The 51,270-nt window shown below is 33.6% G+C and overlaps 2 protein-coding genes across 2 annotated transcripts; one reads left to right on the top strand and one right to left on the bottom strand.

Annotated features, from left to right (window-relative positions):
• Window positions 1-563: 563 nt before the first annotated feature.
• LOC136988197 (CDGSH iron-sulfur domain-containing protein 3, mitochondrial) lies at window positions 564-32,044 on the bottom strand. Its single transcript, XM_067286034.1, has 3 exons — window positions 31,910-32,044; window positions 22,762-22,956; window positions 564-805 (listed from the first exon to the last, which is right to left on the bottom strand). Exons 1-3 carry the CDS (start codon window positions 31,973-31,975, stop codon window positions 611-613), a joined length of 456 nt encoding a protein of 151 aa, XP_067142135.1. The 5' UTR covers window positions 31,976-32,044; the 3' UTR covers window positions 564-610.
• A 1,177-nt stretch (window positions 32,045-33,221) lies between these two features.
• Window positions 33,222-45,464, top strand: Blos1 (biogenesis of lysosome-related organelles complex 1 subunit 1). The gene is made up of 5 exons (XM_067286035.1): window positions 33,222-33,354; window positions 37,456-37,528; window positions 37,598-37,730; window positions 40,873-40,957; window positions 45,324-45,464. Exons 1-5 carry the CDS (start codon window positions 33,294-33,296, stop codon window positions 45,341-45,343), a joined length of 372 nt encoding a protein of 123 aa, XP_067142136.1. The 5' UTR covers window positions 33,222-33,293; the 3' UTR covers window positions 45,344-45,464.
• The last annotated feature ends 5,806 nt before the right edge of the window (window positions 45,465-51,270 follow it).

The following is a 51,270-nucleotide window of genomic DNA, read 5'->3' as shown; positions in this document are numbered from 1 at the left end:
ATCTTCCTCTGTTTTTGGGTTTAAAGTGTTGGAATTGATACTTACAATTACTAGCTGTGTGGTCTTTGTTTTTGATTTGTACACATATTATATATGGACTCACGGGATTCTCAAATCTTTGTCTTACAAATTTTTTGCACTGAATAAATGCTGTTAAACACTTATTGTCGGAATTATTGTATTTACTGTGACCTTCTTTTGCGAAAATATTCCTGCTGATAAGTATCTGTTATATGCTGCAGCATGCTGCTGCGTATTTTGTTCGGGTCTTTTATTGTCATTGTGCTTTATTTTATTTATTTATTATTATTTTTTTTATAATTTTTATTTCTTTCCCTTTTGCTTTGTTCATTAGTGCATACTGTAACTCGGTGGAACTATGTAACGGATATGCTCCTGTAATGCTCACTGCTGAGCAGGACTTTGTAACTTGTTTTAAATGTACAATAAAACTAATGAGTAGTAGTGTCCTTCGGGACTCTTCTGCTTAATTGTAAAGTAAGATACTGAATCTAGATTTTTATTTAACAACTTTTTTCACATATTTCATAAAAATTGTATAATTATGTTAATAAATCAATTTTTCTGAATATTTTATAACTTTATATCGTTACAAACGAGGAGGTTTTACTGTAGGAGTTGAATTCTGAACTTCTGGATTTTTATGAGATCCATCACAAAAAGGACGATGTTCAGTTTGTTTACAATTACAAAACCAATATTCTCTTGTTGATCGACAAATGAATCTTATCGGCTTCATAGTTATTCTCAGTCTCTCATTTTTGCAGGTTCCATCACAAAATGGCTGCAAATAACAAACATTATTTATTAATAAATCATGTTAAGATATTTTATTGAAATTATTTTAAAATAATGTAATGAAAATCTAAATTTTTAAGTTTAAATCATTTTTTTCCTCTTTCCTTTGTCACAAAGCAAATGCAGTATATATATTTAATGTACAGTACTTCTTAGAATAGGCTGACCATAATTTCTTGATACCAAAACGAGACAGGGGTGTCGCAGTGGATAAAGTCCATCCCTTACTAAAATTCCTTCAAGAAACAAGCGTTATTAGCGCAATTTTTTAATGTCTTTCAAATAAATATACTCCGTCTACAAATTTCCTATAAACTACGTATTTACAATTTTATGAGGGATTATTGGTCCGTTACAGTAACGAACCAATTATCTGGCTTCTAGAAATCCGGAATTACCAGAAAAACGGCTATTTTTGTGCTACAATTTGAAAAAATTGTATACTATAAATTCCCACTGTCGTCCGTCCATCTGTCCTTCCTTAATCTTGAGAACGGAGTTAGATACATACCAGGTATAGAAGGCTTAGGGGCAGAAGGCCGATTAACTATATACAAACTACCGATGCAAACCGGAAGTTACATTATTTCAATTCAAAAAATTTTCCCTGAAAGGAGTTAGATGGATGACAGCACGACTCCTTGCTAACAGAAAAATATGATGTACACGGGCAAGACACTACAGTACCAATTTGAGGTGGAGAGCAATATTTTAAATTAAACAATTATTTATATTATTATCAGGGCTGAGGAGTCGGAGTTGTCAAAAATTCCCCCCCTCCCGACTCCTTTTTACTTTCCCAACTTGTTATGTATATAAAAAATGAAAACTATTTGAATCGTGTCACATTTGACTCTCCAAGTTTTTTTGCAAATCTATACGTTTGGAGATCTCGCGAACCCAAAAAATGTCAAATAAAGAGAAAAATTCGCGCGTCCACGCGCGTATGTTGGCGTCTAATTTTTTAAGTTTCTTTATTCTGTTCTGAACTATTAAACAATATCTCAGAATGAGTAAAGTTTAAAAAACATAATTTGGCACAGCAACATAATAATAATAATAATAATAACTCTCCCGTGGTCACCACCTGGTCGTGGTGGGAGAGCCCAGTAATTTTACTGATCCATAGGGCAATGCAGGCTGGAGCAAAAGCTCCTGGTAGGGACACCCATGCCAGTAAGGTCTATGGGGAGAAATGAAGCTAAGAGTGACCACACACACCCACATTCTGTGGAGATATGTATCATGGTAGTAACCAGATCTAAATGTGATACCGGCTCGGATGTCGCCTGGGTTAACAAGGTCCGCGTTCGTGGGTTAGGCAGAGGCTCATGTTCGAAAAATAGGCCACAGTCTCCCTTGGTTACTGGTGGCGAAAGCAGCACCAGCCCAAGCATGGCTACTGCAATACTCTCAACAGATGTGAGGAACCAACCTAGCCTTGATGTTTCTGTGGCAATGCATCCACAGACCACAAAAGTTGGAAAACCATGCCAACAGATGAAATGAACAATAGAAATGAATGAGTTTATCATCTGTACTTACTACACCATCACAAAACTCAAAACAAACATGACAGCATACAGACTACTACACCATAGATTCACACAACATCCTCACCTCACTGTCACCGAACAAAGGGTTGTTGATCAAAAAAGAACAATTATACACAACAACCTTATTCCACAAACAACACTTGAACTTATCAAACAACAGGTTGTTGATCAAATAAATCAACACACAGAAACATTTAACATTAATGAAGATCACGTAACCTGTCAGGATAATCTAGTAACAAGCACTGATTACAGTACACAAACAACAACTACCACTATTGATACTACAGACACTTCCTCATCCACCACTGATAATGTAGACATAGATTTAGTTAATATGCTCTCACCTATATTTCAGGAAACACTCAGGAGGCACAGATCCCACACAAAGACCACGAATACCAAAAATCAACATGTCAAAGGAAGTACGAAAAATACTAAATTATGTAAACACTCACTTACCTACCACACTACATTCATTCAATTTCTCACTCTCAGACATTCATACATTAGTTTATGCTGGGGCAGTCACAGTAGTGACACACCATGGACTGAAAGTACAATCACAGACAGATACACACAAAACACAATTCTATCACAAGCCTGCCTGGCAGAGAAGAATAGAAACACAAATAAATGACATTAGACAGCAATTAGGCAGGCTGACACAATACACTAAAAACAACATAACACCCAAATTAAGGAAACAGCTCAAAAACATTTTCAAGAAAATAAAAACACACACAAAACATGAACATCACAACACACGCATCACAGAATACATTGATACACTAAAACAAAAACTTGCTGCCAAAGCACATAGACTCAAACGAAACAAAACATGTACACTACGAAAACAACAAAATAAATTATTTACAAACAATGAAAAACTTTTTTACAGACAAATTAATAACAAAGCAAACACTGGTACACAGCACAGTAGCACACCAACAGAAGAAGAACTCACAACATATTGGTCTTCTCTTTGGTCCAGTGCTGTCACGCATAATGTTGATGCAGGCTGGATCGAGGAGGAGAACAGAAACTTGCACAACATACCAACTATGCCCTGTGCTGATATAAACATACATGATTTCCAATACACTGTTAACAGAACACACAACTGGAAGACACCTGGTGTAGACAATATTCACAATTTCTGGTACAAAAAGTTTACATCACTGCACCAGGAACTAGCTAAACACCTAACACACATCATCATCAATCCACAAGACATGCCAAATTTTCTTACTCAGGGCATCACCTACATGAAACCTAAAAACAACAAAACCACAGACCCCACACAATACAGACCAATTACATGTCTTCCAACACTCTACAAATTATTGACATCCTGTATCGCAAACAAAATATACAAACATGTTGAAGAACACGACATTCTTACAGAACAACAAAAAGGTTGCCGTAGAAACCACAGGGGATGCAAAGAACAGTTACTCATAGATTCAGTCATTCTACGGCAAGCACACAAACAACACAGAAACATACACATGGCATATATAGACTACAGAAAAGCATTTGACAGTGTTCCACACAGTTGGCTGCTACATATTCTACACATGTACAAAATACATCCATCACTCATTGCATTCTTTCAAAACACTATGCAGCACTGGAGAACAACACTACATCTCAGGGTTAGTAACACTTCCATACAAACAAACCAAATTTTTATTAGGCGAGGAATTTTTCAAGGAGATTCCTTGAGTCCTCTCTGGTTCTGCTTAGCCCTGAACCCATTATCCAACATGTTAAACAACACGCAATATGGTTACAATATCAGACACGAAAAAACAACACAGTTTACACTGTCACATCTCATGTACATGGATGACATAAAACTTTATGCATCCACACAAAAACAACTTCATCAACTCCTACAAATCACACATTCATACACCAAGGACATACAAATGGAATTTGGCCTAGATAAATGCAAAACAGTCCACATAGAAAAAGGAATCCTGAAGAAAGAAGATTTTGCGCTTGGAAATGGAGACATTATTGAATCCATGGAAGAGGGCGAGTTCTACAAGTATTTAGGATTCCAACAAACCAAACTAACAGAACATACACAAATAAAGCAAAGATTAATTAAAGAATACCAAAGTAGGCTAAATGCTATTCTCAGAACACAGTTAAATGCAAAACACACAGTTAAAGCAATAAACACATATGTCATTCCAGTACTCACATATTCTTTTGGAGTCATACATTGGACTCACACAGATCTTGAGCAACTCCAAAGGAAAACAAGAACTACACTTACTAAGCATAAACAACATCATCCTAAATCTGCCACAGAAAGATTAACCCTTCCACGTAAAGATGGCGGACGTGGCCTGATTGACATAGTTAACCTTCACTACAAACAAATACAGTCACTGCGAGAGTTTTTCTACAAAAAACAAGAAACATCACAATTACATAAAGCAGTAACTCTAGCAGACTCAAATAACACACCATTAAACTTACACTCACATCATATGGACACAACACAACATATAAAAAGCATAGACACCATTAAGCAATCGTGGGCTCGAAAGGCACTCCATGGCAGGCATCCTTATGATCTGGCCCAGGATTTTGTTGACAAAACTGCGTCAAACAGTTGGTTAGCTCGGGGATGCCTCTTTGGGGAGACGGAAGGATTCATGATTGCCATACAGGATCAGGTCATAAATACTAAAAAATACAAAAAACACATACTCAAAGATACAACACTCACAAATGACACATGCAGAAAATGTTATATCATGCCAGAAACTATACAACACATCACTTCTGGTTGCAAGCTCTTGGCACAGACAGATTATTTACACAGACATAAGCAAGTTGCAAATATAATACACCAAGAGCTTGCAAAGAAACACAAATTAGTAGACATCCACAAACCATACTACAAATACATTCCACAGACAGTATTGGAAAACAACACGCACAAAATGTACTACGACAGAGCCATAATCACAGATAAAACAATTTACCACAACAGACCAGACATCACACTCATTGACAAACACAATAAAATCACATACATTATAGACATATCCATTCCAAACACTCACAATATACAAAACGCATGCACTGAAAAAATTAGCAAGTACACAGAACTTGCCCAGGAAATAAGGCATCTGTGGAGGATGGATAGGGTGCTTATTGTACCTGTTGTTCTCTCCTCTACAGGTGTCATATCACACACACTACACAAAAGCCTGGGCACATTACAATTGAATAGAAACACATACATCACACTACAGAAGGCCACTATATTGAATACATGTCACATTGTGAGAAAATTCTTGAATACACACACACACACACTGATACACTTCTTTAATTTCTGTTTTGGTTACTATGCCTTGACTTTGGTCCAGCATAGTACACAGCCACCGGTGTTAACCAAGTATATCTCACTTAACCCAACATAATAATAATAACTCTCCTGTGGTCACTACTGGTCGTGATGGGAGAGTCCAGTAATTTTACTAATCACAGCTAATTTTACTAATGCAGGCTGGAACACAAGCTCCTGGTAGTAACCCATGCCAGTAAGGTCTATGGGGAGAAATGAAGCTAAGAGTGACCACACCCACATTCCGTGGAGATATTTATCATGTAACCAAATCTAAATATGATACCAGCTTGGATGCAGTGGCGTAGCGTAGTGGGGCGGCAGGAGCGGCCCGCCCCGGACGGCACTTTTAGGGAGCGGCAAAATTTCACAATAAATAATAATATCCTGTAATAATTTTTGTAATAAATGTGATTGAATTGCAAAACATATATACATGACTTTTTTATTTGTAACATGTACAATACAGAATAATGATGATTGTTCTTGCCGAAAAGTTCTTTAGAATTACTGTATATTTTAGTCTTTTAAATTGAGATACCTAAATAAGAGGGCGGCGAAATTTTCCTCTGCCCCGGACAGCTGACTCCCACACTACGCCACTGCTCGGATGTTGCCCGAGTAAACAAGGTCCGCATTCATGGGTTAGGCAGAGGCAGTGGCATAGCGTAGTGGGGGCGGCAAAATTTTACAATAAATAATAATAATATTTTGTAAAAATTTTTGTAATAAATGTGATTATTGAATTGCAAAACATATATACATGACTTTTTTATTTGTAACATGTACTGTACAATACACAAAATTGATCATTGTTCTTGTCGAAAAGTTCTTTAGAATTACTGTATATTTTAGTCCTTTAAATTGAGATACCTAAATAAGGGGGCGGCGAAATTTTCCTCCGCCCCGGGCGGCTGACTCCCACGCTACACCACTGGGCAGAGGCTCACGTTTGGAAAATAAGCCACAGTCTCCCTTGGTTACCAGTGGCAAAAGCAGCACCAGCCCAAGCATGGCTACTGCAATACTCTCAACAGATGTGAGGAACCAACCTAGCTTTGATGTTTCTGTGGCAATGCATCCACAGACCACAAAAGTTGGAAAACCATGCCAACAGATGAAATGAACAATAGAAATGAATGAGTTTATCATCTGTACTTACTACACCATCACAAAACTCAAAACAAACATGACAGCATACAGACTACTACACCATAGATTCACACAACATCCTCACCTCACTGTCACCGAACAAAGGGTTGTTGATCAAAAAAGAACAATTATACACAACAACCTTATCCCACAAACAACACTTGAACTTATCAAACAACAGGTTGTTGATCAAATAAATCAACACACAGAAACATTTAACATTAATGAAGATCACGTAACCTGTCAGGATAATCTAGTAACAAGCACTGATTACAGTACACAAACAACAACTACCACTATTGATACTACAGACACTTCCTCATCCACCACTGATAATGTAGACATAGATTTAGTTAATATGCTCTCACCTATATTTCAGGAAACACTCAGGAGGCACAGATCCCACACAAAGACCACGAATACCAAAAATCAACATGTCAAAGGAAGTACGAAAAATACTAAATTATGTAAACACTCACTTACCTACCACACTACATTCATTCAATTTCTCACTCTCAGACATTCATACATTAGTTTATGCTGGGGCAGTCACAGTCGTGACACACCATGGACTGAAAATACAATCGCAGACAGATACACACAAAACACAATTCTATCACAAGCCAGCCTGGCAGAGAAGAATAGAAATACAAATAAATGACATTAGACAGCAATTAGGCAGGCTGACACAATACACTAAAAACAACATAACACCCAAATTAAGGAAACAGCTCAAAAACATTTTCAAGAAAATAAAAACACACACAAAACATGAACATCACAACACACGCATCACAGAATACATTGATACACTAAAACAAAAACTTGCTGCCAAAGCACATAGACTCAAACGAAACAAAACATGTACACTACGAAAACAACAAAATAAATTATTTACAAACAATGAAAAACTTTTTTACAGACAAATTAATAACAAAGCAAACACTGGTACACAGCACAGTAGCACACCAACAGAAGAAGAACTCACAACATATTGGTCTTCTCTTTGGTCCAGTGCTGTCACGCATAATGTTGATGCAGGCTGGATCGAGGAGGAGAACAGAAACTTGCACAACATACCAACTATGCCCTGTGCTGATATAAACATACATGATTTCCAATACACTGTTAACAGAACACACAACTGGAAGACACCTGGTGTAGACAATATTCACAATTTCTGGTACAAAAAGTTTACATCACTGCACCAGGAACTAGCTAAACACCTAACACACATCATCATCAATCCACAAGACATGCCAAATTTTCTTACTCAGGGCATCACCTACATGAAACCTAAAAACAACAAAACCACAGACCCCACACAATACAGACCAATTACATGTCTTCCAACACTCTACAAATTATTGACATCCTGTATCGCAAACAAAATATACAAACATGTTGAAGAACACGACATTCTTACAGAACAACAAAAAGGTTGCCGTAGAAACCACAGGGGATGCAAAGAACAGTTACTCATAGATTCAGTCATTCTACGGCAAGCACACAAACAACACAGAAACATACACATGGCATATATAGACTACAGAAAAGCATTTGACAGTGTTCCACACAGTTGGCTGCTACATATTCTACACATGTACAAAATACATCCATCACTCATTGCATTCTTTCAAAACACTATGCAGCACTGGAGAACAACACTACATCTCAGGGTTAGTAACACTTCCATACAAACAAACCAAATTTTTATTAGGCGAGGAATTTTTCAAGGAGATTCCTTGAGTCCTCTCTGGTTCTGCTTAGCCCTGAACCCATTATCCAACATGTTAAACAACACGCAATATGGTTACAATATCAGACACGAAAAAACAACACAGTTTACACTGTCACATCTCATGTACATGGATGACATAAAACTTTATGCATCCACACAAAAACAACTTCATCAACTCCTACAAATCACACATTCATACACCAAGGACATACAAATGGAATTTGGCCTAGATAAATGCAAAACAGTCCACATAGAAAAAGGAATCCTGAAGAAAGAAGATTTTGCGCTTGGAAATGGAGACATTATTGAATCCATGGAAGAGGGCGAGTTCTACAAGTATTTAGGATTCCAACAAACCAAACTAACAGAACATACACAAATAAAGCAAAGATTAATTAAAGAATACCAAAGTAGGCTAAATGCTATTCTCAGAACACAGTTAAATGCAAAACACACAGTTAAAGCAATAAACACATATGTCATTCCAGTACTCACATATTCTTTTGGAGTCATACATTGGACTCACACAGATCTTGAGCAACTCCAAAGGAAAACAAGAACTACACTTACTAAGCATAAACAACATCATCCTAAATCTGCCACAGAAAGATTAACCCTTCCACGTAAAGATGGCGGACGTGGCCTGATTGACATAGTTAACCTTCACTACAAACAAATACAGTCACTGCGAGAGTTTTTCTACAAAAAACAAGAAACATCACAATTACATAAAGCAGTAACTCTAGCAGACTCAAATAACACACCATTAAACTTACACTCACATCATATGGACACAACACAACATATAAAAAGCATAGACACCATTAAGCAATCGTGGGCTCGAAAGGCACTCCATGGCAGGCATCCTTATGATCTGGCCCAGGATTTTGTTGACAAAACTGCGTCAAACAGTTGGTTAGCTCGGGGATGCCTCTTTGGGGAGACGGAAGGATTCATGATTGCCATACAGGATCAGGTCATAAATACTAAAAAATACAAAAAACACATACTCAAAGATACAACACTCACAAATGACACATGCAGAAAATGTTATATCATGCCAGAAACTATACAACACATCACTTCTGGTTGCAAGCTCTTGGCACAGACAGATTATTTACACAGACATAAGCAAGTTGCAAATATAATACACCAAGAGCTTGCAAAGAAACACAAATTAGTAGACATCCACAAACCATACTACAAATACATTCCACAGACAGTATTGGAAAACAACACGCACAAAATGTACTACGACAGAGCCATAATCACAGATAAAACAATTTACCACAACAGACCAGACATCACACTCATTGACAAACACAATAAAATCACATACATTATAGACATATCCATTCCAAACACTCACAATATACAAAACGCATGCACTGAAAAAATTAGCAAGTACACAGAACTTGCCCAGGAAATAAGGCATCTGTGGAGGATGGATAGGGTGCTTATTGTACCTGTTGTTCTCTCCTCTACAGGTGTCATATCACACACACTACACAAAAGCCTGGGCACATTACAATTGAATAGAAACACATACATCACACTACAGAAGGCCACTATATTGAATACATGTCACATTGTGAGAAAATTCTTGAATACACACACACACACACTGATACACTTCTTTAATTTCTGTTTTGGTTACTATGCCTTGACTTTGGTCCAGCATAGTACACAGCCACCGGTGTTAACCAAGTATATCTCACTTAACCCAACATAATAATAATAACTCTCCTGTGGTCACTACTGGTCGTGATGGGAGAGTCCAGTAATTTTACTAATCACAGCTAATTTTACTAATGCAGGCTGGAACACAAGCTCCTGGTAGTAACCCATGCCAGTAAGGTCTATGGGGAGAAATGAAGCTAAGAGTGACCACACCCACATTCCGTGGAGATATTTATCATGTAACCAAATCTAAATATGATACCAGCTTGGATGCAGTGGCGTAGCGTAGTGGGGCGGCAGGAGCGGCCCGCCCCGGACGGCACTTTTAGGGAGCGGCAAAATTTCACAATAAATAATAATATCCTGTAATAATTTTTGTAATAAATGTGATTGAATTGCAAAACATATATACATGACTTTTTTATTTGTAACATGTACAATACAGAATAATGATGATTGTTCTTGCCGAAAAGTTCTTTAGAATTACTGTATATTTTAGTCTTTTAAATTGAGATACCTAAATAAGAGGGCGGCGAAATTTTCCTCTGCCCCGGACAGCTGACTCCCACACTACGCCACTGCTCGGATGTTGCCCGAGTAAACAAGGTCCGCATTCATGGGTTAGGCAGAGGCAGTGGCATAGCGTAGTGGGGGCGGCAAAATTTTACAATAAATAATAATAATATTTTGTAAAAATTTTTGTAATAAATGTGATTATTGAATTGCAAAACATATATACATGACTTTTTTATTTGTAACATGTACTGTACAATACACAAAATTGATCATTGTTCTTGTCGAAAAGTTCTTTAGAATTACTGTATATTTTAGTCCTTTAAATTGAGATACCTAAATAAGGGGGCGGCGAAATTTTCCTCCGCCCCGGGCGGCTGACTCCCACGCTACACCACTGGGCAGAGGCTCACGTTTGGAAAATAAGCCACAGTCTCCCTTGGTTACCAGTGGCAAAAGCAGCACCAGCCCAAGCATGGCTACTGCAATACTCTCAACAGATGTGAGGAACCAACCTAGCTTTGATGTTTCTGTGGCAATGCATCCACAGACCACAAAAGTTGGAAAACCATGCCAACAGATGAAATGAACAATAGAAATGAATGAGTTTATCATCTGTACTTACTACACCATCACAAAACTCAAAACAAACATGACAGCATACAGACTACTACACCATAGATTCACACAACATCCTCACCTCACTGTCACCGAACAAAGGGTTGTTGATCAAAAAAGAACAATTATACACAACAACCTTATCCCACAAACAACACTTGAACTTATCAAACAACAGGTTGTTGATCAAATAAATCAACACACAGAAACATTTAACATTAATGAAGATCACGTAACCTGTCAGGATAATCTAGTAACAAGCACTGATTACAGTACACAAACAACAACTACCACTATTGATACTACAGACACTTCCTCATCCACCACTGATAATGTAGACATAGATTTAGTTAATATGCTCTCACCTATATTTCAGGAAACACTCAGGAGGCACAGATCCCACACAAAGACCACGAATACCAAAAATCAACATGTCAAAGGAAGTACGAAAAATACTAAATTATGTAAACACTCACTTACCTACCACACTACATTCATTCAATTTCTCACTCTCAGACATTCATACATTAGTTTATGCTGGGGCAGTCACAGTCGTGACACACCATGGACTGAAAATACAATCGCAGACAGATAAACACAAAACACAATTCTATCACAAGCCAGCCTGGCAGAGAAGAATAGAAATACAAATAAATGACATTAGACAGCAATTAGGCAGGCTGACACAATACACTAAAAACAACATAACACCCAAATTAAAGAAACAGCTCAAAAACATTTTCAAGAAAATAAAAACACACACAAAACATGAACATCACAACACACGCATTACAGAATACATTGATACACTAAAACAAAAACTCGCAGCCAAAGCACGTAGACTCAAACGATACAAAACATGTACACTACGAAAACAACAAAATAAATTATCTACAAACAATGAAAACCTCTTTTACAGACAAATTGGTAAGAAAACAAACACTGTGCTGTGTATGTCACTGATACACAGCACAGTGACATACCAACAGTAGAACAACTCACAACATATTGGTCACTCATGGAAAATGTGAAAAATATTTATGTATTTTGGTTAGCATATTCCTTATATACCGTAGCATGAATTTAAGATATTTTTAACTAACATGTTTACTAACATGAAAACGTTTGAATGATAGCAAAAAACGGCTGTGTGTAAAAAGGTGTATAAGAGTCTGTGCTTCTAACAAATTTAGTTCAATGCTAGTATAATTACAAAATTAAAATTAGATATCCCATACAATGGTAATAAGAAAATATCAATAATTTCTTATTACCATTGTATGGGATATCTACCGTATATCTCGGCAGATAAGACGATAGTTGAATCATAAAAAAAGGCCCCAAAAATCCGGGGTTGTCTTATAGGACAGATACAAAAATTAGATTGAAATTTATATAAATTAAAACCATTATAAAAAAACTGACAAACTGTAATTATTTACTAAAAGAGAGTAGGGTATGTGAACAAAATAGAATAGCCCATACGATGTTTTTGTGAATAGTCAAGGTCATTACAATCGCAAGGCAGTGCTGCCAGATGCAAGAAAATAAATTTGTTTATTTGAAAAATTACAAATAGGACATAATTCCATATACGCTATATAGTATTGTTATTCAGATGATGATCGCTGATCTAAACTAAATTCATAGGCTGTTGATAGTTTGGGGTCGTCTTATAGGACAGATATAAGCTAAAACTATAAAACTTCGACAAAAATTTATACCTTGTCTTATCGGAAGGTCATCTTATCCACCGAGATATACAGTAATTTTAATTTTTATTTCAATTTTGTAAAATCATTTAATTTCACTATTAATGTAAAAAATTTTAATTAGTTGTTGCTTTAAATTTTGCATAGCATATGAGATTCTTTTTAATTTGAAATGTTTTTTATAAGTTTAAAAAATCATTTCTAACAATGACATTTTGTATAAGTCAGAAAGTAAAAATATTAGTTCTTATATCAATAAATAGTAACATCACCAGACTGGGTGTTGTGCTATCTCATTAAAGAATTGTAGGTAAAAAAATATTTTTGGTTTTCAAAAGCAAACTAAAAATATTTACTGATCCTGGGTAGAACATTTAGAAAATCCATTAATCTATATGTTTTATGTTAAGAATCACTGCTTTACTTGACTTAATTATATATTGATATCAAACTGATATTTGATATAATTTAATACATAGTTTAACAAATAGAAATTTAGGTAATGTAAGTTGAATATATACACTCATGTTTGTGAAAATTGCAACACCATGAAAGATTTGTGCAAATTGAACCAAACTCACAGGGAATGTAAAGTGAGGTAAGACATACAAATGATTAGAAGTACAAAGTGATTGCGCATGCGTGGAACGAGAAACGGCTCCTTATCAGCTGCTTGTTCCAGGTATATAAAGGACTGTAAAGGTGCATTGAAATCCGTTTATCTTCCTCTGTCTGCGGTAAACGTTTCATTGGTGGTCAAATATGCCTCGTCAAAAGCGGAGGAAGCCATACCAACAACTAACGGAGTTCGTATGAAGCTGCATTGTCGGTATGCGAGAGGGTAGATTTTCGTATCGAGAAATCGTAGCCCTCATGCAGTGTAACGCCACAACAGTGATGCGTGTTTGGAAGAAATGGACAGAGAAGAACCAAATAAGCTGAAAACCTGGCAGTGGGGCAAGCAATAGCACAACGGCATGAGACGACAGACACCTCATCCGCATGGCTGTGACGGACCGTACAGCGACCTCTCGTGTGTTAGCACAACGTTGGAGCACGGCTACAGGTGTTTTGTTGTCTAGCTCCACAGTTCATCGCCGTCTGCTGCAGCATGAACTGTGTGCAAGGGTTCCTCTACGCAGGATTTCCCTCTTGTTGATTCACAGATGCCTTCAACTTCAATGGGCTCAGCAACACAGTGCATGGAATGCCCAGTGGCAACAAGTTGTTTTTTCCAATGAATCTCACTACAATCTGCAGTATAATGATGGAAGAGTATGCATCACACATTACAGAGGGGAATGTCTGCTTCCACAGTATGTTATCTAGTGTCATACCACACAAACGCCTGGCATCATGGTGTGTGGAGCTATTGGGTAAAATTGTCAATCTCATCTAGTGCACATTGCAGGCACCCTCAACAGTGATCGCTACATACGGGAAATTGTGGAGCCAGAGGTCTTCCCCCTTCTTCGATGCCTTCCGGGTGCTGTATTTCAGCAGGATAATGCCTGGGCACATGTTTCTCAGACTGCACAAGCCTTCTTCAGTGCAAATAGGTTTTGCTTCTTCCATGGCCTGCTTATTCCCCGGATATGTCGCCCATTCAGCATATCTGGGATTTCATTGGTTGGCGACTTGCTTGTACAGCTGATGGGGCACACAATAAGACTGAATCTTTGGCATCAAGTCGAAGCCATCTGGAATGCCATTCCCCAGGATTACATTCAGAACCTTCAGATTCAATGCCACGACATGTACAGGCTCCCATCGCTCAGCGTGGAGGACACACAAAGTACTGATTTCCGACGATCTTTTTGTTTTTTGTCTTGTAAATTTGATCGTTTATTTGTACCACTATCAGTAATATGTGGAATAAATTTCATTAATTTCTGACAATTCCTTCATGGTGTTGCAATTTTCACAAACATGAGTGTATATATTATTTACAATCATCATTTATTACTTGAAAAATTAAACATTCCTCAAACATTTCCTTTCAATAATGTTTGTACATTATAAATATATTCAGTACAATAATGCATTTCTGATATATACAAATACTCCCTTGTTAATCCAGACTGTAATAATCTGGCATACCACCTGTACAACTGCTTATGTGCTTCTATTTTCACAAAAACAATAGTCATGTCATACATTGCATTTTCCAGTTTACTTGGGTCTCATTTCTATGTACAGTATTGCATGTCAGTGGGCCATATTATTTGTCCACCTGTCACCAAAAAGAATCAATACTGAAGGGCAATCATCACATCATTCATAGCTTTTAGGCCTATATGCTCTAAGTAATTTGGCACCCCTCCATGCAGGAAATAACCAAGAGTCTAGTTGATTTTAAATTGATAAAATTCTTTATGGAATATTTTAAATATTGTATGAAAATTTTTAAACTTAAAATAAAATTTAAGTACAAATTAAAACTTGGCTGACAGTATTTACATTTAAAAAAATATAAAAATATCACGTCAAGTTTTAATTTTTACTTAAACATATTGTAAATCATGATATTGGCAAAATCACCAGAGAATGCTTTTTCCATTTTGCATTTTTTTGTGGAGGTGGAGCCTATAATAAAAGGTCTCCTTATGTTAAAATTGTTTTAGACTGTTACTGGTGTGTTAAAATGACAAAAAAAAACCCAAGACAAATTTTTGTATATTCTTGATAATTTTATATTTTTAAAAATTAAGATAAGATTATTTGGTAGAAGTGCAGCTCTGAATGAGATAGTTAGGACCTTATCAGAACTGTAAAACCATACTCACAGGAATAAAAAAGTCAAAGAAACCAATGGTATACATGCGACTTTGTGAGATATAGCTTCCAAAATCAGCCTATCTGGAATTTTGAAGACTCTCAAAAATGGTTAAAATTTAAGTTAAAAAATTCAGAACTATTTTTCAAAATAATGCTAAAATTCAACCATTTTGCACTTTACTAGAGACAGCTAAAAGCTCAAAACATAAATGCATTAGTACCAACTACTTCTGGGTATATCCAATTACTATATATACTAATACATGAAATGCTTCTCACTATATTCTGAAAAGCAACAGCACTGCCATCTTCAGGCCTGGTTTAGCACAATCTCTGAGACATATACTAGTCTTTTGTCATTTACAAGGAATGATGTTTTGTGTGCTTCTTTTTGATTTGGATTTCAGAGATGATTCACCATTCTGCAAGCTGTGAATGAAATGACATTGTTTTTGAGAAACTTGTAGGTTTTCAACAGCTAGAGAACATAAGTGCACTTATTGTGGAGAGAATTAGAAGAAAAAAAAAACACAATTTTAAATTTCTCCTAATAGGACAACTTACTCAGGAGTGCATAGAGAACTTGTTTTCTATTGTTTGCCTTAGAGATGGTAACAATACATCCAATTCCTTTTAACACAGATGATATGTTCCTCAAAAATCATGCAAAAAAGATAAGTTTCCTAAAGTAAAATGGGAAATACATTCAAAGTTATTTAAAAAAACTGTGTAAAATGAAATAAATAATTATATTTCATTCAAAAAACCATTTAAAAAGTGATGAAAATTTTATTCCAGTATAGAGCTGTTTCATCATTCCTGAAAATCTGGTCAGGAACCATAGCCACCCTCTCTTATTATTTTTGCTAGTTTTTCTGGAAAGCTCTTGGCAGCATTTGTTTGCATCTGTAGATGTGATTTGCTCTTTAATTTTAATATTGTGAAATGCATTTCTTTTTAAAAATCCTGTCAGCAATCCTTCACTAGAAGAAAATTCTTTCTTTCTTTCTTTCTTTAACTGTAAGTTGTTTGAAGACTCGTTGATGATAATTCCTGTAGTTTTTTTTATAAATTCAGTGTGCCTTCTGGTTTATAACATTTCCATCCAAAGGTATCCTCTTTTGCATCAAATTCTTAATCTAAAGCACCAAAAAATTTTCAATTTTTTTCTTAGATTTTTTCTAATCTCTACTGTACAATGATGTTTTTGAGCTAAGTTTTGATCTGCAAATGATAGATTTACATATAGAATTTTCATTCTCTAATTGTTCTGACAGTTGATTTTGTTCAAGCCAAAACTTTTGCCCACAGATGTTGAACCATCACCACTTGCAAGATAGTCCCAAGATTTTTATTTTTGTTTCTAACGAAATGGCTTTTCTTTTCCTTTCCTTTCCTTTGTAATTTTAGACATCTTGAACTCTTAATCTACCATAAAAATTATAATTAAAATATAGACTTATATAGACATAATATAGATATTTAATTAATCTTGTAAAAATCTGTAAATTAGACATATTACAAACTTTAAAAAAAACCACATATATCTTTTTATTCTTTAATATACCTAGCAGAATAACCAATACACTTCATTCTTACAAAAATGTAGTACTAATGATACTTCAAAAATGAACTGATAGAATGATACAATACTTGCATCATTCGTGAAAACCTTACACAAACTAATAAATTACTTTTACTTTTCATCAACTCTTTCTTCTTTAGATAGATAGCCTAATAATAGGATTTAACAATTTGGAGGGCTTATCACACCAAGGCTGACAGAAAAAAGGACCAGATCTTTTAGAAAAAGGTTAGTCTTTAATAATCACTTTCAAATTTAGGTAAGGATGCATTTTGGGTACAAGGACCCTTCACCAGCTTACAAACACATAATACCAACATATAATTAGGCCTATAACACTAACAGTTAACCAATACAAAGGAATTTTTGATATATACAGTGCACTGTATTTACAATTTTTAATACAACCTATGTACTAAAGAACTAAAACTATCGAGTATAAAATTTTTTAATATAATGATGTGATATATCACATTATTTGGGATCAGTAAATGCCTTATTTTCTCCCACATTTTCCAAATTCTGGTAGATGGTCCCACTATTAATAATAAAATATTGTTAAAAAGAATATTAAAAACCAAAAGGGAAGGAAACAACAATGAAATTACTATTATTAAAATAATTGGTTTCCAGACCTTAAACAAAACAAATACACCAAATCCGTAAGACTGTGTGAAGCAAACTGCCTTGTTACAATTCATTTTACAATGTAATGTGACTTTACTCCCACATCTGTTCAGGTTATGTGAAAACGATGTCATTCCACACCTCATGTAGAGCTTCAGTCCCACGTTGTTATTAATTCTAGTTTTGTCCTGTATTTTCAGAATTTCTGTGTGTTCCTGTAGTCTTCTTTTTAATTGATTGTTTTCTGTCAGAATGCTCTTGACACTATCTTTTAAAATTTCACAACCTTCGGTATTGCAGCATTGTGCCACTGATGATATCAAATTGTTTTTGATGGCATATATATGTTCTTTAATTCTTGTCTTTAATTTTCTTCTGGTTTCGCCAATGTATCATTTTTTTATGTGAACAACTGCAATCTAAGGAATAAACTACATTATCTTTTTCTAAATCATTATGTTCATTATTTTTATATTTACAGTTAATCATTTTTGCTATGGTTCTTGTATGGTTTAGTACTAAAATAATATCTAAATTTTTAAATTCATTTTTTGATTTTTCAAAAACACCAAAAACATATTCCATCAATCACGTATCTGGAACCTGTTACCGAGGTGGGTGATACAACAGATAAATATATTGCAAATGTTTTTGAACAATAATAGTTCTTCCTCAGGCGATACAAAAATACAAGCAATGGAACGTAGAACAAAATAGAACACGAATATTTAAAATTAGAATCAAATCCACATCTTGTGCAAGAATGTTGTGTTGGACATGCGCATTTGCTGTGGGTAGTCGATGATTAAAGATCAGTGTCCAAGAGTGCCTGCCAGATGACGAACAAATTCAGCTCCTCTTTGTAATTTAAGCAGGTGGTGGTGTGGCTAGTTTTATAAACAGAAATAGCCTCCAACCATCTCAGGTGATCAGGGAGAGGCGAAGTGATGACAATCCTCACTTGGTTGAAGGTGGCCTCAATGTCAGGGTCAGTTGTGTAAACAGCAAAGGTTGTAGTGTTCCTCCCATGCCGAACATCTGCAGTGTGCTCACGTATTCTAACTCCCAAGGAGCGTTTGGTGGAACTGATGTAAATAAGGTCCCTATCACATCTGTGGTCCTTAAGAGAGATGGAGTAAACACCCGGGAGTCTGTTCTGATTGGGAGAGTCTTTCCCGTTGTGGAGGATTTCCATGATGGTTGGACATCTCCTGTAAGTGATCCAAAAGTGGCATTTGTTGGCGATCTCCATATATAACAATTTAATGTGTAGATTAAATGTGATGGGGACACCTGTTTCATCTTCCGGTCGGTTGTCATTGTGGGTGTGGATGGCAGACACACGTACGGAGCGGTGGTAACAATTAATCAACCTATGGATCAGATTAGGATACCCGTGGTTGGTTGCTATGGGTTTAATATAAAATAATTCAGTGGCTAGAGCTTGCGGAGTGGAGGAATGCAAAAATGCCCTCCTGATTAAAGCGTTAAATGCAGTGGTCTTGTACTGGAATGGGTCACATGACCCAACCGGGATGTAAAGGGAGGCCATACCCGGTTTACAGTAGACTGAAGTGTGGACCGTCGCATGTAGGCAACTGTGAGATGGACCTTGATAACTTTATGACATGCAAAGATCAGGGTGAAACTGATAAAGCTATGTTTGACAGTGAACTTAATCTCGCCACCAGCAACAGGAAAATATGAATCCACGGAAATGTTTAAGGATTTATCCTTGGATGACCAAAATACAAAGAGCTATGTTGCTGATTGGGCTGCTATCAGAACACCTTATGTACAATGCAAAGAACATTTGCAGTACCAAGAACCTCTGAGTGATCCTAGAGATATTCTCCTGGAAATGAAGCACTATGAAAATGCCACAATGTTAGGCTCCTCTCACTTAGCAGGAAATTTTAGGTCCTATCTGTGAGATGCTTTCACATCAAAATTTATTATTATTATTAAACTGGGTAAACAAAATGTTAGGATATGGGTACTACAATATGTGTGTGTTCCAACTAAGAAGTTTGTGACTAATGTGTGATATTTGCAATAGAATATATGTGTGCACTTATTAATGGCAAGATAAAAACTGCAAACGAACCATTATGAAACAAAGTTCTAGGGAAACAAAATAAAAAGACCAAAAAAGTGTTACATAGATGAACGAAAGAGAATCATGTACTGTATTTTGTTTATTTTGTTGTATTACTGTATTAAATAAACATATAATATTTACAGTTTATTAATATTGCATAAAAATAACATTGTACAGGGAAGAGTACACCAAAATTTCTACAGAATATAGGCTACTATAATCAAAATGATCAAACCAGACAAACAATAATATTAGAAAGTGTCAACGTTCTTGAAAAGTAAAATATGAGTAACAAACAGCATTAATTCGGCACCTTTTTATCCATTAATTAATTACCTTGAGTAATTAATTAGTGCATAAAAAGTTCCTATGTTTGACATTAGGTTACATTAATTAATTGTCACCTACAGATGTATCATAGATTACAGTGGTGCCTCGTATAACATACACCTCGAATAACGGACGCTGCGAACAACGGACTTTCTGTTTGGCCGTTACGTGACTCGAGCAACGGACTTTCCGGCATAATTGGTGACTGCTCCATGGGTGCATTCTTTAATAGCAGTCGCTCTGCGTCTCCGCTACTACAGGAGTACACTGCTGTTTGTAGGCATTTAGGAATGACGGTGAAAGAAAGAAAGATGGCAGCGCTCGCACTATCGATAGTATCATGATGGCGGAATCTATAATTCTAAAATATGAGCTTTTAAAGGCAAAAGAAAGATCCCAATTGTAAAATTTAACCATAAAATGGATTATTTGTTGAAAGAGCATTTGAAATAGCCATGAAAAAAATTAGAATGCCAGCTACCATTCGAAAAAAATTCGTAAAGACACTTACATCACCGCGTGCACTAACTTGCGCTTTCACAATTTCTAAATTTTCATTCATAAAACCACATAATGGACCTGGAAACAAAACTATTTGAGCCATGGAGGACGCCATGTTGCTTTCCACCGTAAACTACTGCTACAAGTGGCCGTTTTTGCCATTCGATAGAGTGCACTCCCACCAAAATTTAGGAACGCGTTCCGCAGGAATTTTTAAACAGATGTCGCTCGTGCAGAGTTACGCGGAGGAATAAAAGAACGCACCCCATGTTCATTTTTTATGATACAGTACGGTTATTTTATGCTGCGGAACAAATTAGATGTTTTAACATGTATTTCTATGGGAAAATGCGTTTTGTATAACAGACGTTTCACTTAATGGACATGCACCTGGATCGGATTAAGTACATTATATGAGGCACCACTGTAATATATTAAGTTTAACATTAATATATTGAGAAGATAAAAATTGCTATGCTACTCAAATGCTGTTAGATGGCATGGCAGCAGCTATTCACGTCGGCTGTCTTTGACGTTGAGAGGAGTTTTGTGTATTAGTATATATAGTTTCAAAGGAATATTTTAATATTTTTTAAGTTAATATTTTAAACTAAGATGATAGAAAAATTATCAATCTCTGTACTTCCTCTGAATCATAGAGAGAAGAGATATAGTTCCTTCAAAACTGATAGTTCAGTTGAATGCCTCACTTGACTATTGGCCAGAAATGCCTGTCTTCCCCTTCAGGACAGAAATATGGCGTGATTTTCAAACAATACCATTAGTGGACCAATGAGTATATAAGGTGAAGAGTAACCTACAAATGGTGCTTAAATTGTGCACCAGTCACCCTTTAGGCACTGTGCTTCAGTCATGTTCGGCCATACTTTAGTTCTGCTCATTTTGGTGCCTTTGCTGAGTGCCAAATAGTGGATTTATAGAACTCCCTACCTTCCATCTCCAGATGTTGTAAACACTCCCGACATCTTCATTGTATTTGTAACAGCTAACAAAATTATTATTATTGATTTAAACTCTCTCAGGTTGAGATCTATCAAGATATAGAGTATTTAGAGGTTAGTCTGTAAACCTATCCATAAATATTTTTGTATAATAATCCATTTGTTATTCTTATTTTAATTATCATTATGTATAAATTTAGTTAGGCCTAGTTGTTTAAATAAATAGTTTTGTTATAATCTAACTTGTCTAACAAGTAAGTGTCTAACTCCCTTGTCATTCCCATGTATATTGTCAATCTCGTGTGTAAGGTAGAAGTAAAACCCTCATAAGTTCCAGTCATACTTAAAAACATTTTTAGACCAATCGAAAATTAAATCAATTGAGGGTTAGGATGAGACTAGACTATCCTAACTTGTGTCAGGACCCTGATGTATCAGACAGATTTCACTGATCGCCCTTGTCCACTATAATTAAACCATCTGGAACAAAAGCTGATTATCACATCTACTGTCAATGGAGCAGGGTTTAACGCCCCCTGATTCTCACATAGTATTTGGTATATCTACATACTATATACCATTTCATTATATCTCACAAAGAATCATATGTCCATCAGTTCCTTTAACTTTTTTTATCTATGGACATGATCTGCAGCTCTGATAAGGTTCCAACCATCTCATTCAGATCTGCATTTCTACATAAAATTTACCTGATTTCGGCTATGTCCACAAGGACACCAATCATAAGCTCTTCCAGCTTTGCATAAGAATTTGAAAGGTTTAACATCATAAACCTTTCCCTTTTCGGTCTGATGATAGGAATCGTAATATTGGCGTTCTGGTAAATCTTGCAATTCAGGAATATCCGGAGTTTCATATACAGACAGCTTTTTATAATTCCTAAACTGAAAATATAACATTTTAAAATTAAGAATTGGTATAAATACAAGCAAAATTACTGCTATGAATGAGGTAGTTGAGACTGTATCAGAGGAGCAGCCCATGCCCGTGGAGTAAATCATCTAGGGGACCCAAACACCTCATTCAGAGCTGTAATTTTAAAAGTAAGAATTAATGGCATAATTGCAGATGTGAATGACACTGTTAAGATCCCAACAATGTGAATCCCAACTGTAAAGCATACCCATAGGAACAAAAAAAAGTCAAAGAAACCACGCATTTACAAGTGATCCTTTGTGAGATACAGCCCCAAAATCATCCTACTTCCAGGCACTATAGGAAGTCATGCTACACACTCCACTAAGCCTATCATGTGTTTAACAGACATCATGTGTTGTGCCTATAACATGAATAATAAATGCATTAATTTCTACTTTGACTTTTTTGCTTCTACAGGCATGCTCTACAGCTCTATTAAGGTCCCAACAGTGTCAATCACATCTACAATTGTGCCATAGAGTCAAGGTCTCAAACTGGTGGCCGGATATGGCCAATATCCAGCCCATGGCCTTGATAATTTTTTTTTCTAAAAATCATCTTGCAGGGATTAAAACAGAAAAAATCCAAACTAAGCCAAATAATCATCATAATTAATCAGGCTATTAATAATGCTATAATTAATAATTAAAAATTATTAGTACTAGAAATTTGATACTATAGTTACATGTTAGGTGACATATTTTATCTAAATTAATAATTTATTAAATAATTTAGAATCAACTGGAAAAAAGAACAAGCCCTGAGTGGGGCTTGAATCCACGGCCTCTGCTTATCGTGTGGTGCACTTGCCAGTTATATATCCAAACCCCGAGCAAGCCATATTTCCAGACATATTTAAATAGATATAACCATTCATGATTACTTACACAGGGCTTAAAGCAGTCATGGCAATAAAAAAAAGTGAGAAAAGAGAGTTCACACTGAAAAAAAGCTAAAAAAGCTAATAGTGTTAAAATGAACGAAAACAGGCGTTATTAAAAAAATACACAAACCAACACACATTTTGTATCAATAACATTGCATATGATATTAGATTGATTATTAAGTGGACTGATAAGATTAAATATGAAAATAGTTAGGCTGAGTTTATACTCCAGAAAAGTGACCAGTAAGACTGAATTAAGCCAGAATAGGCCCGCATAAGTTTTCATGTGCCCCGTACAGAATTCCCACCGTTACACAGCAAAGCAAATGGAATAATAACATAACTACCAGAATGTGTTTCCATATAACATGTCAAATTTCAAATGCCATTTATTTCAAGGTACATTTTTTGATTTCTTCATAAAAAAAATGTAATTAAAGAAGAAAAAAAACAACTTCTGGCAGAATCAGTGGGTTGCATGTTCATTATATAGCAGGGGTGGGCAAGCAAAAGTGGGAGCCGAAATGTAGGTTTTGCAAAATGCATGGGAGCCGCAGTTCTGTACTTTTTTATTCTGTACTGCAGTTCTGTACCTGGATTTTATTATATAATATAGAACAAGTATTGAATTTTTTTAATAAACATATTTTCATAAAATTGTGGAAATAAAACTGTAAAAATAATAATAAAAAGCAGAAATTAACACTTTCAGCAAGGGCCACATAAAATTCAAAAAGTGCCGCATGCGGTTCTCGGAGTCTCATTTGCCCATGTCTGTTATATAGCAATACCACTAGTAATTGTGACCTAATCATTTATTTAATAATTTTATCAATATTTTTTTAAATGATTAAAAATAAAATTACAGCATTCATTACTGGTAATACTAGTCACCAAATCTATTCCCCTGAATACGATAAAACAATTTGTTAGTCATTCAACCCACAACTGACAGAGAAGAGAGTTTATGAAAACAATGTAATTAAACATTTAGCAGTTTGTTGCCCTTCACAGTGGGGAACCGGCAGAGTCTATTATACAAAGCTTTCTACTACCCTCAAGTTGAAAAATAATACAATCCCATGAAATTTAACAAATCTGACATTAATAAGTAAATGATGAAATTATTTACAGAGAGTTGATATTTGATAAGTTTAGTTCTTTGCTCTTATAGATCAAATTACAGAAATTATAAATAAAAATCTAATTTTTTAAAAATTAAAATAATAAAATTTCACTTACAAAAGATTGAGATGGAACGCACGCTTTTTATTTTTATAAATCGCTTTGTTTTATTAGACACAGATATTATTCCTATATAGATTTATTAATTATAATAAGAATACATTATGTATAAAATTACATTAAAATAACACTGTAATTAACGTCTGAAATGAAAAAGTAATTGAATCGAGTCTCGCCTCCATATTAATTAACGTGCATTGGTGTAGCCAGTTTGTTATGGGGGCCTAGTAGAGGCTGTAATTTTCTGGGGAGGGACACCAAGTTAACTGCGGGGGGCCGGGCTGTAATTTTCTGGGGAGGGGCACCAGGTTAACTGGGGGGTCGTGCCCACCCATGCCCCTTCCTGGCTACGCCCATGTTAACGCACCACAGTAATTAATTGATCACGCTGCATCAAATTAAATAATTTATAAAAATTGAAATAATAAATATGTTTATAAAATAATTGGCTGTATCTGTTCGCAATGATAATGTAAAACACACTGTACTTATAGTTTAGCATTTCCGATATTTAATTTATTTTTGAATTTTAAAATATAAGAAAAACAATTTTTTAAATAAAGTTTTACGCATCTATATCTGCAACTTTAGATAATACAAAGATGTAAGAATCCATCAAAAAAGTTAATTAATAATAATTAAAATCAAGAAAAAATATGTTTTTTTCGAGGTAAGGAAACTTGTAAAAAGTCAGGTACGCGATCACATGATGCCCGTCTCCCCACTTTGCGTAACCAAATGGTCGAGGTTGAAATAAAACCCCAGCAGAAGTAAAAACAAACATCGGCGCATGTATAGGACAATAAACTTGAATGGGAGCGAAGATGAGACATGACACCATGTAATTTATGCTAATTACTTTCTAATATTAAAATCTTCAATAAATTATAATTAAATTAATTTTTTGACTGAGTTCGACTAGAAGTATATCGAAAAGCTAGATTAAAGTGAAAATAGCAGTTTTTCGACGCTAAATATTTACAAATTAATTTTTTAATTTGGTGCCGGATTGACCGCAGCTGTTCGAATGCGCACGTGCATGAAGAGTTTTATAGTTTGTCGAAATGGAAAATGAAGGACACCGTTAGAATGCAGAAAACCATGGTGCATGCCAAATATATAAGCACCCACTTAAAACCAAACTTTTGTCTTTGTCTAAAGATTGTCTCTACAGAAGTTATTAATATTTAGGATATTAGTTTAAAATCTTGTATTTCCTGGCACAAGATTCGCTCAATCTTTAATTTTACAGAGTGCTAGAAAGATACAAGCTTTGAAACGAGTGTCCTACAATGTTTTATTTAATAATAACAGTAGAAATTTTATTATCGCTCAACAATTATTTTTTCGGTTTTTCTACAGTAGTCAAAAACGAGTAAATGTCATCGTTTAAGCTAAAGAATAGCAGGCGGTTGAGAAGAAGTTTGCTTAGCAACTTACATCAGAAAGTATTGGGTTCTATACGATTTTCCGTTGCTAAAACATGAGTTTCTACTGTTAGTATTAAATAAAATCTATTTCTTTCTTTTGTCCACTGCGCTTAAATAAATACAAATGCTAAAAATAATGCTGTATAAAAATCACTCTTAACGCCAAACTAGAAGTGTACTTGACTTAATGCAGCGTGATTATATCGAAGCACTGCGGAGATCGGTATTTCACAAGGATACAAGCAAAGAGAACCCACGTGCAAATTCCTACAGCATGTGCAGAATATCAAGCTTTGGGAAGCGCCTCTTTTGTTAGTCTATATAAATGTAGTACACTACATGTGTATACGACAGTGCCTTAACATGTCGCGCACGGTCCATAAGGCATACGGGGAAGTGCTGGTTGCTATTTCGCTCCTGAGCGCATTTACGAAAAAAAAATTTTACATGGGAAGTGAAAAAAGCTAAAAAAGTGTGTTTTTCTCAGAAAAAGCTAAAAAAGAGAGGAGCTATGAAAAAAAGCTAAAAAAGAGAGTCACTTTAAGCCCTGCTTACAGTGCCAACTGGGGCAATTCCTTTGCCTGTGGCTGATGTAATAGTCTGATTAATTACGGTGATCATTTGGCTTAGTATCAATACATCAGGTTTTGGGAAGTTGATATTTACAGAAAAAATTCAAACTTCTGTTTATCTATGTCATAAAGGCCTGGCAACAAGAGAACCTTTGTTAGAGCATTTTTTTATTATTTTGCAGTATGTTTTGATTTACCGAATAATAATGAATCTGCTATACATCTATGTGACTGGCTTTTGCTATGTTTAAGTTTGAGATTCGTGTTTTTCATGAGCTATAGAGGGCGTGAAGTTTTACAAAATGGCTACTTTATCTGGGTCGCTTGTAACTAGTCAATGTAAAATGAATTATATATTACTATCCGAGATGATGAAATATGCTGCTTGTAGCAGTTTATTGAGAAATTTTATAGAAGGAAAACAATTATTACTAGCGGGACACGTCATTTTATGTGGTATTATTGAGAAAAATGAGCAAGATCATTCTGCACATTTTTGTGCTCTTTGTCTGCAAACATCAGCTTTGACATCTGTTCTGACATCTGTTCCACATAAAAGGTGTGTTTTTTTTAATGCAGCACTTGAGAAGTGCTTTACAGCTAATACTCTGAAACCCATTTCTAAATGGCCAACACTGCTCGTGACATCATTCACTGCATAAAAAACACACCCAAAATTACTGGAATTTTAAAGTTTATTGAAATATCATATAAAACTGACAGCATAACTTGTTCCTGTAAATCTGGACAACTGGGAAAATGCAAACATTGCTTGGCAGTATTATTGTGTCATAACAGGTAAGCTTGTCTTTTTTCTATAACACAATATGTATTTTAGTGTAATATAAGTAGCTAATTAGTACTGAAGGTTAATTAATTAGTTTTTTTAAGATTTACTAATGTTTATATTAATTTTTAGATTCAATACATCTTAATCTAGCAATTCTTTACATTTTAGTGATTATGCGAAATTCTTTCCGCTTGTTTTTTTTATTGTTTTGTCTTTCTTTTTGTAACAATAAATAAACTAAAATTATAATGAATTTAATTTTTCAATTATAGAAATTAATATATGAAAAGTTTGGATAATTGCTTAATTAATAATGAATTATCATTATCTTTAGAAATTACATTGAAGGACTTGAAAAATTATCCAAGACACATTTGGAATGTTCTTGGAACAGATTAAAAGAAAATGTCCAATTTAATTATGAAATAATTCCAATAAAGAAATTTTGCCATACTGGATCTAATAATAGCAGAATAGCTTTAAATATTGATTCTGAAAAGTGCTTAAACATTTTAACAGAAGCTATAACAAATTCTTCACTAACAAAACATATGTAAATTTTATCTGTTTTAATTATATGAAATGATTGGTCTATAATATATTAAGTTTTCCATTATTATTATTGTAGGAAAAGACGAAAAAGCCTTGCATCTTTACCAAAAATATATAGAGAGATCAACAAAGTTTATCAGAATAATGATGTCAATGCTATTTTCTCCCATATTCAAAACTTTAGTGCAATCGGAGCTTTTAATTGTACTAAATTGTAATATACAAATATTATAAAAAAAGAATTAATATTAACTTTTAAAAATATTGGTTTAGAAGACTTGCCAAAAAGTCTGATTTATTATTATAAAAATAAAGTTATGTTGACTAATGAAGAATGTAAAAGAATATGTCTAGAAAGCAAAGTAAATAAAACATTATGGGAGGAGAGGAACAAAAGAATTACAGACAGTATATGCTATAATTTTTATACGTATCATTTCAATTTTAATCCAAACTGAAATGAAAAATTTTCAAAATGCAATATTTTTGAGGGAAATGAAAATACAGCATATGGCCTTTTGCATGAAAATTATGCAAGAGAATTATATTCTTCACATTCTGGCAAGAGAATTGCATATTATTTCACCAGCTTTACCATGGTTAGGATATATCAACGATAGAATAATAATGAAACAAAATATTCCAACTTCTCTTTTAGAAATAAAGTGTCCAGTAAAGGGAAAGAATGAACCTATCCAAGCCTTAGTTCAAAAGGATGCATTGAAATTTATTGCCATTAATGGTGAAAATATTAAATTAAGAGGCATAAATATTACGGTCAGGTTCAGCTAAGGTTGATGATAACTAATCTGCCAGTGTGTGATTTTGTGAAATATTCATCATTTGATAATTCATTTATTTCTTTTGAAGTAAAAAATGATAAATTTTTAAATAAATTTATTTCAATATTAAAATAAATATATTAAAAGAAATATATAAAGAAATAAAATGCTTCCATTTTTAGTTACTGATAATGAGTAGATTAAAACAATAAAAGTGTATAAACATTATAAATATAAACATTTAAAAAGTTTTTCTTTTCTAATTCATAATGCTTGTTTAATATGGGTGTTTTAATTATTGAAAGATTATCTTGTAAATATTTTTTATTAAATGAAAATTGTAAAAAAAAATCTTGTCTGATGATGTATTAAAAATTTAAACAATTACACAATTATTAAAATAATTTTTATTTACAATATGGTAATTCTTGAATTAAAATTTGTCATCTGACAGTATAGAAGAAGAAAGATTTCCTACAGCTGTTGCAATAATTAAAAGTTCAACAACAACAGAAGTCATTTTCCAGGGAAGTCTTGCTGAAAATATTTTAAAACCATTTAATGGATAAATCTTTCAATGTGCACTCTGGCGCATGCAATATCTTTTGCTCTCACTGCTTCACATTTACTTAATCGTTTACTTTTTTTCAAAAATGGTGGTTGAATTACTTCTGTTCCTTTTTCTAAACAATGTTTATCAATTAAAAAGCCTTTATCAACCATTACAGAATCACTATAAGGTATTAATAAATTTAAGATATCACTCTGTTCAAAGATTGCCTTGTCAGAAGTTTTACCTCCATATGCACTACTTAAAAATGTTGCTTTTACAGTTGTGTCACCTTTATAGTGTGAGTAGCAATGTATTCGACACTTTAAACACTTTGGGCTCTGCACTCTAATTTCTGAGCAGTCCAAAATTACTCTTACATTACAAAACTTCTCGCAAGAGAATTTTATGTTCAGTTCCATCGTTGGTCTTGTTCCAAAGCTTTAATGCCATTAGTTCATTTCAAAAAATTTTTTTGGTTTGAAAAAGTATTTTAACTGTTATTACCTGCCTGACAAAGATGGAAATAGTTTCGTCAAAAGCGCTAGTATTTATAGCGATATTTGTACATAGTTTAACGTCCGTATGTTAATTTTCTCGTCTCTTGCTTATTCAGTGATCAGCGTGAAGTCCAACCATCCTTACAGGAAACTTCTGGAAACATTTAGGCATATTTTAGAAAATATTTGTTTTTGATGGCCAAATAATTGCATGCTTAGGTGTGAAAATTCTTCCTTCAGTACTTGCTTAAAATATTCTACTTGTAGTTGGTACAGAACAGTGGAAAAATAAAGATATAACAGAAAAAGAAATATTTAATTTCATTTTGATTAAGACCATATAATCTTTATCTTCAAAAGAAAAATTAGTATTACTGATTTGTTTTGTTTTACATACATCACTAAAAAGTTTAACAATAGCATTAAATAAATCAAAAGTGGGTATACCAGTTATGGAATTTAGTTGGAATTCTGTCTTAACAAAATTATGTATATTTATCAAAAATTCTGCAGTGGATATTTGTATGCTATTTTTGATGATTTTTATCATATTATGATTACTGATTACTGATATATGATTACTGATTACATATATGATTACTGATTTTTATCATAATTAGAATTATAACAGTAAAAGTGTTTCAGCAGCTTCTCTATCACTAATTCCAGACTCAATTGCATGGGATGTTTCTTCTGTTTGATACATTGTTTCTGAAAATTTCTTTTAATTCTTTGTTTTTGTGCAAACACTGCTCTCCGGCAAAAGTAAACTTGGTACGGCAGTTTTCTTTAATTGTCTTCTTTTACATGCATATGCTAAAATTTAAATCAGAATTATTTCAAAAAATTCCTATATCATTTCACAATTTGAATAGAATTACATTTTATTGAAGATAACTCTAAAGTATATATTAAAAACGAATAGAAATACTAAATTATATTTAGACTATATGCAATTTTTTTCAGTTTGATTTTTTAATACTATCGAATTACAATATTCTAAACATATTTATAGAAACATGATAGCATACTTACACAACAAAATATAATCTTCAGGGATAAAATGTTTCGAACATACTACCATATATTTCGTAACTTTTTTGCCAATTCTTAGCAGCCAAATCCACTCTTTCCGTCAGTTACGTTTCTGAGATTCTCCAAATTCTGATTTATGAAAAATCATCTGTTTTTCATGTGGAAATACATGGAAACTTATATCAGGATCACGTATGGCTTTGGAATTACAATTTGAAACACAACAAAAAGCTTTACTTTTCTTTTTACTATTCATCTTCACTACTGACAATACACAAGGAACATTCAAACGACCCAGATAAAATAGTTTTGTTTTTAAGCACCAGAGGGCGAGCATGCATTCAGTGAAAAACGCGAATACCTGCAGTATAGATGTGGTTTCTTTGACTTTTTTTGTTCCTATCAACTCTACAGCTCTGTCAAGATCCCAACCGTCTCATTCGGAGCTAGAATTGAGCCGTATCATTCACATATAATCTTACCGAATTAATTAATTATACTGAATTAAAATACACAATAATTTTAATGTGATAATTGTAAACAAGGTAGAATTGATCATTAATTTAATGGCATTTACCTGAACAATTGTGTTTGATTTAATGTTCGATAATCTTATACAAGTAGAGAATGCTCGAGTATTCATTTCTAAGCATTAAATGTAAAAATTTAAACGAGAAATACTCTACTTCGGCATCGCACGCTCTCTGTATAAGACGACGGCAGGCTAAGTGTTGCCAGCCTATACTAGAAATTCCAACACAAATTACAACCAAAAATTGCTGTATAAAGCACCGAAAGCGGTCATTTGATTAAAATTTATATAACAAAAACAAGTTCTACGTTAAATTCTACATGATAAGCTGAAATGTCATGCATGAAATATATCGTTTCAAATACCAAAATTAATTTTTTTAAACTCTTTCCGCCCTGTGGGCACTAAGAGGGCCTTTTTTAGCATGTCCATTGTGGGTTAGGCGAGTCCCACAATGGAGCGACCAGGTGATGAGGAACGGAGCCCGACATATCCGGACGGCAACAAGGCCGGATATGTCGGGGTAACACCCGGCCACCGGGGTATTACCCAACAACGGGTAACACCCTCCGAAAAATCACTAGTGATTTTTTCGGAGGATGTTACCCGTTTGAATTCGATTCCGGGTCCCCCAGAGCGGTAGGCTGCCATTTTGATCGTTCGGCCATCCGGTCTACTTTCCTCCTTGTGGGCACTAAGAAGCCTGTTTTTATGCCCATCGTTAGTGCGACCGAGCCCATATTTTGGATGACCGAATGGTGAAGAACGCGACCCGACGTATCCGAGACAGATCAACCCCGAACATCTCCTAAGGTTGTTATCCCTGATTTGATCTCGGGTTTTCCAGAGCGGCCAGCTGACATCTTAACCGCCTTGGCCATCCGGCCTTATTAACCTATACGGCCGGAAGACCGAGCAGTTAAGGTTTCAGTCTACCATTCTGAGGAACCCGAAAACGAATCTGGACGGGTAGAAAAACCAGAGGAAAATGAAGGTGTTCCGTTCTGGATATACCCGATATCGGGTTCCGTCCTTCACCATCCGGCCGTCCCATTGTGGGCCTGGATGAAGGCGCTAAATCTACGATGGGCTTCATTAAAAGGACCTCTCGGTGCACAGAAGGAGGAGAGGGGAAAAACTTTATATCGCTAAACAGTATTGTGATTACTGAATTTTTATTTCATAATGATAATTGTTATTCATATATTATTATAATTTCAAAATAAAGTCCAAACTATCACAATAAACATCGACTATTGATAGTTTATAATTGCTCTGCACTATTTGACATTAGAGGGGAATTACTATCAACGTTTTGGTGTGTATCGTCTTACGGGACGAAATAGCCATCGTAGCTGACGCCTAATCATCCCGCCAGAGGGCGGACAAGCAAGCGTATCATCTTGTCAGGTTTTTGTCACTGAAAACGATGTTATCCAGCTTAGTGAAGGAACATCAGCAACGTTATATAGTAAGAAGAGAGGAGCAAGGTTCGTATTTATAAAATCAACATTGTTTTTGGTAATTATTTACAACCTGTATATGGGATGTTTTCTTCATTTATCTAACAGTTAAATGTCTAATCCAAACAATATACAGGCACAAAATAATCAGGGCTAGTATAAGCCCCAAACTTCCTGCAGTGAAGGGATATTGTATGTACAGATTTACCCCTTTAGGGTGGGAACACCATCATAATCTGGCCATCAATAAATTTGTCATAAAATATGTTTCAATATTGCAAAGTAACTCTATTGCATCTTGCCCTGGTAGGTTCTTCATAATGAGTATGTATTTAAGTTTACAGATATGTGTAAATTCGAATGAAATACAATAGTGGAGAGAAATATAAATCAGCAAGGAAAACAAGAATCCTAAGGCTGCTTTCAGATAGGCCAATAGGTGGTGCCACAATGTTGTTGTATTTATTTGAAAATCCCTATTGAAATCCTTGTATTTTGAAGGAAAGCTCTTATGTGAGCATTAATTGACATATGTCTGTGGCAGGAAGACTCCTGTTTTCTGCTTTGGTTACACAGTGAAATGCATAATCAAAGCAGAAAATGAGAAAATGTATGCTGTCTGAATTCTGCTAGACAGATGCTTTTATATTCACAGATGATGTCACAGTAAGCTTCAGCTACAGTGCTGCCACCTCATCCATGAACCTGTACAGCGAGCCAATACCCATGACAGAAGACCTTCTGTCACAGATATTCACTTGCTCATTTCCCATTGTTCAAACACCAATATCTGTGTTGTTTTTGTTCTGCACATGCTGTTCCAATGCCATATGATGTTTTCCATCAGACAGTCTCATTGTGTATTCCCAGTGTTTGTATTGAAAATTTTCAATATACAATTAAATTAACTATAATTGTGATGTGTGTTCTACTCCTATTTTTTTTGGATTGCAAATGCATGTCACCCTATACTTATCCTGAAAAAATTCAATGGATTTCTTACTTTATGCATTTCCAAGATCACCACTAGTTGGTCAAGTTACTTTATGACCACCTTGTATTTAGTGATGAAACAAAGTTTTCACTTTATAATTGACAAAGCATGGCTAATTATTTTGGATTTGGAAATTCCAAATATCCAGTACTGTATTTATACTTCTTGAGGTCTGAGTCACTATCTCTTCGGAGTACCTTTTAAAGATACCAGGATAAGGAGGATGCAGTTTTTCAGTTAATGTAACTTTTGGTGTCAAGATGGCAGCTCGTCTCTGATTCCAGCAAGGAAACAGTGGGACGCACGTTCTAACCTATTCTAATAAATTACCATAATTATTAGCAACCAAATTATTAGAATAGGTTAGGTTAGAACGTGCGTCCCACTGTTTCCTTGCTGGAATCAGAGACGAGCCGCCATCTTGGCACCAAGGGTTACATTAATCGTTTTTTCTTGCACTCTTGCACCAAATACCTTTTTTATGACTTAGGTTTAGTGTTGTAATTTTGACATAGTAAAATTCATGTTTTCAGTTTTTGTGAAAATTAACTTTATTGAGGCCTCATATCTGTGTGGCTCCGAGTGAATACTTTTTGCCTGTGACTAAGTATGGCCCTGTAAATCTCTCAACTTGGCAAACAAAAGAGAAGGAATTTAAGAAATTATCATATAACATTGTATATACTGTATGTACACGTATGATAGTCTTTTGTCATTTAAACAATGTTCTCCTTTTTGGATATTTGGAAATGACACCCTAGTCTGCAGCAGAGGTGCAGAATATTTTCAGGACAAAATTTTCCCAAAAATTATTCCAGACTAGCACACAAAATGAAACAATAATTTATAAATCAATTAATAATTATTATTACTGTGTAGTTTGCAAAATTCAAATTAAATCATACAAATAATTAAATAGGCCTACAATATAATTTGCTATGTAATACTAAACTGATAAATTAATGTAAAATTTTTTAGTTAAAAAAAAACTTTAATTTAAGCATGCATTATCTTAGGATTGAGTATACAGTTATAAACTTGATGTACTGCATTGATTAATAGAAATGAAATTGAAGTCATCACTGACACCACAATTTACCATTTTTAGCACAGGGTGCTAATAAATGGACTTTTTAATGGCCAAGAATGTAGGATTTATTTATAACAAGAATGGTTTACAATTTTTTCCTGAAAAATTATTTATGAAATGCACCAACTTTTTGCAAAAATATAAACATTTTTAGAGTTTTTGAACATCTTTTTCCCTATTTATTATTATTATTTTCCTTTGAAAATGCAATCATATTTTTATGATGGTTTAAAGACTATATAAGCATTTATGTTTTTTTTATAATAAACCTATGGAAAAAAGGTAATAATGTTTATAAAATGATGATAAAACTTTATTTTACTATTTAATTAAGACAAAAAGTTTTTAAATGCAGCTTATTAATGTTCAAGTTTTGTATGTGGAGAATGAGTGAATATTTTGTTTTAATTCAAGCTGACATTCAAGTATTCATTAAATAGCATCAAAAAGAGTTTTGAAATAAAAACATTTTTGTTTTTTGGTTCTTTTTAAAGCTCTGTTTTGATTTTTCATAAAAATCGAATTGGTAACTGTGACTGAGATATCCTTACTGCAAATGCATAACAGTGTAAGTAGTCAGTAATGCAACAAGTGACCAAACTGATTAGAAACAACATAAACAACATGTAACTTCCCATGAAATCAAAACTAAATCCGAAAAAAGCAGGGTTATACTAAATTAGGGTTTTATCAAGTACTAGGCCTGCTTTTGGGTCACGGTGGGTAATTCCCATGACTTAACAGTAAAGAAAGAAATACAAAAAAATCGAAAAATAACATGTATGTAAGCAAAAATTTATGACTATATTTATTAAGATGAACTATAATATACATAAACAACAAGAATAATTATAAACAAGAAATTAGTAATATATATATATATTTCAAATATTCAGACAAGTCAAAATCAACTATGTACAAGAAAAAAACAACAATCAATAAAAAGAAATTCTTTTCCCAACTCGAGACATACAATTAATTAAATCTCCACCAGTATCAATTAGATTCAAAAACAAAGAATACACCTCTTATGAGTTAAGTGCTTTACCAAAAATAATGCCAGACAATTTGTCCAATGTAGATAGCCTTTACACTCTCAAGATTGCTTTTGGGAGCTACACCTCTCCTTTGAAAGGGTGTGTTGTCTTTTATCTGGTGTACAAGTGTAATGCACATATTTGAGCACTATGGGATCAATTACGTATGCAAGTGAATGTTTTAATTTTGAATTTAGTTTATTGTTGGGGTTTCGGGAGTTTTCCACCCTTAAAAACATAATAAAACATCCCCGAAAACAAAATAATAATAACTATAAAAAGAATGCCCAAAATGTAAGATAACAATCAGACTTCAACTCCTTATGCACATTCCAATTTCACTTTTAAACACAAGATCCCCACATTTTGTCTAATTTCCCCAATTAATGTGTATAGGCATTGTGAGGCACTATTCTGGTTTTTATGACTATTATCATATATTTTTTCTACTCAAAATTTTCCTGAACTTCATTTGTGCAATTTGACATATTCTGCACCTCTGATCTGCACATATGATTGATGCATTTGTAAAATTAGATGGGCACAAAAGTAACTCACTTATCATAGATAGAGTACTCTACATATTAAAACATTGATTTCCATGCTCATTTTTCACAAAAATGTCGTGGGTTTCATTTTATTCTTTTGCAGACACAAACTATGAGATAATTCAGGTAATATAAATAAATATAGGTTTTATTTTTTTAATGTTTTTCAATATTTTTTCATTAAACTTTTCCTTTTATGACATCAAATTGATTTCTCATTCATATTCCAGCTACAAATTAGCCACCTTGCTAGTATATTTACTAAGAAAATATTCATATCTTGCAATCAAAACAGAAAACTTGTATCACATTTTAAACTTCTTTATAATTTGTTCTATAATACCCAATCAATGTGTCATTTTCATTCCTGATGCCCACTAATCAGTTATAATAAAGGATTATCTTTTAATTGATTTTACATATGACTGGTGAATTTTTAAATTTAATTTTGTTTTTCAGAAAAGAAAAGGAAAGAAGCTATCATAGCAGCTAATAATTTGACATCAGCATTAGTGGATCATTTGAATGTTGGGTAAAATGAATAAAATTATTAATACCTAAATTATTTATGAATAATTAAAAAACAATTGATTTCTTTTAGAGTGGCTCAGGCATATTTGAATCAAAAAAGGCTAGATGCTGAAGCAAAACATCTCCATGCAAATGTGACACATTTTGCCAAACAGACGGCACAGTGGTTACATCTTGTGGAAAGTTTCAATCAAGCATTAAAAGTAAGAGATTATACGTTAGTACAGGGGTTCTTAACTATTTTTGGGCCTTCAACCCTTTCTCAGAATAATGTTTTAAATATATATAAAATAAATACCACCTTTATCTATCCAGCAATAAATATTTAATAACAAAAACGTTTTCAACTGTTTTTAACGGTCTTCATCAGTTTATCGAATATTAAAAAAGAACGTTAAAATAGAATGTATGGAATACATATGAAAATCCAACAGGAATTGTGCATGTGTAGAATAAATATAAATACAAAAATAAAAAAAAAATGCACACGAGGATTACTTATAAACACATAAAAATAAAATAAAAATACAGTGGTGCCTTGTATAACGTACGCTGTGAACAACGGACTTTCTGTTTGGCCATTACGTGACTCGAGCAATGGACTTTCTGTTTGGCAGTTATGTGAGGCAAACAAGTGCGAATGATGTTTCCACTCTTTTGCCGTTGCCAACGACAATCTGCTATTTTTAGATGTTTTCTCCTTGGCTTCCCAGAATAGCTTCTTGATGTAGGTATTTTAGGAGCCTTTGAAAACAGTTGCTCTTTGGCTGCAGAAGAGTAAGCTGTTTTTTTTTTCTTCTTCACAAATAGCCCTGGTGGTCAAGCTCCTTCACCACCTGAAGTACAGAGCTCTCGATGGGATTTGGCTTGCTCCCTTGTTTATTATGTACAGTACATCACCTCAGTGCAAGGTATTTACATTTATTCAAGTGTTGTGCAAATCATGGCTTCTAAAAAAACAGAAAAGTGATTTCAATTGAAACAAAGCAAGAAATCATCAGGAGTGAAAGTGGGGTAAAACAGCAACCTTGTCAAAGAGTTTGGTCTCAGCAAGACCACCATCAACACCATTTTAAGCAAGAAAGATGCCATCAAGTCAGCAAAGTTGCCAAGGGAGTCTCCAAGATCTTCTATGTGAAGCGTAGGTCTTCACTCCATGACGAAATGGAAAGGTTGTTGGTGGTTGGATCCATGACAGGCAGGTGAGAGGTGATATATCTCTACCTAAGAAGTCTATCAAAAAGCCAAACTCATCTATGACGAGTTGAAGAAAAACACTCCTTGAACAAGCAGCAGCAGTGGCAATGAAGAAGAGGAGTTTAAAGCCAGCAGGGGGTGGTTTTTTAGGTTCTGTTCAAAAAGCTGTACACCAGAGCTCTCTTCATAAAGGTGTTTGAAGAATGTCAGCTTTGTGGAGACATGACTGTCTGAAAGTTCTGGAAAGAGAAGTTTGATGTTCTTGTTGCAATCAGACTCATCCAGAAGACCTGGGGAGAAGTCATGCAGAAGACCCTCAATTCAGCCTGGAAGAGGCTTGTTCCTGAATAGACCGAGGTAGAACCAGCTGAGGATACAGAATTGGTGCAGGAGATCATCTCAACGGCCTGAGAGTTGGAATTGGAGGCGGAGGAGCTCATTGAAGAACACCAAGAAGAGCTCTTCAGTTGTGGAGTCTCTCCAAGAACATGATGAAGCTCAAAGGAAAGCTTCATCTGATGACGAGGAGGAGCAATCCAATCAACCAATTTCAACTGCTGCCATCAAGGACTTTTTTGTCAAATGGGGAGAGGTTCAGAAGTTTACCAACACTCACTATCCAAATACAGCTGAGGCCAAGAGCATCAATGAACTCTACAATGACACCCTTGCCTGTCATTTCTGACAGGTGTTGAAGAAGAGAGAGAAACAGACCACTTTGGACATGTTTTTCAAGAAGCCAGCTGCCAAAAAAAAAAGGATTGAACAAGAGGAGTTGACCCTGCAAGCCCCGGTAGCCTCTCCTGAATCTGACTCCAATTAAAAAACAATAAAAAGAGACCTGCTGCAATGTGTAAAAAGTGTGTGTCTGTATGAATGTGTGAAGAAAATGTTCCTCTACCTCGTCCTCACAACATCTGACTACCCGGCATAATTGGTGACTGCTCCATTTTCCATTTTTATTTTTTTTTTTTTTTTTTTTTTTACAGTACAGTTATTTTATGCTGCGGAACGAATTAGATGTTTTAACATGTATTTCTATGGAAAAATGCATTTTGTATAACAGACTTTTCACTTAATGGACGTGCACCTGAAACGGATTAAGTACGTTATATGAGGCACCACTGTAACATAAAAAAATAATATAAAAATTATGGCCACCACAAGGAAGATTGCAGAATGACAAGGTATTAACGTGTATTATTGTAAAAAGATTTCCACACAGTGGACAATGTGTCTGCATCTCTATGATTAATGCAACTCGTTCTCATATGTGCCTTGTATATCTCTAGCTTCACGAGATGCCTCACTTCATGTCTGTTGGTCACAGCTCTGATGATGGATGCTTGATCCCAATAGATGTTGACCTCTTGCTGTTTGGCGAATGATGCAGATAAGCCCTAGGTATTTTGGGGCCTAGGGCTTATTGAAGTTCAATAAGGCACCATTTTTACCAAACCAAACCTAACCTAACCTATTAACTATAACTGAGCGGTCAAGGTGGCAGTCTACCGCCCACTGGGGACCTGGGATCGAATCCGGACGGGTCAAAATCACCAGGAATTTTTCAGGGAGTGGTCCGTCCAGGTATGTTGGGCCCCGTTTCTCACTACCCGGTCGCCTTATTGTGGGGCTGACTGAACCTATAATGGGCTTGCTAAAAGAGGACCTCTTAGTGTCTACAGGGCGGAAAGAGTTAAAAAAAAAAAAGTCTATTAACTATTATTTACTATACGATAAGCACTCATTGTTAATGAAAAAGTACAAAAAATTTATGATGATAGTTCAATTTTTGTGGGTCCTTGACACTTGGGGCCCAGGGCTTAAGCCTTATTAGTCCCTACGTAGATCTGCCCCTGTGTTTAATGATCTGAAAGAGATATACATAAAATAAAACATAGAATATTTAAAATCCAAGTAACCCTCAATATGTGCAGTTAATTGGTCTTGCAGCTATACTGCATACATCAAAACTACATACCTACACACACTGAAGTTAACAATCAACGAGAAATAAATTAATTCATAAATTAGTCATTAAAAAGTCATATACTTATGATAAAATACTGAATATATTATAATTAGTTTTTACAATTTTTGATTTATTTGCTTTAGATTAAAAAAATAGTTATTTAATTACTATTGCAGGAAATAGGAGATGTAGAGAATTGGGCAAAAAGTATAGAAGCAGATATGAGAACAGTTTCAAGTGCTTTGGAATATGCCTATAAAGGTAATAAATCAAAAATGTAATGAGAAATTTTGAAATTAGCTGTTTAATCTGTAAATAGATTTAATTTAAAATTGTTAATAAAACTAGCTTTGTTTATTAACTTTAATCTTTATACCATTTAGGAAATCCTGTTAACTTGTTAAACAGCATGCAGAATTTCAGGACCCAAAATGTTCCCAGAACATAAATTTTACATATAAAATTTTCCCAAAAATTGTTCCACACTAGCATAAAAAATACAGTCAAATCTCACTATATTTTCTGGACCAGGAAAATAGTATTGCTATACCAGGGTTATTTTTGTAGTGAGGTCTTGAAATTTAAGAATCGAGATCATTAAGAAAGTAATGATTAGTTTAAATATTAATCGCTGCAATTTAAATAATGCTCTCTGGTTGGTTCTGAATTATTTATTAACCAGAAAATTGATTTACATTGTTTTTAACTTTATGTTGTCTTAAAAAATTTATTTTGCTTTGGCTCATTTTTTGCAAGCTATGGTTTACAAATGCGGAACGAATTGCATCAAGAGTAGCCAGTTGTTTGTTTCCAATTCCAGGAATTGTGTTGTCATGTGTTGAATTGTTTCCATTTGAGAGATAACTTCTAAGATACTGGGGAGTTTACATGGAACTGATTCTTCCTCTTCCTCATCTTGGACATCAGACCCTAACTCTGCCAGAATTGCCTCATTGGTGTAGTCTGTAAATAATTGGTTAACAGAAATGTACTCTTCTGCCACAATGTCTACACTTGTCTGTAATACTGTAATATTTTTGGAGTAGTTCTTGGAGATTGCTTTGTGACACACAATGCTTTGCTTTGAAGATTGCTTTGTGACACCACATGTGGTGTCACAAAGCAATCTTCAGGATGATGATCTGGTGTCAAAGCTCACTGTTTGACACAAGGTCATCATTCTCATTGTCAGATAACACAGGTATGTCATTCTTTTGGATGAAGACTAGTTTTTCTTCTTTCCAGCAGTTCTTGATTGTAACAAATTGGAAATTCCACCAGTAACTGGCAATCATATCACATGTTTGTTTTATGTTTGTTATATGGATTTGTTAACTTCCTTTCAATGTTTATTAACACACACTGCATTAAATGGAATCTGTACTTGGCTTTAAAACTTCAAATTATTCCCATATCTAGTGGTTGCAGCACTGATGTACAATTGGGAAGAAAATAGCATATTTCAACATTGTGTAATCATGGCATATTTGTATGAGCAGTATAGTTATCTACTAGAAGAGCTTTTTTTTTTTTTTTCCTGTATCATCTGTTTGTCCACCGTAAGTAGCCACTCATTGAAGAAGCTTGCAGTCATCCAACGTTTTCCATTGACTTTATAATGGACTGAAATAAGGAGTAATCATGAATGTGACATGAGATAGGAAAATTAATTAAAGAAAAATAATTTGAGAAAAAAAAACCTTACCTGACATACTTCTTGCATTCTTCAGATATCTGGGTTTTGCTGATCTTCCAATTACAAGAGGTGTTAATTTGTCCATTCCTGTTGACTTGCAACACAGAACAACAGTGATGCACTGTTTTGATTGTTTACCACCCTTGCATGTTTACCCTTAAATGCAAATGTTTTTTCAGGCATCAATTGGAAAAATAACCCATTTTCATCTGCATTGTAGATGTTGTCAGGTTGATGCCTTTCAATGATTTCTTTCATTTTTTTTCTTACACCAAGAATTTGCTTCTTCAAGTGGCATTGATTTTTCTTCCCCTGAGACAACTTTGAAGATAATGCTATTGCTATGTCTTTGAAGCAATGCAGCCATCCATTGCTAGCCTTAAATTTTGTGTGTCCAATCATCCTTGCAAAGTGTGTTGCCTTTTGGCACAAGACTTGCCAGTTTATTAGTATGTTCAATGCCTGCATCTCTGAAAACCAATGGAATGTTGTACTGTCAACATCATTACAGTTGGGTATCTTCAAACATTTCTGAGAAGGATCCATGTTTCCATCTGCCGCACTGCACTTTGTTTTCCTCTGTTTCTTTAAAAAATATTACTAGAGTTGACTGAGCAAAGCCATACTTTTTTGCAACTTCTATTTGCATCATTTCACTATCAATATCTTTTGAAAGCATCTAACTTCATTTCTAAACTTATTTGTTTTCATGCTTTTGCCATTTTTTTTTCTTTTGCTACATGCTAGTACTGCTATTTTCTTCTTCTTGGCCACTAGCCAGAGCTCTTGTCTGGCAGGAAAAGCTTTGTGATTGGTCAGCACATGCAGTTCCTTGTAATAGGATTAGCTGAGGTAGTGTCACCAATTACCTAGATGCAGACAAATCATTCTGGAGCACAGAGAGGATCCATAGGTAACACGATTAGTGAATAGGTGTTCCTAGTTTTTTGCCATGTGGCTCATGCATCGGTCAGCATGGATTGCTCCAACATATCCTTATAATCATATCATTGTAGTGGCTGATTAATTACAGTATTTGTATAGGACTTTGGCTGGGACTGAAGAAATTCTATCATTATATTGGGGTTTATTGTTTTAACAGGTATTGTTTTAGAGAGGTTTGACTGTATTTTATGAACAAATATTACTATGTAGTTTGAAAAATTCAAATTTAATAATAAAATAATAAAGCTTAATGTATACAAAATTTTTGCATGCAGAAGAAAACATTTTATGAAGGGATTAATGGTAATTACTACATAATTTGAATGATTTAATTAAATCATTCAAATAATTAATTAGGCCTGCTGTATGATTTACTGAGGAACACTAAACTGATAAATTAGCATAAAAAGTTTTAAATTGTAACCATTATACACGTGAAAATGATTAATCAATTGTATCTGAAGACAAAAGACTACACTTGTTTAAATGTGTTTTAATTCACGAATAAAAAATATTTGAAATCAATCTTTTGTGGAATTGTTACTCTAAATAAAAGTCATTTCCTTGAACAATGAGAAAAATTGTATATTTTATTGCGTTGTTCGGAAAGTAATTTCGTTTTTTCCATAGAAAAATAAACGCAATATTCTTATAATAAATAAATATTTTATTGAATTATATATTGACCATTTTGATCAAATACCTGTTGTCATTGTTTCTGGTAGTAGCATGATTTCATATTCATAAAAATTTTGATCGTTGTTTACAAAAAACTGATCCAAGTGATTTTTGACATTGTCATTTCAAGTAAATGTCTTACAGTTAAAAAAAATTTGTATAGACTGGAACAAGTAATAATCTGAGTGTGCCCGATCTGGCGAATATGGTTGGTGTGATAACACATCCCATCTAAGCTATAACAGTTTCTGACGAGCTACCAAACTTGTGTGAAATTTGGCATTATCATGGTAAAACACTACACTTTGTTGTTGATCAATTCTGGCCTTTTCTGTTTGATGATATTACTCAATTTGTTTACTCGATGGCAGTACACTTTCAAATCAATTGTTAAATTGTCTGGTAAAAGCTCAAAAACAAATTTCTTTAAAATCCCACCATAGAGAGCATCTCTCTTTAGTAACATGTGGAACCCATATATTGAGCTTTGAAACGAAACCAATTTGTTTTAAGTAATAATAAAGGTTCAATTTAACAGATTTAATCTCTTAGTGACTTCACGTGTTGTTATACGGCAGATTGCTTCAATCGGTACCTTTATTTTGTTTTCATTGGCTTCAAATGGCCATCCAAAATGTGGTGTATCTTCGATATTAAAATTGCCTGAACGCAATTTTGTAAACCAGTTTTGTCACTGTCTTTCTCTCAATACATCTTCTCCAATCGTGTATCACAAGTTTTTTCTTGCTTGAACAGCATTTGATTTTTTAGTTATAAAAAAACAAAATATGCTGAAAATGATGCTTTCGATTTTCCATATTTGATGGGTCACCGAAAAAAAACAATTGTACAGAATCAAACAAAATTTTTTTACAAATAAGCCTTAAAATGTCAGCTGTTGAAGTATATAATGAAAATGTGGTTTAAAATAAAATTAGTTGGTAAAAATACATCTAATTCCTCTAGTAATAAAAAAACGAAATTACTTTCCGAACAACCCAATACATAGTTTGGTTGCATTATTTTTCTAAATATTTAGCATGTGCCGCTGTAAAATTTAGAAAATATCACTTACCATTATTTACACCTGGACACCTCATATATTGAATAAGAATCAATATATTTTCACAATACACTGATTTTAAATAAAACATCATATTATTTTATACTGAGGTTTATATTTATTTTTAATTTATTATTATTATTATTAATTATTTAATTTCTAATAATAAATTCTGAATTAATACATTTATAAAATAAATGTTTATTGTTGAAAACTTTTTAATAAAAATTTTGTTTTACTTTCAGTTGGTCAAAGTGCTGCTTGAAAAATGGATGAATATACAATAAGTAATTTGTTATTAACAGTAATGTAATATGTAATCCAAATGTGTAAGATATTAATTAATATAAAAATATAAATAATAAAAATAATCTGATAAAAAATTATTTAATCTATTTATAACAAATATTTTTTGAATTGAATTTATTTATTTTATTACAAAATTTATCTAATTTGATTTTTTAAACATTTATTTATTCATTTATCATATTCCCATACAAATAAGAGCTTGCTCTTACATGTGAAAATCATTTATTTTTACATTTTAAAATACATGTCTTGCTGTGCAAATGTAAATTAGACGTGAATGTATTGAAACAGTAACTGTTTGGTGACATCTCTGTGGTAATCATAATTAAAAATAAAAACAATCTTCTGATACTATAAAAGTTTTTTTAGGTAATTTGTGGAATATAGTGCCAGTTTTGTGCATATAAGAGCATACTGAGATTATGTTACAAGAAGGCAATGTCTATAGGACAATAAAGTCTCCACTATATAACAAATCCAAATAAAAGATTTGTTATTAAATTAGCAGTTAAATTAGATTTTTACGGAAAAATAAGTAAATGTAAAAATTTTTAAGAATTTAATGTTATTTTTAATGTTGTTATTAGAATTCATTAAATTATAAATAGCAAATTTAAAAAATTTAATTTGAATTACTATTGATGTTTTAATGATGGATGAAATCAAATTCAAATTAAATTATAATCAATTTTAGCATTTTTTATAAAAAAATAAATAAATATAAATTTGTTTGTTGTTTCTAAATATTGATTAAAAAACACTGTAATATACATATTGATAGAAATAATGATATTTTTAAAAAACATATATAAATATATATGTTAGTCAAAACCCGTTTTTAGTTAGAACGCGTTTTAACTAGTTGAAAATAGTTTATACTGGATGTCTTTGTTAAAAACCTGTTTTGTCTAGTTAAAACTAGTTTTAACTTAAATTCATTTTTGACTAGCAGTAAATTCTAGTTATAACAAAGACATCCAGTATAAACTAGTTTCAACTAGTTAAAATGCATCCTAACTAAAAACTGGTTTTGACTGCAACATATAGAGTGATTTGGGGTAAGATGGTAAGCAGGGGAAGATGCCTACTTTTTGATATTTTCAAACGGTGACGTCAGATATTGTCATGTGTTTGTATGATGAATCGTTGGGCCAATATTGAGTGCGGAAAGCTGTAGTTGGCTACCGTTACCTCATTTTCTACATCCGAGAAGAATAAAAGCAAGATAAGAAGGAAGTTTTTGTTGTGAAATGTTTCTAGAATCATTTTAAAACTAAAAGTTAAAATAGAATTTATTAAAAATTGCAAAAAACAATTAATGTGTGGTGTAGTTAAGGTTCTAAAGTTTCCATTGTGAGCTATCACCAATCCCAATTGGACACTCTAGAACACGTGACTCCGCTAGGTATCTTACCCCGACAAATGGGAAAGGTGCCACATTTTTCTTGGGGTAACATGCCTATTTTTTGTTAATTGAATTCCAATATGCCTATTTTTAATAAATTTTTGTTTTCTCATTTTATTGCAGGATATGCATAGAAATTATATAAGGACGTCTCAAAAAGGTTTTAGGACTGAAAACAGCTTTCAGCTAGCTATTGAGCACGTTAGAACGGGCGAAAACTTAACAATACTTATACTGTACTGTTATACTTACTATGAAGTACTTTATACTACATATGCAATAAAGTAAATTTGGTTAAGATATTCAAAAATTAATTTTATGCAACTATATTTGTTATCTTACCCTATTGGCATTTGGCATCGCACCCGGACACTTGGGGTGAGATGCCTAAAATGCCAGACAGTAAAAAAGTCATCATTGCAAACACAATATACAATTATTTTTCATATACTCCAAACTTTTATTTGAAAAACATGCTCAAGAATATGATATTTTTGTTAGAGGCCTCCAAAACCCAAATTATCGCTATAATTTCCTTCATAAGCAAAATGTTAGGCATCTTTCCCTGAATCACTATACATAACTTTATTTATTTCCCCCAAACATATTTATCTAGCTAAAATTAGTTTTATCTAAAATCAGAACATGTACAGCAGTAAATTAACTAGACAAAACCCATTTTGTCTAGTTAAAACTAGAATTTACTGCTAGTCAAAAATGAATTTGAGTTAAAACGGGTTTTAACAAAGACATCCAGTATAAACTAGTTTCAACTAGTTAAAATGCGTTCTAACTAAAAACGGGTTTTGACTGTAACATATACACTACATTTAAAACATACACATATGATTGTATATTCATACAATGTATTTACTATTGTTTTTGAGTATTACTTCTTAGAATTACTGAAAGTTTATGACAGTTACCCAAATTTAGCACAGATACAGTTGCAAAATGTCCTGTTTATAGTCTTCCTTTTGTTGTATAAAACAAAAAGCTAATTATTGCAATAGATCCTCAAACTTTGCAATTGGTGGGCCAAATTGCACATAGTTAAGTTGTAGAATAGGTAGGCCACAAATATTTTGTATATTCTATAAGTAGAATACATAAAATAGATGTATTTCTATCATTTCTAAATGATACTCAAATATTTTAAATTTATCTTTGTATACTAGTACATTTATCAATTAACAGGACTTATTATACTGGAAAATTAATCCATAATTTTCCAGTATTGATCCAGTGCTGCTGTAAAATTTAGAAAATATCACTTACCATTATTTACACCTGGACACCACATATATTGAAGTCCTGTTAATTGATAAATGTACTAGTATACAAAGATAAATTTAAGTTATGATAAAGGACACAAAGGCATAATAATTGATACTCAAACATGTTTGCAGGCTGGATTTGGTCCAGGGGCTTTAATTTAGGCACCACTGATTTAACTACCGTATATCTCAACGGATAAGAAGAGGCTGAAGTTTTAAACGTGAAAATGTGTACGTCGGATGTTCAGTGCTGCATTTCTGTAAGTTGAACCATAAAAAATGGCCCTGAAAATCCGGGGTCGTCTTATACGACAGATACAAAAAAGAATTAGATTGAAATTTATATAAATTAAAACCATTATAAAAAGGCAGACAAACCGTAATTATTTACTAGAAGAGAGTAGGGTATGTGCACAAAATAGAATAGCCCATAAGAAGTTTTTGTAAATAGTCAAGGTCATTACCCGAATGTCCGAATTAGTGCGAATGTTTCCAAAAATCGCCAGATGCAAGAAAATAAAATTTGTTTGTTTGAAAAATTACAAATAGGACATAATTCCATATACGCTATACAGTATTATTATTCAGATAATGATTGTTGATCTAAACTAAATTCATAGGCTGTTGATAGTTTGGGGGTCGTCTTATAGGACAGATATATGCTAAAACTATAAAACTTCGACGAAAATTTATACATCATCTTATCCGAAGGTCGTCTTATCCGCTGAGATATATGGTAGTTAAAATATAAAATTGCCACATCTGATCCATTGGTTTGGGAAGTGTTTATTCAGAGATTTGATTGTGCCCATTGTGGTGGAATGTCAGCGTGTTAATAGATTGTAGCAAACTGCCATTGTTGTAATTGAAGAGATTCTCTGCACGTTGAGAAAACTTCAATATGACCATTGATGCAATAAAGGAAAAGATTTGATTGCATTATCACAAAGTAAGCCATCTGTACATTGAAATTGTCTTTTATACATTCTTCTGTAGTATGCATGGTTTCTGATCCCAAATTCTTTGTTCACTATCCTTGAAATGTGCAACTGCTGTTTCTTCATAAAATTTATTGTTTGTTCATTCTATCATCACGATAAATAAATTCCTCTTAGAAATCTATTCATATAATTAAAGTATGATTTATAGATTTACTTGTAAGATAAATAGACAAACATTATAAAATTGGATGCTCTATTCAACTCAAATTACAAAAGAAATGAGATGAAATTTGACCCTAACATCAATTTTTAATACCACAATAAGTTTTTGCATTTTTCTTTTATATAAGATTTTTGTTAAAGTAAAATTAATCAAGTTTTTAATTAATTTGTTTAATGTTCATATAATTATTAAATAATATAAAATTTGTTATTGATATATAAAATAGAATATTCTGGAAATTTTATTTTTTATATATTCAGTTGAAAAAACTTGAAAAAGTTTCTCTCTAATTTTATTAAATTTTTTTCAGAGTTTTACTGGTTATATGTGAAATTTATGTTTACATTTGTTTTAATTTTGTGTGTTCTAGAGAAATATCTTAGTCTTAGGTCTTCCTGTGCCAAGTGGTATGTTGGGCAACTAGCTGTCTCCAGTGAATTCAGTCAGCTGCAATGGTTTCAGCATCATTCTATGGAATGCTAATCTTCTTTATATGTAGAGTGCTAGATTGTTCATGGTCTTCCTTATTTCTTTTTTTCTACTGTGTAGTTTTCATTGCAAGGCTACTTTTAGTAAGCATTTCTCTGACAGATGAAAGTGTACCTGTACAGTATATGCCCTGCAAAATGCATTCTACATTCTGTAACAATGTCCTGCAGTTCATGTAGGTCACTTCTGAGGACTTCCTCATTTGTGATATGGTCACAATATGTAATTCCAAGTATCCTTCAAAGACAGTGTTGATGGAATATGTTGAGTTTCTGAGTAAAGTTCTTTGTGTCTTTTCATGTTTCACAGGTGTAGTTGGAATGACAATGGTGTTGTAGAGGTGTATGTTAGTCACTGTACTGATTGCTTGTATGGACCAGATTGAGCATAGTCTGAAAGACAGCTGATACTTTACCAGGTTGGCATTTTATATCAGCACTAGAGGAATATACATTACAGAAAAAACAATAGTACTTATAAGAAGTTATGTGATTGCTATGATAATTTGCTTTTTTTGATGTAATTGGAGTTTTCACATTAAAAAGTAGGTGGGATTATACAGCAAACATAACCATTTTAGTCTGTTATCCCTAGTTTGAGAAATGTAGATTGTTAGGGTATAGGTTATTATCTGTAATTCTTAACACATTTGGTATGTTGTTCCTCTTTTCTGTTTATTGTCTTTTTATTTATATTTAAATTTATTTTGTAAGTAGAGATTCCCCAAAAAGAACAAGCCTCCCTTTTTCCAATAAAAATCTTATAATGATAATCCCATTTTTCATCAAAAATCTCTTAACTGGCTTAACTGGAAGCAAAATATCAATGTTGAGACCATGCACAATGTGCACAACAGCATTGTGGTGCAAGGAGATAATATGCTCATTGAACAGTTAAAAATTTAATAACAATCATAAAACAGGAAGTATTTTTCACTTTATTTGTTTTGAAACAATTTTGTTTCTGTGAAAATCTTCACTTCTTTCTAAACTTATAAACATGAAGTGTTATTTTGAAATATCTACACTGATTCATTAAGCAATTCATTGGATTGTTTTGTAAAAATAACTGAAGTCATAGGCTACAAATAGTTGCTTTTCATGCTTTCTATAGACAGTAAGACTGCTTAATGTGAGGGGATGTGTTCCAAGATGACAAAGTGCTAAATGAAACAGCATTAAACGAGGTCATTTTAACATAGAGTAAATAGGGAAAGGGGAACACATGATCAAAAATAAACAAATTTTACTTCAATTTTAAGTTATTATATTATGCAAATTAATATATAGGTTAAATAACACACATATGCACACAGAAATGTAAAGTTCATTTTTTGTGATGAAGGTCCTGACTTTTCTGAAATTCTTGTTTTTTTGCGATAAAGTTGTGGAGTTTCATTTGTCGCTTTTTTTCTTTCCTTAAGCAAATGTTGGTAGCAGAAGATTGTATCCAAAACACCTCATTTTGCTTTTTCACTGCTTTCAAAATCTGGATCATTCGCTACAATTTGATCAATGATTTCGGTTATTGTTACCAAACTTTTACTAA

Source organism: Centruroides vittatus, unplaced genomic scaffold (assembly GCF_030686945.1).
Source record: "Centruroides vittatus isolate TY-2023 unplaced genomic scaffold, ASM3068694v2 scaffold_324, whole genome shotgun sequence".
Classification (NCBI taxonomy): Eukaryota; Metazoa; Arthropoda; class Arachnida; order Scorpiones; family Buthidae; genus Centruroides; species Centruroides vittatus.
The sequence above is the reverse complement of the archived record's forward strand: the minus strand, read 5'-3'. Positions and strand labels throughout refer to the sequence as shown.

What these genes read in the sequence shown, in the direction of transcription:
- Blos1 (XM_067286035.1), top strand. Translation starts at nt 33,294, where the DNA reads ATGTTATCCAGCTTAGTGAAGGAACATCAGCAACGTTATATAGTAAGA. An exon ending in AGTAAGAAGAGAGGAGCAAG is followed by an intron (nt 33,355 to 37,455) that starts GTTCGTATTTAT and finishes TTTGTTTTTCAG; the next exon opens with AAAAGAAAAGGAAAGAAGCT. An exon ending in TTTGGAATATGCCTATAAAG is followed by an intron (nt 40,958 to 45,323) that starts GTAATAAATCAA and finishes TTTTACTTTCAG; the next exon opens with TTGGTCAAAGTGCTGCTTGA.
- LOC136988197 (XM_067286034.1), bottom strand. Translation starts at nt 31,975, where the DNA reads ATGAATACTCGAGCATTCTCTACTTGTATAAGATTATCGAACATTAAA. An exon ending in AATCAAACACAATTGTTCAG is followed by an intron (nt 22,957 to 31,909) that starts GTAAATGCCATT and finishes TTATATTTTCAG; the next exon opens with TTTAGGAATTATAAAAAGCT. An exon ending in GTGGACATAGCCGAAATCAG is followed by an intron (nt 806 to 22,761) that starts GTAAATTTTATG and finishes TGTTATTTGCAG; the next exon opens with CCATTTTGTGATGGAACCTG.